At 36.8% G+C, this 66,902-nt stretch overlaps 1 protein-coding gene across 4 annotated transcripts; it reads right to left on the bottom strand.

The window, feature by feature from the left end:
- Positions 1–10,022: 10,022 nt before the first annotated feature.
- Positions 10,023–65,485, bottom strand: LOC104594500 (Insulinase (Peptidase family M16) family protein). 4 transcript variants are annotated; one of them, XR_016082520.1, is made up of 21 exons: positions 65,010–65,485; positions 64,619–64,690; positions 55,112–55,158; positions 54,771–54,928; positions 54,153–54,257; positions 53,408–53,481; positions 53,150–53,245; positions 52,936–53,055; positions 43,585–43,818; positions 42,853–43,001; positions 37,024–37,180; positions 31,326–31,481; positions 23,866–24,245; positions 23,003–23,152; positions 21,739–21,921; positions 13,791–13,991; positions 13,588–13,694; positions 12,642–12,795; positions 11,437–11,558; positions 10,202–10,600; positions 10,023–10,079 (listed from the first exon to the last, which is right to left on the bottom strand). XR_016082520.1 is itself a non-coding variant. In XM_088898093.1 (20 exons), the coding sequence occupies exons 1-20, from the start codon at positions 65,362–65,364 to the stop codon at positions 10,357–10,359; spliced, it is 3,264 nt and encodes a 1,087-aa protein (XP_088754219.1). In that variant the 5' UTR covers positions 65,365–65,485; the 3' UTR covers positions 10,106–10,356. The 4 variants fall into 4 exon arrangements, 3 of the variants coding, with proteins under 3 accessions (XP_088754219.1, XP_088754220.1, XP_088754221.1); XM_088898093.1 differs by lacking the exon at positions 10,023–10,079 and having other exon boundaries at positions 10,106–10,600; XM_088898094.1 differs by lacking the exons at positions 10,023–10,079; positions 54,771–54,928 and having other exon boundaries at positions 10,106–10,600; positions 54,153–54,265; positions 65,010–65,481.
- Positions 65,486–66,902: the final 1,417 nt, after the last annotated feature.

The raw sequence follows: 66,902 nt of genomic DNA, 5'->3' as shown, positions 1-66,902 counted from the left end.
AAGTTATTAATTTAGCTTAATTAGATAAGTTATTAATTGAATTAAGGGACAAATTTAAATTCATTGACCTATATGGTGCACAAATTAAACATAAATGAATCAGCTTCTGTGGACCTATAAATTGTTAAATTTTTTTAAGGATATAAATTGTTAAATTAAAGTAATAAATTTAGGTTGGTTTATCAAAAAAACGGGTCAAATTGAATTGAATGACCCATATAGTTTACAGGTTGACATAATGGGTCAATTTATGTGGAGCTATAGATTGTATGGGTGGCTTAAAAAATACATGTTTTGCCCATAAAAAAAGCCTGTCTTTAGTGATCTATGTCAATTATTTTCAATTAACCGCAATTTTCAATATTTGTGGTTTTAAATAATTGTCAATTAATTTCAGTTAACCAAGAAGTGTGAGACAATTTGGCCGAGTTTATGATAGTTTTAATGGATCCCACAATGTATTTTTCTTATTGGTCCACAGAAGACTTTTAAGATTGTGGTTGATTATGCATCTATTTTAAGATTTTTAATGAAAGGGGAAAGTAACGATGTATGCTTATTTGGTTGAGCATGCATATATTAATAGAAAAAGCCTCGTATGGATTGGCAATTGCATTCTAATGTTATTCATTACTCTTTAGTGGTATCTAATGAGAACAGTTCTTTGGCCCCAACTACAGTGATCCATTGGATCCTAGTCATCCCACCACCAAGAGGTAGTGTGAAAATAAATTTCGATGGTGCCATTGCTAAAGGTGTAAATCGGGCCAGGCCGGGTGGTGGGCCTAAGCTAGGCGGGCTGCGGGCCGTGTAGTGGGCTTGGCCCATGTCAGGTTGGGTTACGGGTTGGGCCTTGGACTTGGGTCGAATTGGGCCAAACTGTTTTCTTTTTATACTTTGATTTTTTTTTTCTTTTTTTGCTAAAATACTTCACTTTCCTTAATTTAATAATTCCTTTGAGCTTTGGGAACAAATTGAAAAAATAGAAAAATTAACAAAGAAATTTAAAAAATACTTAAATACTTAACAAAATACAAAATGGACAACAAATTAGAAAAAATAGGAATTTTATTTCTTGAATTTGAACAATACAATGGTCAATGGACAATGGATGAATGAAATATAGAAAATGGAATAAAATATAAAAAATATAATACAATTATAAATTGAAAATAAAAAATTACATTGTTGAAAAAATAAGAATAAAATATAAAAATATAATACAATTATAAATTGAAAATAAAAAATTACATTGTTGAAAAAATAAGAAAAAAATATAAAAAATATAATACAATTATAAATTAAAAATAAAAAACTACATTGTTGAAAAAATAAGAACTAATATAAATAAAATTGAAAAAAATTACAATAATTGAACTAATGAAATATTGAGTATACAAAAGAATAAAAAATCTTAACTTCATCATTATTCTTCAAGTTCTTCCTCCACCTACATCTTCATCTAATCATCTCATTGACTTTAAATGAAATATCGGGTATTGTCATGTCTTTCTTTGTCTTGTAATCTATCTTCAGCATCCAACCAATCTTTAAGTCAGATGCACATCTCCAGACTTTCATTATTCATATGCTTTCTCTTGTTGTCCATCACCCTAGTACTTGCACTAAAACAGAACTCCAATGAAAGTATAGACACCAGAAGGGTTAGTATATCATGTGCCATGGTGGCAAGGACTGGATAGTTTTTTCATGTCCTTTCCATTATGCTAAAATATCAAAATTAATTTAAGTAAAAACACTTGCTTGTAAATAAAAATAAAATTCAGTAAATGAACTTGCTGATGAACTAGTAGTAGATTTCTGCTTCTTATGTAGTAGAGACTGAATTTTGTCTCCACTATTGGAAATGGAACTAGTTGTTTCAAAAGTGGAACTTGCATCTGTAAAAGATTTCTTGTGCCCACCCACTTGAGATTCGTATAAACTATACATTTCAAATAATAAATTATTAACTTCTATTTTATTTCCAACTTCAATATTCATATTTTCACAATATGATTCAAGTAAAATTTCTAAACCATATTTCCTAATCCTAGGATTTAATATTATAGCTAAGCAATAAAGGGGAGAAATTTTCTTCCAATATTTTTTAAATTTATTTTTCATTATTTCACTAATACTTTGAAATTGTGGATTTTTCCTATATTTTGCAAAATATTCACTAATTATAAATAATTGATTAACTAAAAGACAACTAGTTGAGTAATAAACACCTAAAAATTCATTAGTTGCGCCATAAAAAAATTGTAAAAAATCTTTTATACAAATCGCCATTTCCTAATCTTCCTCAAGTATAGGATTGTGTGGAATTTTTGCATTATAAAAATCACTAGGAATTTGTTTGTAACCAATACAACTTTCTAACATAGAATAGGTACAATTCCATCTATGTTGAACATTTAATACAAAGTGTTTATATTTTTCAACCATAACTTTGACATAAATATTTAAATTCTTGTTTTCTTGCTCCATAACTTTTAATATATATTATACAATTTTTAATTTTAGAAGTATGATGAGAAATAATATTTAAAGCATCTTGAATACATAAATTTAAAATGTGACATGCACATTTAGTATGAAATAATTTACGATCTAAAAAAGGTTTTAATTGAGGTTTTAAAATATTTATTGTTGAATCATTATTACTAGCATTATCAAAACTAACAAAAAAATGTTACTTTCAATTCCATAAATATGTAAGGTATTTAAAATAATTGCAGCAATAATTGGGTCAGTATGTAGCCATTCAAGCCTAGTAAAACTTAAAATTCTTTTATGTAAAAGTCATTTTCCATCAATAAAATGACCGATAACACAAATATAACTTATGTTAAATCTAGATTCTAAATATCAGAAGTAATTGCCATTTTAGAATTAAGATTTGATAACATAGAAATTAAATTTTGTTTATATGAATAAAAAAATTTTAAAGCATTTGTTCTAATAGTATTTCTAGAAACTTTTTTAAATTATAGATTTACAGATCTACGTAAAAATTTTTTAAGTTTAGTATCTTCAGCTAATTAAAATGGATGCTCAACATGCACAATATGTTTTGCTAATTCTTTCCTCATTTTTTCTTGAAAATATTTAAAAGTACCAAAAATCTTACTTCCTATTTGTGATTGTAATGTTTCTTTCTTTTCTTCTTCAAATAGCGTTTCAAATGTCTTCCCAAGTGGCCAATATCACCACTGCTATTATAGCTAAAGTCATTCCTACATTTTAGACAAACTACTATCTTTCCCTTCCCCTCAACCTCCTCTATTTTAAATATTGTTCAAACAGGGCTAATCAACCTAGTGTTCTCAATTTTCTTTCCCCTACCTCTAGTAGTGGTACTAGGGGTGGGAACGTCGGCAATATCAACAACAACATCCATATTGGCACTAACATTATCATATTGCGACTGAATATCGACATCATCAACATTGACTATGTTGGGAAATTGGTTTCGAGAGTGAAAGGAGGAGCTGACCTTTTTTTTTTAATTATAAAAATATGAAAATTAATTTAATTGCACTTACCCGGATTGCTAGTTCGGAATTTCAACTTGATTTCAACGGTTGAAGCCTCCAAGTCTCCCAAATTGCTAACTTGAGATACCCGAAGGCTTAGTATGAGAGTATATGTGAGAGTATGATGTACGAGAAGAGATTGAGTTTTGAGAGAGAGTATAAGAGACTAATAGTGTATGAGAATTGGTGTGATGAGAATGGTAGTAATACTTTAATTCCCAGAATACCCTAAGAACTAGTTGTTTCTAGTTATTGAGAGGGGCATTTTGGTCATTATAAAGTCATTTATCACTTTACCTAAATACCCCATAAACTAGTTATTATATAGTTGTTGGGGGCATTATTATCATTTTATCTCCCCCAAAGCCAAAATACATAAAATACTCCCTTTATATAGTTGTTTATAAAACTCCCCCCCCCCCATAAAAAAAAGTTGAAACTAGTCATTTGGAGGGGGGGGGGGGGGGTGGGGGTCTCCAACGGCTAGTTCTTCAAATGGGCCAAGCACAACCCACTATGGACCCAGCCTGCCGACCTGAAACCCTAAGCCTAGCACGACCCATTGGCGCATACAATCGTGTCAGGCCGCGACACAACCTGATTTACACCTCTAGCCACTACTACTAATAAATCTGGTATTGGTTTCATTATTTGGGCTAATAATGGCTCATTTCTTTGTGCATACACTATTCCAATAGCACCTCAGCCTGCACTCTTTAGCGAAGCCTTAGCTCTTTTGGAAAACCTTCAATTTGCCTATTTTCTTGGTATTTCTATTGTCGTAATTGAAGGTGATGCACAACTTTTGATTAATCTCTTGTTGGAGGATACCCTTACCCTTTCATGGAGTATCTACACTCTTCTTATGGATTGCAAGAGATTCCTATCCCACCTTCAAGACTACTTAGTTGTTTTTTATCCTCGGCTTTGTAATTGGGTTGCCCATAGACTCGTTCTTCAACACACTCTTTGTCTATGGCACCTACTTTCTTGACTCCTCTGGAATCCAATGTAACTAAGTAATTGTTGAATGGATCAACCTTCGGGCATTTTCAAAAAAAAAAATTAAATATTTTGAAAGAGTGATTTGAATTTTATTTGAAAATGTAACTAACCACTTCTAAAATACTGTTTTCTGAAAAATTAGATTGCCACGTGTCTGAATGGGAAGAGAAGCTTTAGCCTAATGACCTTAGATATAGTATTAAATAGAACGGAATGGAGAAACAAAATTGCTATAGTCGAAACCATATAATTGGGAGAAGGCTTATATGCAGATATATGAATTATTTAATGATGACCTTGGTTATTAAAAGAGATGACTCTATTAAAAACAAGGGAAAATTCTAGGTTAGTACCCTATACTTTAGGCCTAGTGTCCCTTTAGTCCCCGAACTTCAAAACATGCCAATCTAGTACCTAAACTTTTAAAGCCTGACCAATTTAGTACCTGCCATCAATTATGTATATCATGTGACATCATATGCACTTAAATATTTTGAAAATAACAAAACTACCCTTCAAAATAATTATTTTAGGGTGGCAAAACTCTGGATCTCCTGCCCACTAAGAACTCTACCGATGTCTACCCACAACACACTATCCCCGTGCATATAGGAGGATAAGATGTTCTCCATGTGTGGCTGCGATGTTATATGGGTAGACGTGGGTAGGAGATCCGGACTCAGCAAAACTACCGAAACGGTGCTACGCCCTCATCCCCTCTCCAAACCTTTCCACATCCACACGGGGCACAAATAAGGGTGTCAATGGACCGGTTTTGGATTGGACCCTGTCTAGTCCAAAATCAATTTGGATGAATTGGATGGACCAACAAGACATATTGGATTGGACCAATCTGGTCCAAAATATTTATTAGATTAGATTGGGCCTGGTCCGTCTGTAACAAATTTATATTAGATTGGGTTGGATTAAGCCAATATCTGATCCATTGATATAAGATAAGAATATGTGTCAATGGATCGGACTGGGCTGAAACCAATCTAAATCAAAATGAATTTGAACAGATTGAACGGTCCAGATATTAAATTGGACTGGTCCAAATTGATCCAAAACATTCATTGGATTGGATTGGACCTGGTGTTTACAATGGAATCACAGCCTCACGGCCGGAGTGTCTTCTTTCAGCTTCCCTCTCCATAATAAACGTTTTTTTTTTCCCTTTAATTTATAATTTTTTAATATTTCTTTAATTCTTCTCGAGTTTTCGGATATGTGCTTAATGGAATTAACCTCCACCGTTGTACATGTTATCAAGATGTCACGTGTATCAAGATCATCGTTTGAAAGTTGGACGATTACGGCTACCGATTTAAATTTGGTAGGGGGCGACAGGCAGGATTCACTCCTCTCTCCTTTCAAAACAAAGAAAGACTAGGCGTGCCACTATGATACCGAAAAATACATGACATTTGACATCCGAAAAGCAGAACATGGGTTTTGTACTCTTTCCATTTATTCATTTGAAGACATGGTGAAGACGATATAAATTCAGATTTTGTCTTCAAATCCAAGTTATAACCAACCATCAGCTGGTTTTCGTGATATTTGATTGGGTTTGTCATTGAAGCATAGGTGAAGGAAAGTTGGTGCTAAATCGATGGTTTTTATTTATTTGGAATTGGAGGGGATGGAATGCAGAGTCCAGGTTGCTCAACTCTTACCCCAGGAGGGTGCTCGAATCAATGCTGCTTATTTGTATAAAATGTTGAAGTCTATGGATCAATTTGTCCACTCCATCACGACTGAAGATGTAAGAGTTGATGAGCACGTCATTAAGCCTAACGATTTCCAAACGTTGGTTTACTTAATTCTGAAGAAAAGGAAAGAAATCTAAAAGAAGGTGACCTTCCTTAGTTTGACTGGCAAGTGGCAAAGGAAATATATAAGAAAAAATATTGTTAAGATAAAATGGGAAAGTACGTTTTGACCCCCAAAAAAAAGGAAAGTATATATTTTCCATTTGACATCACTTGTCCCCTCCAATAATAGAGCAGGAGGAAGTGAAATTCCATGAAAATGCGAATTTGCCGCAAGTCAGATTAATTAAACAATTATATTTCATTAAGACTACATGACCTTTTTTTTTTTTTTAAAAAAAAAAAAAATTATGCTAAGCGATGTCCCAATAACATATTCTATTTTTTGGCTACCCTAAAATATATTCATTCCACCAAATGCCCAATTAATCAAGCTATTCTATACCAAGTTTAAAGGAAAAGAAAGACGTGAATAATGTAATCGTCTATTTGCTAATTTGGAGGAGAGTGAAAGAGAAACAAGTAGTAAAAATTTTGTGATTGTGGGATGTTTGCTTAATGGTTCATTTTTAGGTCGTAGATTTCAGGAAACTGGCAGCACTTTTAGGGTTGATATAGGAATAGGATGACCTTATTGGTTTGCGTAAGGAAGGAAAGAAAACCATGGTTTTCAAAATCTGACCGAAAAAACCAAGAACCGGTCAAGTGACCGGTTCCGTTTCCCCCAAAAACCGGACTCCCCCCCCCAAAACCGTTGATTTTGGTCAGCATACCGCTGAACTGGGCGGTTAATCGTTCGAATGCTTTTGACTGTTTTTAATTTTTTTTTTATATCTTTGTCAGAACGGGCTAAGCATTTGGTTCAAACGGTCAGACCGTTCGACCCAGTAACCAGACCCTTGACCGGTTCGGTTTTAAAAACCATGAAGAAAACTCTTCCAAAACACCTTTCTTGCTGCCGAAATTGTAGTTGGCCTTGGCCATGTAAGACCGATGACGAAAATCAAATGAGGCCAAATTGTGACTTGGGGGCAAGGTTCAAAATATCGATATGCCCGACACGCCAATAGGGGCGTATCGGGCATTTTGATACTTGTTTTTTTATTTTTTTTTCAAAACTGATTCAGGGGAGCCGGTCTAGGATCCCTCCATCCCCTGAATTGGTCAGACCCCCGATACACCCATTGTAAGGGCGTATCAGAAGGGTCTCAAAATGATACACATCGGCCAATACGAGCCAATACGTAACGATACTTTGAACCTTGCTTGAGGGGCAAAGAGGCTTTTTTTTTTTATTCGGCTTTGGTTGGTTGCATTTAACGAACGTTAAGGAAAACAATAAATGATTTACTTAAATTGTTTTTTCATAATATTTGGCTGCATTTATAATGGCCGTTAGAATTTAGAAATGAACATATCTTTTGGCAAAATCTGTAATGCAATAGAATAAAAAAAAACATGAACCAGTGAGTGATAAAGCTAGTTGACATCTTTTAATGTTATATATACACTTTCTGACCTTGTGGAAGGTGAACTAACAAAAAATAATTAGACTATGTGACTTTTTCAATATGATTGGTTGAAATCTAAATTTAATGTATTGTAAACATTGATTAATTGGGCTAATAAATTATATAGAAATGTAATTCCTTCCAACTATCAAAAGCAGAGCTCTTCTATTACACTTGAATATTTTTTCAACTATTCAAAGTTTCAGTTTCCAAATTGAGTGAAACACTAAGAAAATTAGGAATATCATTTACTTGTCAAGGAAACGATAGGTTAATTTTTCTTCATTCTGAGTGCAACCAGGTGCAGCTTTTTTTGTCGTCTTGATCACCTAATTTGACTAATATTAATTAATAAAGCCCAGTTGTGAAAATAAGGTGGAAAATAGTAATTTGCATGCCATCCCGGAAATTTAAAGGACCACAGATCAAAAAAGAAAAAAAAAATAACAATTAACCACTAATTAGTTGAATCTAAATTCCATGCTGCAATCCCACGCTTTGTAATTTTAGAAGGAATTAACTATAAATGTTTTCTTCGTTTTCTTAAGATTACAGGTTTGGTAATTTTGCCATATATTACTTTATTTATTGCCATAATTCAAATAAATGTTTAAAAAAATTAGTAATTTTCTTCTTAAACCAGAAGTGTAGAAGACTAGAACTACAAAGGAGAAGGCTATTATTGGCTATTATTGTGCAAGTTGACAATAAATTTTGGAGATTATGATGTTGAGCATATCAATATAGCATCAAAGATCAAGATCACAAATAGTAGAATGCAATATCTATGATTCTAAAACGAATACCAAGTTGGGTTTTAGGGCTCGTTTTTTGGATTTAGAGAGAGGGAAAGTTGGTTAATGGGATTTTGATTCCCACTGGTCAAGATATCCATGCTCTTTTTTTAGATTTATGTAGGGTTCATGAAAAATTTATTCTCCTTAGGTATCACTTACCTATACCCATTTTCCATGTGGATAAGTAACTTTCCTCATGGTTTTTAAAACCGAACTGATTAGGGGTCTGGTTCCTAGGTCGAACGGCCTGACCGTTCGAACCAAATGAACAGCTCATTCTAATAATAAATAAAAAATAAAATAAAATAAAAATCAGCCAAACCATTGAACAGTTCGACCGTCCAGGTTTATTGACCAAATCAACAGTTTTTGAGAAATAACAGTTCTGGGGTAAAACAAAACCGGTCACCTAACCGATTCCTGGCTTTTCCAATCCAACCATCCAGTCCAGTTTGGTTTTGAAAATGATGCTAATCAATATAAATTGGTGAGACATGCGGTTAATCACATTACATGATACACTTCAGCTAAAATGATATTGCAGTATTATCTAAAGCATCAATTTAACGTTTATCCAAACAGCTTCCCATACATGCCATTTTTCCGTATTTTTTAGGTATAACTGTTTCAACTATAAACAGCTTATGCCAATTTTATTGATCAACCCAAAAGGTTTCATTTCAGATATCAGCAATGTTATAAACCTTTTGCACAATTCGGATCAGGTAGGCACCACGTTGTAAGCACATTAAATGAACACTTACAAAATTTTTGACACCTGTCCCTTAAAATACCTCAGCCTAATACCCACTTTTGATAATTGTCAAAATATTTATTAAGTTCTCATTTAACTGCTTACTTTTAAGGTTAAAAGCCGTGTAATCCACGTTAAAATTAAAACGATTCCTTGTTTCAAAACCTACCTTTCCAAGGATTGAGAGACGAGCCAAGCTTTGGGAACTTAAATTCAGTCTTGGCTTCGATCATCTTAGCACTATTCGGCAATGCCCAATAAAACAGACACGATCACCACTTGCTTTATATTCAAAACACCGGGTAAACTGCCTTCTGGTTGCATCAACAGTGTCTGTATTTTATTGGATTCTTCGGCTGTAGGTTTGCAGTTGATGTGATCTCACGTTTTTGAAATGTGACGCCTCAGTTTATCATCCTCAAACAGTATGATGGCAAAACAGTTTGAGATTATCCAACACATTCCGTGATACTCAGAATCCATTTAATAGTTCAATGTACAATCCCGATTTCTCAACAATAGGTTTTCTTTTTGGTAAAAAATTCTCAACAATAGGTTAAACCTATGTCTGAATGTTGGGAAGTGCCGTCAAAGCTTCGCTGCAATCTGCAGCCACCGGCTTGACACTCCGATCTTACAACTTGACAAGATTATGTCATATAAGGAGAGTGCACAGCATAAAAGTTCAACTAGAACTGAAACAGAAGACACATCCCAGAAATCAAAGACAAAAAATAATCTATGCTTTTATCTAAATGGAAAATTTTAGAGAAAAATAAAGTGTTACATCAATACAAGTTTACAACCTAATGAATACCTTTCTTTTCATCCCCCTTCTTTTTTGCCATTATGGCTTGAATCAAAAGTACATGGTCCACCTGCAAGGTAACAAGCCTTGAACAGTTTTGATGGCTTACTCAGATTGGTATTGTATATTTGTACGTATAGACTGATCAGTGATCAGTCTTTTATTCAACATAGGCTTGGGTAGAAGGCTGCTGACGTTTTAAAAGCAGCGAGTTCTTCAATGACCTTCACAGACTTCCCTTGTGTCGCATTCTCTTGCATATTGGTATTGCAGCCCCACAAACGAATCACAAGTCTCCTACACTTTGGGGACGATAATCTCAAATACCTATTGTACCAGTCAATAACATCACTCTTTTTTATGCTTCTGAGTTCCTCTGCCTCCTTTGCTGACATATCAAACAAGTACCTGCAGTTAAAGTGTTTTTGAGTTGCATAAAGCACAAATTTCTCAAGCAAATTATGAAATGACAACATCCAGAATTTTATAGTTTATCACCTTCTGATCAGGCTAGGCTGGTCTTCAGCATATAAAATCTACAAAGTGGGAACACTTTTGAATGTCTTGCATGTAGACCAAGGCAAGAAATTCAATTTCCTAAATTTTTCTTTTGACCGATTACAACTTCTTAGACTTTTAATCGAATAAAACAAAAAGCTTTGACGTGGCCGTGGCAGCCATATGTTAAAACTGAAAAAGCAGAAAAGCTACCAAATAATTGAATAAAAAATAAAGATCACTTGAGTAATGCATTTAAACAATTATCAGCTCTTGTGACACTCAAAGAGAAATGCCAGGGCTTTAACCCACAGTAGTAAAATAATTCAAGTCGGGTGGGAACAGGGCAAGCTGAAAATCTCTATTGGACAGTTTACTGGTATTAAGGCATTTCTTATTAAATCTATCTGTGCAGTTGCAATTACTAAACCTTAAACTACATAGTCATTGTTAAGTGGCAAGGAATGAGAAAATGAGATCAGAGCTACTATTCAAATGATCTAAAGCAACTACAAGATTTAGGCAAGTTATTACCATCACATCTAGAACTCCTTGGACAACCAATAGAAAGTAAACAAACATCAAGTTCAAAATTTATCCCCCGTGTATGTGCATCTATTATATTGACTTTTAATTGCAGATATTCCTCAAGATTCATCATCTAATGCATGTGCACTAGACACCCAATATTCCATTTACATATGGTAATTCTGTCCATGTTAACAAAGATGTGTACTCAGCAATACCTCTTATCCACGATCTGACCCCAGAGATGATTGGTTTCATATGCAAGTGATGGGTCCTTTTCCAATTTCTTTGCTATCAATCCACTTCTATAATTCTCAAAGGCTTCATCATCAATTTTATCCTGTAGTGACCAAAGACTAGTTAGAAAAGAATTGCCTGTGCATCCATGACTTTGTGTTTAAACTTTAAATGTGTAATTTGACATGTGATGGTTTGGAAATTATCTAACTAATCCTAAATCATACAATTGCTACATGCAAAAAAAAAAAAAAAAAAAAAGAAAGGTTAGCAATTCAGCAGAACTCTGTCTTTGACAAATGCATCAAACCTGTTGTGCAAAGACAACAGATGGCACTATTTATAATAGTAACACACCAAATTAAAGGTAAAGTAAATGTAAGGGTACTTCTATTTTCAAAAGAGTACCCTTTGCCTATTAATTATAGGTGTACTCTCTATACCAGAAATTAGCCCAAATTACCACCCTATAAAGTAGGAAAAACTTTGGCTGTTTGTAAAAAACAGCCTAGGCTGTTTTGGGAGACTGCTATGAATGACATCTCATAATAGTGTGAGTAAAATAGTATTTACACTCGATACTTTTTTAGTTGAAAAGACAAATGAGGACCTGAATTAGCTAAGGTGCCATGTGTAGAGGCTCCCTAAACAGCCCAGGCTGTTTTTTTCCAAACAGCCAAAGTGATCTCTATAAAGTATTCTTCCAGGCCCAACATCAGGATGAAAAATCATATAAAAGGTGATCTGTCACATGTGCAACAAATGGAGGACATTGTGAGCCATCCTTAAAGAGAGCCTGCTCAGAACTCAACTCCAAAAACTAACATATCTCGATCATCATATCCAACAACTTTACTCTTTTTTGTTCAGGGTCATTTCCCAAGTTGTTTATCCACATAAACAAACACGTAATCTGAGAGATTTGAAGGTTAGGGTCATCTAATTTAAATTCAGTCTAAGCCAAAAAGATCCCTCAGGTTTGGACATTTTCAACTGTGTGCCCCCAATGTCACCCAGGTATATACAATGACCACTGAAGTACACCTTAGATTTTCTAATTGAACAACGTAAGAGGGTTGTTTATTTATTTATTATTAGTGGGTGGGAAAATTGATACAAGTATCCAGAAGCCCAGAGCGACTACCAGCTGAATTTTACCAACAGGTAAAGAAACCCGGATGCGTACCAGTAACTCCTGCAAACCATCTATGAAACTGTCAATTCTCTCCTGCAAGTAGAGTGGACTATACTTGGATGATTGGACACAGAAGCAAAATCCCAATACACAGTAAGTTATCCGTGGGCTACACTCAACAACATATCCAAGCTGCTCCTTGGTCCTATATCCACACAAAGAACATTGCAAACAAATCAGATAATAGCCTAAGCCTAACCTGGGATAGATATAGATCCAAACCATAGTTTTCAAAGCATACACCAACAACTATATCAATTGAAAAGTAGCAATGGTAAATGTTTAAAACATAGCATCTTAAATAAGCTAATTGCAATAGTTCAAACATAATATTACAATATCTAATAGAGCAATTGCATGTCAAGAAACTATTAGCAGCTGAAGGAAGCTTTAACTTTTAGAGAGAGGGTTATTACAATTCTGTTAAATAAGAGAGAGAGAGAGAATAATTGCAGAAAAAAGAAGGAAATGAAGAGAACTGTCACTTTTGCCCTTCTCTTCTTCTCTATAAACCCCTTGGATCCTTTACGTTTCAATAATCAAACCCTAAAACAACGCATATAAGCAATATATATTGTATTGATGCTTCACAAGCATGCATGCATGTATAGATTCTTTTCAAGTAAAAGGGCCATTACTGGCATTTTTGCAGAAAATGGCTGCTTGGACACAAACCTAAATTACCACGCTTGTCAGCTCAAGATTTCACGGTTTTCACCATTAAACCAAGCCATGGCCTCCTCAAATCTCTTGTTTTCAACTACTGTTTTCAACTATTATTTTCATAATCTGAAGTAAAGCATGTTATAAATAAATCATATGATGCATGCAATGAGACATTGACAGACATATTGCCCTTGTTACAAAGTATTAAATGGTGTCCCTCCAATCAAAACACTCTCAGATGTTAGATTTCTCTAACCAAAGATTGCATCACCTTAGTTGGTCAAACAATGGTTCTTCTATTATATCATCAAATAGATCTGCCAATGCTCTCAATCTGGTAGCCTCCACCCCAACATCTTGCTCAATTTGAAAATAAAGCTGCCAGGGAAAATTTAAATCAGTAACAAGAGATGAAGTATGTTATCATGAGGCAAAGGACCTAAAAGATTAAAAAGGTAAACCAAATCCAATTACCTCAACCACGGAATTGGTTTCCAATTTATTCTTGACAGGTACATCCCTAACAAAGTTGGCACCAGAGGGAAAACATATAACACGCTCTTCATGCCACATTTCCACTGGCAGAGGCACAGTAAAGTTTTTTCTGAAGATATCCATAATATTGATTGCTTCTTCTTCCGTTAAGTTGCCATGGCAAAGGCCCTCAATGTGCAACTATTCAGATTCAGATTAAAGGTAATTACAAAATAGTCCAGAGCAGGAACTGAAGAAGAAATAAATTTGTTAAGACAACTAAGGTTCTGACATGCATAGACTGCAAGTGGTATCTGTTTATCTGAATTTGAAATCAAATTTGATCCATTTATAATTGGATCGAAATGGATTCACCCCTATCTGATCTGATATGATCCAGTTTGGTTCAAGTAAAATGTACATGCTTATAATATATACCTAAAATGTGCCTTAGCCAACCTAGCCATTTATTTTCTCTGTCTTCCATATCCCTAGATTAGTTGCTAAGAGGATGGTTTAAAATGACCATATATTTCCCAATATTTCTAGGACATTTCCATTTCCATGAATACCAACATGAAAAATTACTGGAACCAATGAAACTACTGGTGCTATGTGGAGTTCGAGAGACTACCACTTTGAGCCAGCCAGCTGAAAATTCTTTTCAAACATTAAGTTAAACCTTAGTTTTTATTGTGTAATAAATTATTTGGTTGATCTATTAGAATTATTTGCACTTTCAATGTGTTTAAAATTTGCTTGAACTTGCTCTATAATGTAGTCCCAACTCTTTTTGTTTTTTCGTTTTTTCTTTTTTTTTTGGGGGGGGGGTGAAGGTTAGTTTTGATTCTTAAAGTTTGTAAGGCAACTTCATAGCATATTATTTTTTATCTATTATAATATTAGTTTCTTAGCTTTGTTTGATGATTTGGGAAAAAGATAATAATTTAATGGTCTAATTATGCATCTTTTTATCATTACATAAAACAGTATTCTATATTTTTGCAATTTCACAATGTTTCCACAATGTCTATAATTAATTTCCATATGACTTTTCTGACATTTCTGAACTTAAGAGAAGGGAGTCTAGGGCTGGGAAGATCGCTCATAGAAACTCATCACTCCTAGGAAAAAAGCTGTGGAGGTACTCTAAGGAACCTGATAAGCTCTACCATACAGTCATTAAGGGCATACATGGCTATAGAGACAAACGGTTGGGAAGGGGGCTTGCATGCAAGAGCAACTTTGTCAACTGCATGGAAATCCATTCATTACATTATTCCTTCTTTCCTACACTTTATAAGGTATGATGTCCTTTCTGGCAATAAAACCATACTTTGGCTAGACCTTTGGTAGCTAGATATTATATTAAAAGACAAATACCCTTCTCTTTTTTTCCATCCTTAAGTTTGATTGCCTTGTCTCTGTTGCTTATCATTATCTCCTCATGGATTATCGTGGGATCTGGGTTTGAGATGGGGTCTTAGTTATTGTAGAATTTGGAGATTTTGGCTCTTCTTGAATCATCAGGGATGTCATTTGAATCCATCAAAACAAAATTCTAGAATAAGGACTCTTAACCCATCTAACTCCTTCACTTGTGCATCTTATTTCGTGGGATTTTGATCAGATCCTTCCCTCATTCCTTTCTGCCCAGTTAAAACCAATTGGAGAAGATCAGTACCACCTATAGTTTGAGCTTTTTTCTTGAGAGGTCTATTACAATAAAATTAACACACTGGAAAATTTACCAAGGAAAAGACTTTCCTGGTGTTTATCTCCACACATGTGCCTCATGTGCAATGCTTATGGGGAAAATCCTTTGCATCTACTAATCCACTGTAGGTTTGGGATGGCTATCAGGAGCCTTGTTTTTTTCTTTTGTTGCTTGGATGCAGGACAAGGCCACAAGCTGATCTGAAACAAAGAGAGGCAGGATGTTGTGGAGGTGTGCAAGGGAATGTACTTTATGGTGTGGGTGGGAAGAAAGTAGTAACCACAATTTGAATGATAAGGAAAATGGCCTAAGCACAACCATTGACAAAACTTCCATCAAAGTGGCACAATGGGTTAGGACTGTAGACTTGTTTGTCCCTTTTAAGATTGAGGACATTATCTGAAATTGGAGGGAAGTGGCTGATTTTACTTCGAATTGGAAGCTATGTTTGCAGGTCTAAAAAAGGTAAAAGAAATGAGATACAATAAGTTAATAGTAGAAGATTTATCAAAAAAAAAAGTTAATAGTAGAAGGAAACTCCAATGTCAAAACAGGCTGGCTGGGAAGTAATGAGGATTGGGAGCAGTCTTTCAATGAACACCTAGGTCTGCGAACAGCTTTGCAGACAGGCTGACAAAACAGCAGGTAACTCGATGTATTGGGGAATAGTACAGCAAGGGTAACTTGTACTTTTTTATCAGCAGAAAATATATTTTATTTTATTATATTTGATTAACAGAAATTAGTACAACTTGGTGATGGGAGTGCCATTCCCATCAAGTTACATAGAAGCCAAAAATAGTACCTGCTTCAAAGCCCCTTGTTTGGCAAGGGAACCAGCTAACCCATTTGCACTCCTGACCCACTTGAAATCAACCTCTATATCCTTTGCAATCTTTTCCACTTCACTATCACATGTTTAAGAGTCCAAGGAGTATGTCTATTGTAACTTGCCCATGAAATGACTACTTTTGAGCCTCCTTCCACCACAATTTGCCTAAATCCCAACTGCTTTGCTAGCCAGAGACCTTGTAGCAAAGCCAAGAGTTCAGCCTTCAAGCAATTTACCATAGCAATTGGCCCTAAAAACAATGCCAAAATCCTCCTTTCTGAATTTTTGATTACCCCTATTCCTGCCAAACCTGGGTTGCCAAGGGAGCTCCCATCAAAGTTCAATTTGATTTTGTTTCCTTCTGGAGGTTACCAATCCACTCTTGCTTTGTCTTTTCTCTTGAAGACTGCTACTTCACCCCAAGCTCTTAGGAAATCAGTGACTGAGAAATCTTGGAAGCTGTCCAATGTTTTTATCCAATGTGCTACCTTCAACTTTATGTTGTTTATCAATTCCTCTAGTGTTCTTCTTTTTTCTAAGAAGATTCTATCATTCCTTTCTTCCCAAACCACCTAACAAATTGCTACCTTTATAGCTCTCCAATGCACTGTCCCTCTTTTCTTTGGTTGCCTCAAGAAGTTAGGATTGAAAAGCAAGGTGCCAACCAGCTGGTTGGTAAGGTCTCCTGCTGGTCGTTGTGGAGACTTGGGAGTGAATTCTGCCTGCACCTGGGTTGGGGGATGGACTACCCACCACATCTTGAGGGGGAGACCTGCATCCAAAAAGAGAATAGAAAAACTCCCAAATTCAATGCACAGAGGTACATGAGAATAATAAATGAGATAGAGTCTCACCACTTTGCTTACATAAGAAGCACAAGGAGAAAAGCAAGCATAAGGCTTTCTACTCTTCAGCATATCACAAGTATTTACCTTATCAAGGAAGATTTCCTAGCAGAGAGCTTGAATTTTAAGTGGGATAGGCTTACTCCAAATTTCTTTCAACGGGAGGTCCACTACTCGGGATTTAGACAAGGCAAGGACTTAGAAAAAAGAGGAACAAGTGAAGAGACCATCTAAAGAATCTAACCAAATTCTAGGGTCCTCAAGGGAAGGGTCCAAATATACTTGCCCTTACAAGTACAGTAAGTGGACCAAGGAAGAACATTCATTTTCCTTTAAATCTCTTTTGAAGCCCAAGTTCCAATTTAAACCGGTTGGAAAAGCTATTCCTAAACTAGAAATAGTTTCCCCCTTAAAGTTAGAAAGAGCAAAGAGTTCAGGAAATTGGTCTTTGAGCAGACTTTCCCTACCCATAGATCTTCCCAGAAATGTACTATATCACCCCTTCCCACATCAAACCCGATGGAGTTAATGAAGGTAGGGTAGACATCATGAATTACTTTCTAGGGAGAAGCTGAAGAGGAGTGACGAGCAACTTCAGCATCCCAGCCATTACCTTTCAACCCATGAATGCCTTCTATTACCTTGTGCCATAGTTTGTTACTCTCAAAAGGGAATCTCAGCAACCACTTGCCTAGTAAAGCAGTGTTTCTAGAGACAAGGTTTTTTTTTCATTTGATCAGCAAAGAAAAGCTATTTTATTAAAGAGTGAGGAACAAGAGCCAAATTACAATACAGCCAATATGTCAACAAAAAACAGATTACAATTGTGCCGAAAACATCTGTGACCTATGGACCCCCTGCTTAACTAATGAGTCAGCCATTCCATTTGCAGTCCTTCTGATCCAAGTGAATGAGCATTGAGTTCCCTTGCCAGACTTTCTATCTCTCTGAGGGTGTGTCTATATCTAGGGACCATTACACCTTGTGGTAGTCCAAGTGATAACCAGTTTTGGATCCCCTTCAACCTCCAGATTTTGCAAGTTTGCTTGCTTAACAAGTTTTAGACCTTGTAACAGCGCTAGCAGCTCAGACTTAATTGAATCTTCTACCCCTAGAGGACCTGGATACATTGCCAATACCTTCTGTGAAGAATCTCTAAATACACCACCTATGCCTGCCAGTCCCGGGTTTCCTAAGGAGCTACCATCAAAGTTCAGCTTGACATTGTTGCCAACTGGAGGCTTCCACTCCATTACATTTTTTATCTTTCCCTTTAGAAGAGTGTGCTACTTCATTCCATGCTCTTGTTATATCAGTCACTGAAAAGCTTTGAAAGAGCTCCAGTGTTTTTAGCCAGTGTGCAACCTTTATCTTTATGGCATCCACAATTTCTTCCTTTGACCTCTGTTTTTCTTTGAAAATCCTTGCATTTCTTTCCTCCCATGCAGTCCACACCACCACTGCCCTAACTGCTTTCCACATAACCCTTCCTCTTTTTGTCAACTTGTTCTCTCTATGGTTGCAGGTGGATTTCTCCTCAGGGTGTAGTGAGTTTCTAGAGACAAGGTTTCCTAACCCTATTCCCCATTTTTCCTTAGGTTTGCTAACTTGTTCCCATTTAACCAGGTGATCCTTTTTTTTCCTCTCCCGGTTCCCAAAAAAGTCCCTCATGTATTTCTCTAGTAGTCCTACTACCTTAGTCAAGATTCGGAAGGTAAATAGGAAATAAATGGGATGGTTTGCTAGTGTGGTTCTAATCAAGGTTATTCTTCCACCCTTGGAGATATAATTACGCTTCCAAAGGGCTAGTTTCCTAGCAAACCTTTCTACAATTGGCTTCCAAAACTCATCTGACCTAGGATTCCCTTCGAAAGGCAATCCCAAGTAACTAATAGGCCAGCTCCTGAACTCACACCCCAAAATCTCAACAAACCTCAGGAGTTCCCCTTCTTTTTTTTTTTTCTTGATAAATGAGTAAAAGTTTTATTAATCCAACAGATAAGAGTTACAAGCAATGCAAGGAAAGGCACGAGATGCGACATTTTCTTTCAGATTGATCACCGAATTATAAATTCAAATGAACAAAGTACAAGGTAGACCAAAATAAAGAATTCCAAGAAACCCCTTGTTTAGCAAGTGAGTTAGCCATCGAGTTTGCTGATTTGCCTAACCACTGGACTCTTAATTGTCATATTCCTTGTTAGCCACTTGACTTTTTTAAGGAGATCTCTATAGCCCTAGATCACAAAATTCGGATTCAGCAACCATCCCACAACCACCTAAGAGTCCCCTTCAATAAGAAAATGCTCTATTCCTAGTTGATTTGCAAGTTGGATTCCTTGTACAACAAGTAGTTCAGCCCTTATAGAGTCTCCTAGACCCACAGGACTTGAATATAAAGATATGATACTACTATCTTTGTTTCTCAGCACTCCTCCTATGCCCGAAGGTCCAGGGTTACCTTGGCTGCTCCCATCAAAGTTCATCTTAATAAACTCCTCCCCAAGTGGCATCCATTCTACCACATATCTGTTCTTCTTGGTAGAAGTATTAGCCATTGCTAACCAGCATCCATAGGTCATCAAAGGAATAGGTATCAAAAAGGTTTAGTGATTTTAGCCACTGAGTTGCCCTTGTCAGAACACAATCCTAAACTTCTGAAAAGCTTATTTCCTTTTCACAAAAAAATCTGATGTTCCTCCCTTTGTGTGCCATTCAAAGGTAGACAGACTAAACAACAAGTTAATATCAGATGGCAGGTTCCACCTACACTCAAACAACACAAAAATCCAATTCAATAAAGATGCAGCAAAGGAGCAAGAGATCAGTAAGTGGTAACAGTCCTCATTCTGAGCTTTACAAAGAACACACTAATTAGGGGATAAACACCAATTTGGTCTCTTCCTTTGTAGGTTTTCAAAGGTATTAATCTTACCATAGTAGACTTCCCAACAAAAAACAACCTTTGGGGGAATGGGTCTAGTCCAAATTTCTTTAACTAGGAAACCTTGGGGTGCAGGAGTAGAGCAAAGGGATTTGAAAAAGGAGGAGCAGGTAAAGTTGCCTTTCGGATTAGTGGTCCAAATTCTTAAGTCAGGTTTAAGAGGATCCAAGAAAGCAAACTCAAGTGCTACGAACAACTTTGAGACACAAGCAGATTCATCTTCACGTAACCCTCTTCGGAACCAAAATCCCATTTTAAGGCCAAAGGAGAAACCAGGGAGGAAATAAACTTGGAAATCTAATCTTTCTTGTAAAGGGAAAGAGAGTAAAGAGAGCGAAAAAGGTCTTCAAGGGGTTGGTTGCCCACCCAAATGTCTTCTCAAAAAAGAACATTATTTCCAAAATAGACATCATACCCGACCAATCAGAGGAATTTGGGAAGGATCCCATGTATAGCCTTCCAGGGTGTTGCAAGAGCCACCCGTCGAGATACCCCCAACATCCCAACCATTCCCCAAACAGCCATGAATACTATTCACCACCTTGTGCCACATCTCTCTCCCCAAAGTCCATCTCCATAGCCATTTCCCAAGTAGAGCTTCATTCTTAAGAACTAGGTTACCTAATCCTAATCCCCCGTCTTCCTTCTACTATGTCCCACCTAATTAGATGATCCTTCTTTGCTTTCCCTGACTCCCACAGAAAATCCCTCATCACCTTTTCTAGCTTCTTCCTCCACACATTTATTTCTCCAAAGGAACTCCAGTAGTGTTTCCACAAACAAAATCCATCCCTTACTCTGTTTTCCAAAAGGGATGCAAATCAGTTGTTTTCTACTATCCCCAAACCATTCTGCCAACATGATGAACCATTCTTCAAGATTACATCTTAACTTAGCTACAAACACCTCATTCCTCTTCAATTTGTTCTTCCAATTCTGCATTTTCCTCAACACTAGTGTCTCATCCAAAAAATCTTTTATCCAGGGTTGTCGATTCTCTCGGGAGGTATACCATAGCACTTTCTCTTTGCTGATCTTCAGGTTAACCAGGTTCCTTGATTTCACCTCTTCAAACTTGAATGTTTTTGCTTCAATTGAGACTTCCTTTCTCCACCTGCCCACAAATTCGAACATGCTATCTTCCGTCTCACCCATTGCTTCACAAGGGGAACCTGTATTTAATACTAATTTTCACAAGGATGGTTAGCTGAGGTTGACCATCTATCCACTTTTTTGCACTCTAAGTTATACTGATTGATAAGATGTCCAAAGAGTCGCTGGTTGAAGTTTCAGGAAATTTAGTTTCAATATGTTTTGATAATGATATATAATATCAAAGTCATTTTTATTTCACTTTACTAATATACACGAACCAAATTTGGATCCAAATATGGTTAGATTCGGATCCAAATATACATGAAACAAATTTGGATCCACCTTATATCTGATTTGATCCAATCTGTTTGCAGCCCTACCTATCAAGCAATAGAACTTTTGGCCCAAAAGTTGGTCCAAAGGAGCTCCATCATTCATTGACAAGATCAGTTTAGGAGAAAAGTATTGTTAAATAAAGATGTAGTAAAGACTCAATAAGCCATTTATGCATGTACCTGGGAAAGAAGCTCAGGAATGAATGCCTCCAAGTCAGCAAGAGATAAATAAACAAGGCAAGCCAACTTGTCATCTACATCCCAAAAAATTTCACGCAGAACTTGCAATCTTAGATATGATGAATGACTTAAAGGCTTCATATTGGCATTTCTGAAAGCCCTCTCCATATCTTCTTTAATAACCTGTTAGAGTTCCACATTAATCAAACACCTGGTTGCAAATTAAAAACCATCAACATGTATTTTGTTTCAATTAAATCAAATCTCAAATTAAAAACCATCAACATGTATTTTGAATCTTAACAAACTGAACATATCCATCTCTGGAATCTCTCACCACCATTTTCTATGTCCAGAAATCTTTCTTTAGTGTGTTTCTTTTCGATGTAAATCCATCAAGAGAAATGCAATATGTTCATTAGATTTTTGGTACAACCATTAAATATATTTATGGATATGTTCCTATTTCCATGTTATGAATAAGATAGATGCATATTATTTTTTATTTGAGAAAAGTGAAATATGAATTGTATTGAATTTGATGATAAAAAATCCCTGTAAACAACTTGTGGACGAATGAAATGAGTTACGAGCAAGGTTAGCATTCCTTTAAACAACTTGTGGATCAAGCATAATTTTATGTTTTTTAATGAGAATGCCAAGAAAGTACAATATAACGAGCAAGGTTCAAAATATCGATACGTATCTGTAGTGAGAATGGACCGAATGGGCCTTAGTTTCTATAGTTTAATCAAGTCATGTTTTTATTTTGTTTATGTTCTTTGAGTAGTGGGCTTTAGTTATGGGCCTGCTACTTGTTTTTATTGTTTCTTTAGTGCTGGCCACTCCATTGAGGGCACTCATGGAATTGTACTTAGATTAGAATTAAAAGAAATGAAAGCTATCTATGGGGGCTAGAGAGAGAGATTGAACTATTCTCTTTTCTCTTCCCTTCTCCTTTTATCTCATCTCCTTCTTCAAACTTCTGCTAAAACTTCTCTTTCTTCTTTTCTTTTCTTCTCTTTTCTATATTTTCTGAATTATTACAGGTGTGTTTCACAACTGTATCATATCGGTTGGCCTCCCGATATGCCCCTACAGTGGGTGTTTCGGGGTCTGACCTGGTTCGGGGGGTAGACATGCCTTAAACTGATCCCTCTGAACCATATTGAAAGAAAAGCTAAAAAAAATAAGTGAAGCTCAATATTTTGAACCTTGATAATGAGAATAAAAAATGCATCCATAATGCTCTAAAGGTATATACCTTAAAACGATCAGCAGTCGGGCAAAATTTTCTGGCTACAGTCAAAATTTTTGACACCAAAATAGGAAGCTTGTCATTAAAACCATAGACCTTTAGCTCAATCTTATCACTAATGATAGACAAGGAAGTCTCCAACTTAGCTACACCAGCCTGCACATGAGAATGAAAAGTTATACATGTACAAACCTGAATACTATTAATCTAAGGGGTGAAGCAAATGAACCAATACATTTTGGAAGAATAACAAGAGACATACCAAAATAAAGGAGCAATGAACAATGACAAATGACTTATCAAATCCCATATGTAAATATTCTACTACATAAAAAATGTGTGAAATATTACACAAGTTGAATACAAAATTCAAAACAAAATGATGAATAAAATAAATAATATATATAATAAAAATTTTGGTAAATGAGAAGTTTATTTCAATTCTTCGAGTCGTCATAAATAGAGACAAAAATAATGCAGTGTCATGAATATCCTTCACAAAAGAATTGAATTGCACACCTGAACACTTTAAGCCAACAAAAATTTTAATATGTTAGTACCTAATACACTATTGGACAAATATTTAGAAAACATTTATGGGAGGCACAAAACACTACTTTAAAATGTTAGTAGGAATAGAAGATAACTTTGAAGGTCAATGCCCAATCTTGAAAGGGATGGACCGAATAAGAACCAAACCGTCAAAATAACATTTTAGCAAAAAGTGGTCACTGTCACAGTCGGATCCACATTCTAACCCTAGTCAGCCCAAGATGTTATAACTGCACGTACTGATGAAAAAGATTTTACAGTAATGGGTCCAATTCATAGGAATATAAGCATGTTGGATAATTAATCAAGGAGTTTACCTGATATAAAACCTCATTCAAGTCATCCTTCAGAAGATTTACAAACAATTCAGTCAAAACACATCTCTTTACATCGGCATAGCCTCCTTTTACAGTAATGAGAAAGTATGTATTTGCACGAGGAAGTTTGAAGGTCTCATCGAGCTTGTACCAGAACTTGATTAATGGTTGATCTAGTATGCATCTTGGGAAATGTGTATTTGCAAGATTATTTGATGAACCATTGCTGCGGATAGAAAAGTCACGTGGAATGAAGTCATTCTTCACAGGCATGTGAAGTGCTGGATCAATTTCTGGAGGATCTCTCCACAGTTCCAAGTGCGTTGGCAGAATTTCTTCTTCAGTATATTGTGATCCAAACCATGGTTCATATTTAAAATCTGAAACATACAGAACAAAAGGGCTGAATACCCTAACCATTGACTTGCAGTCATGACATACACAACATTTGAATGCTCATTATGTAAAAAATTAGTTTTATGGAATGTAAGTACAAAATATAAGGCAGCAGCACAAATAATACAAATTTCATTGTGAAACTTAAGGCTTTTCAAAAGAAGAAAAGCCAACTTTTGAAGTGTACAGTCACATGTGCAATTGAGTGAAATATTCTGTATCAAGAATAACCAACTTTTCTTCTGCATCAAGAATAACCATAATTTACCTCCACTTTTGAAGTCATTGTAGAGTCACATGTGCAATTGAGTGAAATATTCTTTCCTGTGGACTGTAATTCCATTTGCAGTCTGTTGGTGCATTTAGAAAGAAAAAATTGGAATATATTTATCAGTTGATAATGAAGAGCACTCAAGAAACAAGGTGCCGGTTGATATATACTGATTGTTATGGATTGGTCACTTGTCCATTCAGAACTCGGAGACGTCAAGAGAGAAGATACAGGACACAATTTACAGCTGGTTTTGGGTCTATGTGGGAATATGCTTGATGTGACTGGGTTTGGGTCAGTGAAAGTTCTACACCAGTTTCTATGTATTATAATTTCTTTTAATAAAATTTGAATATAAAAAAATGATAGATTTCCAAAAGGATCTCATCATGGAGGATCTGGACTTCAATTACAATTTACAAGCTTTAATATCATCTTATTTAGAAATTTTGCCCACCTGGTGGCCTTTCCTTTAGAAAATCGTGTGGATTTCAATTACAATTTACAAGCTTCAAATTCATCTTCTTTAAGAATTTTGCCCACCTATGTGTGTGTGTGTGTCTGGTCCTTCTCAATATTGCAAACTCAATAGAAAGCATCATAGAAAAGGATATAAAATAGGTATTAGGATTTAAGATAGAAGAAAAACCGCCTTTTGAAAAGAAAGGACTGTTTAGAAAGTTGCAAAAATTCTAAAGAAAGTAGAAGAAATCAGATTTTAAGAGGAGAGAAGAAGAAGAAGAAGGTGGCGACAACTAGGGTTCAGAGAGAGATTTTCGAACATAACCTTCTCTCTTACACCCTTAATTCCATTTCATTAAGTTAAACTTTAATAATTTACAGAGAGGCCCCTAGTTGGGCAGAAAATTAAGAAACATAACACAAGAAAGAATAAGGCCCAGATTAAGGCCCATTATAGCAAAGAATATAAAAAATAAAGAAGGATAAGCAACCTATGGGCCATTCGGCCAATCTTCTCTACACTCCCCCTCAAGTTGAGCACAAATGTCAATCATGCCAAGCTTGCCAGTATCATGCTGAAGTTTAGCCTTGGGAATGCCCTTGGTGAGGAAATCAGCTAACTGTCCTTCAGAGGTGATGAAAGGTAGACACACTTCTCCAGAAGCCACTCTTTCTCGAATGAAATGTCTGTCAACTTCAATATGCTTAGTTCTGTCATGTTGCACTGGGTTGTGAGCAATGTTGATGGCGGTCTAATTATCACAGTATAACATCATTGGCTTATCATGCTCAATACCCAGTTCCTCCATCAAGGATCTAAGCCATAGTAGCTCAAAAACTCCATGAGCCATTGCTTTGTAATCTACTTCGGCTGAAGATCGAGCAACAACTGATTGTTTCTTGCTTCTCCAAGAGACAATATTACCTGCCACCAAGCTACAATACCTAGAGGTAGATCTTTTGTCATCAATGTTTTCGGCCCAATCAACATCTGTGTAGGCTTCAAGTTTCATATGGCCATGCTTAGCAAATAGAATTCCCTTTCCAGGGGAGCCCTTCAAATAACACAGAATCTGCTCTACTGCGGCCATGTGAGTATACCCCTGGGAGCATGCATGAACTGACTAATGCAACTAACAGCATATGCAATGTCTGGCTGAGTCATGCATAGATAGAGAAGTTTTCCAAATAGTCTCTGGAGGACTCCCTTATCTTTTAACAATATTCCATCTGAAGCAGAGAGTTTATGGCTCATATCGATAGGAGTAGCAACTGGTCTAGCACCCATCTTCCCTGTTTCAAAGAGCAAATCAAGAACATACTTTCTCTAAGAGATAAGGATCCCATCCTTGGATCTAGCAACTTCTATGCCAAGAAAGTATCTCAATTCCCCCAGATCTTTGATCTCAAACTCTGTATGAAGGAAAGATTTAATATCATTAATCCCTGATACATCATTACCAGTCACAACAATATCATCAACATAAACAATTAGGTAAACGACCAAGGATCCTCTCCTCTTCACAAAGAGGGTATGATCAGACTATGTCTATACATAGCCAAAGCTAACAAGGGCAGCCCTAAACCTTTCAAACCATGCTCTAGGGGACTATTTAAGTCCATAAAGAGATTTCTTCAGCCTGCAGACCTTTCCTTTCATATCTGTTTCATACATCTCTGGAGGAAGAGACATATAGACCTCCTCATGTAACTCTCCATTCAGAAATGCATTCTTTACATCCAACTGATAAAGTGGCCAGTCTGAGTGTGCAGCCAAAGATAGCAGAACTCTCACATAAGTCATCTTGGCAACAGGGGCAAAGGTCTCTAGATAATCAATCCCATATGTTTGTGTATTGCCTTTTGCAACCAGCCTACCTTGTACCTTTCAATGGTGCCATCAGCATGATATTTGATAGTAAAAACCCACTTACAGCCTACTGGATCCTTCCCTCCAGGCAAATCAACCACTTCGCAAGTGTCATTCTTGTGCAAGGCATCAATTTCTGTTCTCATAGCACCCCTCCATTCTGGAATAGTAAGAGCTTCCGACACAGACCAGGGAATTGGGTTAGAAGCAATAGAAGAAAGGTAGGCAAAATATGGAGAGAGCAAACTATAAGAAAGGTGTTTGGAAAGGTAATGTGCAGTACACTTCCTTTTTCCTTTACTAATAGCAATGGGGATATCAAGGTCTGAAAAGGATGGCTCCAAAGGGGTTGTAACAGTACATGTTGTCTCTTCTGTAACTAGAAGTGCATGAAGCTCATGTGTTATAGGGAAACAATCCACTCATTTCTGGTTCTCTGCCATTGGTACAACCTGGGATTAAAAAGAGGGCAAGGAGGTAAAGGAGGAGGGATAGGAACTCTAGAATAAGAGTGAAATGATTGTTCCTCCCTTGACTCATTTGAAGGAGGAAGAGTCTCAGCAAAAGACTCAACTGGGACGGGAAGGGAAAGAGCAAACAACTGTGACAAATTCTCCCATTTTGGACAATGTCTTTCCTAAGAAGAACCATAAAAGGAAGAAAGCTCATCAAAGGTGACATCCATTGAGACATACCGAGTGCCAATCTTCGGATCAAAACAACAGTAACCCTTTTGTGTGGGGGAATAACCAAGGAAAATACACTTATGAGCTTTTGGTTCAAATTTATGTCTCTAGACACTTGGGATATGTACATAACAAGTGCAGCCAAAGACACAAAGAAGAATAGGAAAAAGATCATTGTCCGGATGAAGAAGACTGAAGGGAAACTTAAACCCCAAAACCTTGGATGGCATACGGTTGATAAGGTAGGTAGCAGTAAAAACAACATCCCCACAAAATTTTGTAGGGACATGTGAGGCAAATAGAATACTCCTTGCAACTTCAACAATATGTCTATTTTTTCTTTCAGCAACTCCATTCTGTTCTGGGGTCCTAACACAGGAGCTTTGGTGAATAACCCACAAATCAATGAGATAACGGGTTAGATTTTTCTGAAAGTATTCTTTTGCATTGTCGAATCTGAAAATTTTAATTCTAGTATAAAATTGGGTTAGGACAAATTCATGGAATTGCCTCACAAGTCTGGGAACTTCATCACAGGACTTCATCAAAAATATCCAATTTAACCGAGAAAAGTCATCAATGAACAAGATAAAATATTTGTAACCACCCATAGAAGGTAAGTGGTAAGGCCCCCACACATCAGAGTGCACAATATGAAAAGGAGAAGAAGATCTTTTATTACTCAGAGAATAACTGTTTCTATAATGTTTTGACAGTTCACACAACTCACAATGAAGACTAGGCAAACTAACTCCCTTAAGCAGTTCTGGAATAAATGACTTGATGCAGAAAAAGAAAGATGATCCAAACGAAAATGACATGACATGACTCGACTAATGAACTCTGTAGATGTAGACCCAAAAACAGCTTTTCCAGGTTGTTCATGGCACTGTCCAGGAGTATCCAGTAGATATATTCCATTCGCCTCATGGCCATTCCCAACCACCTTCTAAGACCCCAGATCATGAAAAACACAGTAGGAAGGAAAGAAGGTTACACAGCAGTTTAATGACTTAGTTAGGCTACTTACAGATAACAAGTTTGTATTTAGCCTGGGTACATGAAGAGCAGAAGGAAGAACCAAGGAATCTGTAGCCTTGATGGTTCCCTTGCCAGAGATAGGGGCAAGAGATCCATTGGCTAGGGTGATTTTGTCACGTCCAGGAAGTAAATAATCCAAAGGATCCTACGATTAACTGAATCAATAATCCAAGGGATCCTATGATTAACTGAAATGGTTGCATGATTGGCAGTAGCCCGTATACCTAAATGAGCAAATGTAGAAGAGGTTGAATTTCCCGGAATGTTGGAAGAAGAGGTCACACCCTCTAGGTGACTGATCATCCTTCCAAACTTCTCATATTATGCCTTAATAGCTGCTAACTGCTCACTAGTCGTCATCTCTTCAGTTTGGTATCTGTCACTATCTGGACCAGCAGCAACATTGGCACTCCCTGCCTTCATATTATCAGACTTACTTTTGAAACCGAAGAGGAAGAAGCTCAGGATGCAATTTCCAACACTTGTCTTTAGTGTGTTTTGGCTTTTTACAATACTCACAGATAATCTCGTTCTTCCCTGAGCTACTTGGAGTCCCTGCAACTCCCTTGAGTTTCACTCCCTTATTAGCAAAGTGATCATTTAGACCAGCCCCTTGGACCTGGCCAAGTCTTCCGCTTTCTTCACTACGTACCAAGGCATTGGCTTGAGACAGTGAAACACTATCCTTGGATAAAATATTTTGCTTTGTGATGTCATACTCTGGATTCAGCCCTGTCAAGAACTCAAACACCTTGTTTCTCTCAACCAGTTTCCTGTAGGTCTCAGCATCATTAGTGGTTTCCCAGGCTACAGCTTCTATCAAATCTATTTCTTGCCATAAAGACTTAAGTGTTGAGAAGTATACACCTAATGGTTTCTCCTCCTGTCTCAAATTCTTCACATCACTTCTCAACTTGTAAACCCTAGCCACATTTAATTTCTGGGAATAAGTTTCAGCAATACTATCCCAAAATTTCCTTTGTTGAATTCATCCACAAATAATGCTAACTAATCTGTGGTTGCATTGAGTTCACAAGCCATCCAATAGCAGTACAATTTTCTTGCATCCACTTTTCATATGATGGATCATCTTCCGAAGGAGCCTTACTGCTCCCGGAGATAAAACCCCATTTGCCTCTACTATAGATATGAATTTTTACTGATTGTGACCAAGCCAGATAATTAGTTCCATCCAGCTTGACTGTGGTCACAACCAGTAGAGAGTCTATAGAGGCTCCCGGAACCTGTCCGGATTCAGCAACATGCTTGTTTTCCAATTCTAAAGAGTTCATCTTCTTAAATACTTCGAAAATGACTTCTAACAACTTCGAATAACAACAAATGAAGACAGAACAAAAACTGTGTTTTGAGCCAACCTCTATGCAGCTGTACCAGCAACCTGCATCACACCCGAAAGCCGGGAGAAATAAAGAAAACTCAGCCGCTCCTTGTAGACTTCATAGAACACCAATCCACTTGATTCAATCTTCAAGATGAAGGATGAGAAGGCCTTCAGTCACTGAACGCCCAGGTCAAACTCCCTATGGGGCCCGCAATCAGATTTCTGCAAAAAATTAGGGTTTTGGGCAACACACTTGAATCTGTCAAGAGGACAACAAAACCAGCCCCCTTCTCTCCAGAAACCACTAACAACTAGGCTGAAATAAGAGGGAAAAACGAGCCTACTCTGATACCAAGAAGAAAAACAACATTTTCAAAAGAAATGACCGTTTAGAAAGTTGCAAAAATTCAAAAGAAAGTAGCAGAAATCAGATTTAAAGAGAGAAGAAGAAGAAGAAGAAGAAGGTGGCGGCAACTAGGATTCAAAGAGAGATTTTCGAACATGACCTCTCTTACACCCTTAATTCCATTTCATTAAGTTAAAACTTTAATAATTTACAGAGAGGCCCCTAGCTGGTTAGAAAATTAAGAAACATAACACAAGAAAGAATAATACCCAGATTAAGGCCCATTACAGCAACGAACATAAAAAATAAAGAAGGATAAGCAGCCTATGGGCCATTCGGCCCATCTTCTCTACAAAGATTTATATTAGATGTCTAGTGCTTCTCTTAGACTCAGACAACCCCACATAGTTCGCTTTGAGGCTGAGATGAGTGGTTCTAGTGCTTCCCTTCATAACTCTTGACTAAAATGACATCAATTCCAAATTACTGGAGCATAATACACATGAATGTGACTCACATAGTACATGGACCATATATTAAAAAATTATTAAATGTAATCTTAACTGTTCATCCAGGAACCTTTTTTTTGGCAATCAGGAACCTTGTATAACTTCCGAATGATAATAATAACACCTAACTAGAAAGAGATACACCACAAATTCAAGGATTGACACTGCATTATGGAAGCAAGGAAAGAATCCATGGAGAAAGAAATTAGTTTTCTACCCTTCAACCGACTAGAAATTAAACTTTTGGCGAACATCCTTTTAGGCCCTCCTCTTTCCTTTTTTTGTCTGAGTATGATATTTTTTGTAATATCTAATAAGTTAAAATTGATGGATATCCATTTGTAATATGTTTATCAGTCATACTTGATGAAAACACAAACATATAGAACATTGAGTTCTTCTTTGTACAAGGGGTTCACTCATTTTTTAACTTGATTAGTAACATAGAAGCTTAATAAAACACAACCATACAGAGAAGCTTAATAAAACAACTTAACAACAAGATATAACAATTGACTAAAAAAGCAGAGAAGTTACCCAGTGACTGCTTGTAAAAAGATTTTGATAATGTGTCAACCCTCATATTCTCTGGTGTAAAAAAGCTCAAGATATGCATTATCAGTTTTTCATCCCACAATTCATAAGCAAAGTCGCCATAGATTACATGTTTTTCTGGATACACAAGCAAATTCTCTGCAACAAAGAGCCCACAAAGATTATGAATTGCATAATACATAATATTTACAAACTTAATGAATCAACTGTCCTTGCAAGCATGCTTGAAGTCATTCTACAAGAATAATTACTATTAGTGTTCCTTTTAGCTGTGATAATATCATCCTCAAAATGAAAAAAGAAAGAGGATACCCAGGAAATAAACAGGGGACTAAAATGATGGGAGAAATCATACTGATACTGCAATTAAGTTTATTATGGTAATTGGGTTTCTTAAATAAAAAAGAAAAAGAAAAGACACAACCAATCACACCAACACATCAATATTCTGAACAATAGAGAGTGGGCACACGAAATACTATTAGAAGCAGTTTATTATGGTAATTGATTTCACAAACCAAGGCTTCAGCTTTTAGAACATATTTCCTACTCAACAATTTTACGATCACATAGAGTTATCATAAATGCTGGTGAGAAAAAACAGGGGATTTTGACAATAACAGACACCTCTTTTCACAGTAGGAGTTTCAACTTTCAACTCCCACTAAATAGGGGTGAGCATTGTTTGGTTAAAACCGAACTGAAATTTTCGGTTTCGGTTTGTTTGGTTCGGTTTTTGTGGTTTTTGGTTTTTCGGTTCAGTTAATTCAATTTTAAAAATTTCAGTTTCAGTTTCGGTTTTCAGGATTGGAAATTCAGTTAACTGAAAAAACCGAATTAACCAAAATTTATTATATACATAATATAATATATATTATTAATATGTAAAACATAACATATTATAATATGTATATAATATATATTATATAAAATATTAACATATAAAATACATTAACATATACATATATTATAATATACATAAATATATTAATATATATAATATATAATATGTATTAGTATTGTATTAATAAAATTCGGTTTTAACCAAAAACCAAACCGAAAAATCTGGTTTCGATTTTTTAATAATTCGGTTTCGGCTCGGTTTTATATTTTAAATATTCGGTTTATTAGACCCTTAAATCATATTCAACACATACAATTTGATATCCAATACCAAATATATAAATTAGACCCTTAATTCGGTTTTTAACCGAATAAACCAAATGCTCACCCCTACCACTAAATATTAACAACAAAGAGAATAGGATAGACCCTTAAATCACATTCAACCCATACAATTTGATATCCAATACCAAATATGTAAATTAGGGTGGCACTCTATTAGGTCAAGTAGGTTGAGCCTCTAGTTTGATCTGATAAGATGAAAGAAGTGTACAGCTGGTTCAGTTTACAATGATGAATCATCATATAAGACAGAATGTAAACCAATAGATGGACATATGCGGGTAAAAATGTTTGTTTTCATTGTCACACACATGAAATCTTAAGCATGATGTTTCAGCTTCAAGAATCAAGATTCCTGAGATCTTATTAAGTAATATAGTTAGAAGATGAAAGAAGGTTGAGCCTCTAGTTTGATCTGATAAGAAGAAAGAAGTGTACAGCTGGTTCAGTTTACAATGATGAATTATCGTATAAGACAGAATGTAAACCAATAGATGGACATATGCAGGTAAAAATGTTTGTTTTCATCATCACACACATGAAATCTTAAGCATGATGTTTTTCAGCTTCAAGAATCAAGATTCCTGAGATCTTAATAAGTAATATAGTTAGAAGATTTTCTGATATTCTCAACACCTTTGCAACGCAAAGACCTCATATGCTTCCTGTAGAATACCGACCATGAATAAGTTGCACTACAAGGTTCTTAATGGTACCATGTGCAAACTGAGCTACAGAAAAGAGGATCTGGCACAGATTTACAGAATTGAATAAGGATCACGCACATCTTATATAAAAAGACCAAAAAAAAGAAAAAAGAAAAAAATGGAAAGGAAAGGAAAGGAAAAGAAAAGAAAGGGAAGGGAAAGAAAAAGAAAGAGAAGAAAAAAAAAAGAAAAAAGGAAAGGGAAGGGAAGAAAAGATAAGGGGAAATAAAGAAAAAATGAGATCCCCCCTTCCTCTTCCTCTTCATCCTCCTCCCCTTCCTCCTCCTAACCCCCCTCCTCTTAAGGAGGCTTACACCTCCTTGTGATCGGGAGGCTTACGCCTCTGGCATTCTGAACTACGTCTCACACCTCTAGGTAGTGGAACGCCTCGCGTCATGCCTCCACATTTTAAAACATTGATAAGGATATATATGATGTCCAATACATAGACACAACATAGCAAAATTTCATAAAATGGAACAACCATATCAGATTACTCCTTGCTGCAAAAAGAGACTAAAGTTGAAGCATGGATCTATTAAACTCTCACCGCAGAAATTCCTAGATGAAAAATCATAGCATAGGATAGTGTTATCTTGATAGATTGGAGAAGCCATATTTGACAATTAGAAACCTCAGAACATGTGAAAAGCATACTAGCAAGCCAACTTTGTCAATGTTTCCATCTTTATCGGTATAACTATAGGTATTTAATGTAAGTGTGCATTTCCAGTTATTTTGTCATGATTAGGATTTTTAAACATAAAAATGCTAGTCAATGTACTAATGCCGAAACCTTGATCTCCTAGATTTTTTTTTATCAAAAACAGGAAGTTTCATTACTAATTAAATCAGATCAAAGTACAATGAATACATAAAAGAGGAGAGATAAACCTTCTTAAATCTCCTCAAAGACTTAATAGGTTACAATTGAGCCCAAAACAGTTGACTTCTTCTTACCCCTTGTTTTGCTAGAACATCAGCAAAGGCATTAGTAATTCTTGTAACCCAACTAAGTCACACATCCATATCTTGTGTCAGCCACTTAAAGAGTCCCCTATACCAATTGGACCTGAGAATAAACCATTAATTCTGCCTTCACCATTTCTATAAACACCTCCAATGCTGGAAGGGCCCAGGTTACCTGCACCACCCCCATCAAAATTAAGCTTAATGTAGTCATTAGCTGGTGGAGACCATAAGGGGCTTGTAGTAGACTTATGACAGTCTGAACAAGCCACTTCCTTCCAGTTTTTCATAAAGCCACCTGTTGAGAAATCAGCACAGAGCTCCAAAGATTCCACCCATTGGACCACTCTAATTAAGATGGTTTCTATGATTGCCTCTCTACTTCTTTCCTTACTGAAAAAAATTCTTGAATTCCTTTCTTCCCATATGGTCCAGCTCAAAGCAGCCCTCAAGCATTTCCACAATACTCCTCCCCTTTTCTTTGGCCAACTAAAGAAATTAAAGGCAAATAAGCTTTGAAATTAGGCAGGGAAGCCCACCTACACCCAAACAGTAAGAAAAACCATTCCTAAATATAGGTTACAAAGGGGCAGGAGATAAATAAGCGGAAGCAAGTTTCTCCATACAGGAAGATTGTAACCTCCTGTATTTTTATTTTCCCCCGATATATAAACAACATATAGGAGTGTAACCTATTTCATTTAAATGGTTCTTGGCAGTTTAGAAATTCCCATATCTTAAGGGCTAAGCTAATCTCCGAAGTTTCATAAAAGGCCTCTGAGACCAATTCCCGCATACAGGGAAATATGTATGGGATCAAATGCAACATCCCCATCAAAAAAACACCACTCCCATCAAGGTCTAAGGCTGTCCAAATATAAAACTGGTTTTCTGCCACTGCCTCAGGAAAAAAAAAACTTGTAAAAATACTAACCTTTGTCTGTTGGGGCCAGCCAGTCTAGACCAAGGATAGCTTAGGCCACATCAGCAGATTATATGTCAGAGACGGTTGCAACATCACATGATTGTAATTTTGAGACCTCTCCCTAGCCTTTCTCTTGTTCATTTTCCTTCATTCCTTTTCCCCTCTTCCAACTTCTCTGTTTCGACTTTCAAGACGGTAAGTCTCCCTCAAAGGGACTTCCAATGGTGGGTAGTTCTCACCACACCCTTAGAAAGAAACAGCATAACCTTTGTAGGAACACAAACTAGTCTTCCAAGGCAACTTGAAAACTCCAAGTACAGTGGTACACAGAGCTCCCATCCAAGGCAAGACAAGTTTTCAATTGATTATATGGTACCCATGATGGTTCACAGCTCTTACACCAAGACCAACATGATACTCATGGTGGTCAACAGCTCTTACCCAAGACACAACCAACCATCAAATTCACATGTCAGTAAACTTCCCAGCAACAACAAAACACTACCAACATCACATAGCCCAAACCACAATCACTACTATTTAAGGAAGAGGATACCACATGATCAGAGACCATAACATTCCAAATACCCTAATAACACATAAACAACTTGAAAACAATTTATCCTTAGACAAAGATTAAGAAATCCCCTTAACAAAAAATCTGCAGTTCCTTTAAGCATTTCATCAAACACACATGGTGAAAGGGACTTTACTATTGAAGAAACTTGAGCATTTCAGGAAACACCTTCACTGCAACAAATGTCACTAATGATCCAGTGACAAAGAAGTGCTGCAGGAGCTTAAAGGTCATAATATCCCATAAATGCTTCTTCAAAGAGCTGCTGTGCACCTAACATATACATGCTAAGTAAATATTTCATGGACAAACAAATATTTTTCAAGCAAAGAATTACTCCCCCTGTCCATTAACCTTCAAATCAAGTCCCATCCTCTTGGTCTAATTAAAATCCTCCAAAAAATGGTGCATTTTGACAAGTTCAATTTTGACGGATGCGCAGCCAAGGCAATCCAGGGAGATCAGGAATTGGAGGTGTGATCCAAAACAATGTAGGCAATATAATTGCAGTCTTCACAGGCCTAATTGGAGCGGGCAACTAAACATGAACAGAACTTGTGGCTGCTTTGGGGGCCTTAGAAGAGTAAAGTCGTTGAATTAAAGCATTATCATTGAAAGGACTCAAAGGAATAACAAGGTGGTTGAGGAGTAATCAGGAGAGAACATGACAATACAGAAATACGATTACGGAAGTCAGAAACCTAATGGAGTGAATGAGGACAAGAGTGGAGTGGGTCCCTCCGGCTGGCAGCTGCCAACAGTCTGGCAGATAAGTTGGCAAAACAGAATGCCACAAGGAATCATTTGTTTTCAGGGGAGTTGTAAATCTAACAGTAGGGGTGGGCTGGGCGGCTAGCTGAGGCTATCTACCTTAATGAGCATATTATGTACTCTTTTCTTTTTGATCATTAGTTAAATTTCTTAATCGTTAATGATAAAAAAATCCTCCAAAGCCCAAACTAGCATCCAAAAGGGGAAAAAAGTTCTTCAAATAACCAGAAAGACAACAACCCACTCTCTCCACTTGAAGGCAATAGAATCAGCTGCCAACTCATGTCTCAACTGAAAGACAAGCTGATTATGAAAAAAAGGGAAGAAGAATACAGCCAATAGAGTATTAAATGAGATTTGGAAATAGATAAAAAAATAAGGGAGTAGCATGAACAGTTCAACTGTCTAGGTCAATGGCGGGTTGAAAACACTGGTCCAATCTATAGACAATAACCAAGCTCCTTACAACACCAAAATACATATCTCAACATAACAGATATAAGAAGAAACAAAAACAAGTCAAGGGAAAAAGAAGAAAAACAAGACCTGCAAGTTCTGCAGCATAATCATCCTGTGGCTGCTCCTCTGCAAACCTGAATTCCATATTTCCTATATCTTGAAGTTCTTTAAAAATCCATTCCTGAGGAGCTGCTTCACGCAGAAGCTTAAGGTACTGATAAACAACTCCAATCACCTCATAAACCTGCCAAACCATTAAGAAATATTAAACAGAAACAAGAAAGTTAACTTGCACATTGTCTATATGATAGAAGCCAAAAAGATATAAGGAATGGTGAATGCAACAGCTGTAGAGAGGTTTGTGCTATTCCTAACTCAGATAAGGGTTAAACTCCTTAATCTGTAGACAATTCTCATAGATTATCAAGACAATACTCTTCATTTTCAAAATTTTTGAAGAAGAAATCTTAAGAAAGAAGCAGCCTAACAGCATACACAATCTACAATTTGTTCTTCATACTAGTCTTTCAAAATAGTGTCCTGCAATTTCTTTTTAGGAAGGATTCTCAACCAGTCATTTGCACTTAATTGTGAGGAACGAACTGAATAATGGAACAAGTCTGTCAGATTTGTTGGACATTGGACAATTATGAAGGGATTTATAACTTAAAAGAAACAATAAGATGAAAACCAAAACAGAGAAAAAAATTACTATCTGTAAGAACTATTCCCACTTTCCTTCAGAAAGCTTTTGATTTTTTTCCGCTTTCAAAATTCTCATTTTTTATCAGTAACATGTCAGGAAATTGTAACTCCACTACTGTGAGCTGTCAACACTCTTGTGTGAATAGAGAGAAGAACAAGAATAATCTTAGAGGTGTCAAGAATCAATGACCCCAACCTCAAAGAGTCACTTATATATTAAAAGATATGTACAATTACAAGAATGCCCCTATAAGGCTGAAAGAGAAAAGAAGAATAAGAAGTATAAGTAATGTACAACAAGGACTATACTAATAAGATACATCAAGTTGCAGAGTCTCCACACCCCCCTCAAACTGATGCCTAGACATAAGCATCAGTTTTTCTATAAGAAAGGGATGTTGAACTCTAGTCATAGCTTTGGTGAACATATCAGCAATCTGCATGTCCGAGGCTACATGAGGAAGCGATATATACCCAGTAGTAAAGAGATCTAGGATAAAGTGGCAGTCCACCTTGATGTGCTTGGTCCTCTTATGGAAGACAGGTTTAGATGCAATCTTGATAGCACCCGTATTGTCTACATAAAGAGGAATAGGAGTAGGAAGCTGAATGCCAAGATCCATAAAGAGAGACTGTAACCAAACAATCTCACTGCAAACCGAAGACATGGCCCTATACTCTGCTTAAGTGGAAGACTTGGAGACTATTTGTTGTTTCTTACACTTCCAAGAGATGAGTGAATCACCCATAAAAACACACCACCTAGAAGTGGACCTATGAGTGTCTGGACACCCAGCCCAATCCACATCAGCATATGCTCTCAACTAAATAGGAGAGGAGAAGAACAGTCTCTGGGAAGTTGTGCTTCTAACATATCAAATGATGCGATGAACAGCAGTCATATGAGGATGACGAGGAGAAGAAACAAATTGACTAACAACTTGAACAGCATGAGAAATATCAGGCCAAATCATAGTGAGATACACACATGAAATGCAGAGGTACACACATGAAATGCAGAAGCACCTTTACCTGATGTAGAAGCGAATGAGGTAGAAGGGGTAGGAACCGACCTATCTATCTTCCCGAGTGTCCTACCATACAATTCCAAATGATCTCTGAAGGAGTTGATGATGTCTTCCTTGGGATCGGAGCCACTGGATATTCTTGGGGAAACACAGTAGTCTGATTATTCTGCGGATAGTCTTGTGTGGCTAGATTTGCAAAAGTAAATTTCTTCTGAGGAGGCTTCTTTGAAATGTCTTGATTTTTGGTTGCCCACTTGGGCTTCCCCACCAACTCCCAACGGACTTCTCGAGTGTGTCTAGGTTTCTGGCGGTGAGTACACCACAGTTTGTCTTTATCTTCACCTTTCCTTGGTTCTCCCTTTTTCATTCCTGTGTTACCCCCTCTTGCAGCTAGGGCAACAGGTTGCTCCCCCTCAGAAACATTCATGAGATTTTTTCTACTCTCTTCAGATTGGACTAGAACATATATTTCCTGAACTAAAGGAAGTTCCGTACTTCCCAAAATCTGCACCCTGAGAGGCTCATAAGCCAGATTCAGCCCATGCAAGAAAGCAAAAACCCGCTGTTGGGAGACAAGTTTTTTATAGTCTTGTGCATCTTCATCATTCCTCCAGACAATGGTCTGATAACAGTCCAGTTCCAGACAGATGTAAGGGCTGAATAGTATGTAGATAGGTTACGGTCCCCTTGCTTACATGTAGATGATTCTGCTTGAAGTTGATAAATCTTGGCAAAGTGCCTTTGTTCAGAATAGGTTGCCTTGACTTGTTCCCAAATTTCACAGGCTTTGTCAACCCATATGAAATTTTTCCATACATGAGGTAACATGGAGCCTAACAGCCATGACATAACCATGCTGTTTTCTTGATCCCATCGATCATGTTCAGCAGTACCAGACTTTGGTTCTTTTATTTTTCCACTTATATAACCAGCCTTCTCCCTAGCTGTAACATAAAGTTTGATTTGGACCATTCCAGATAGTTCAAACCAGCAAAGGGGGTAATAGACATAGAGAAATTCATGCCGTCCATCCCCCCATTTAAGTTTCCTTGCTGGGAAGTAATACTAGAGGTTGCTGAATCCTCAATAACCATTTTCACAGAAAATCTACTGCTGTTTTTCCAAAAACCGAATATGATAATAGAGGGTTTTTTGTCTAGAAAAAAAAAAATAGGAGCCTCCAAAGAATGTTTAACAGTACTATAAGTGATAACTCTTAGTTGAAACACCTCAGTTTACAGGAGGAGGAGGAGACCACCAGTCCCTACAATCCTCAAAACTGTGGCATTCACAGTGATAAAAGGTTTACGTATGAATGTAACAGTGCATACATGTCTTCCACGACCCACAACACATAGAAAAACCCTGAGAAAATCAAGTTCTGGTGCATTCAGCTGCCACCACAAACCCAGAAAAACACCTTACTGCATTCGGTTGCCACCACAGATCTGGAGAGATCTTTTACTGCATTCGGCTGCCAGCACACCCTTCTCCTTGGTACAGGAACCAAGAGAGAAGAAAGAAAAAAAAATCAGGGACTGAAGGTTGAGCCCAGAAGAAGAAACCACGATCTTGAGAAAAAACAGATTTCCAGAAAAGGAAAGAAATCACGATCTGAGAAGAGAAGTTTGCGCCCAGATCAGAGATGCTCTGATACCATGTAGTTCGACAGAGAAGAGAGGAGAGAAGAGAGAAGAGACAAAAGAGAAGAATTATTTTCAATACTAAAGCTGGTGGCACCTAAGTTAGTGTTTATACTTAGGGCGACAGCTCATAAGAAATACAAGAGGAAAGGGCAGAAATGCCCCTACTAGGCCACAGGCCGCTACACATTACAACAGAGACCAAGAGATAACTCAATGTGACCATTTCCGGTACCTTGATTCAATAATTCATAGCAAGGGATGAGGAGGATGTTACCCAAAGAATTAGAGCAGGGTGGGCAAAATGGAGGACTGCATCTGGAGTAAATACCACTTAGATTACAAGGAAAAATCTTTAAAACAGTCATAAGGCCAGCTATGTTGTATGGAGCAGAGTGTTGGGCAGTCAAGAAACAACATGCCCAGAAAATGAATGTGGCAGAAATGCGAATGCTAAGATGGATGAATTGAAAAACTAGAAAGGATAGGATTAGGAATGAAGTTATCTGTAGGAACTAGGAACCTAGGAGTAGATCCAAAAGGTGATAAAATGAGAGAGAGTAGACTAAGATGGTTTGGGCACATGACCAGTTAGAAGAAGTGATCTGTTACACATTGAAGGGGCTAGAAGAGCTCGGGGTAGACCAAAAAGGACATGGGTAGTAGTAAGAAATGATTTAAGCACTAATAGTTTAACAGCAGATATGTGTGTTAATAGAATGGATCAGCAAAACAGGATTCATGTAGCCAACCCCATGTAGTTAGGATAAGGCATGGATGATGTTGATATTGATGATGATGATATCAGGAAATCCTTATTAAGGCTCAGTTTGGGAAGATTACAAATACAAATATGTACAGTGCAAAACAAGTTTTAGAAATACAATATACAAGGTTTTTCACTGTACATATTTGTATTTGTACACTTCCCAAACTGAGCCTATAGAATAGAAGTTTTTTTTTTTTGAAGAAGAAAGTAAAAAATAAAAGTATTATTAGACAAGAAATACAAAAGAATTCCTTGGGAGAAGTGAAGGCTGAGTTAGAAGACACCCAAAACATGCAGAAGTTTCCTACAGTCAACCCATGGAGGACAGACCGCCAATAAATGCCTAATATTCTCCATCATCGTATCATTTCTTCAGGAAACTCCTTTTTTCTTTGTTTTTAGCTATAAGTACAATATTCACCCTCCCCCCACCAAAAAAATGCTATTATATTATATCTTGTTTGTATGGGAAGCTCATTATTTTCTGATCAAATGACTAATATTGTTCTGTTCCACTTATATTATTTCCTATTTTGCTTCTTCCCACAAAATCCAATCCTCTGAACTCGATCAGCATTGGCAAAGTCATACCATTTACAATATGATTCGTGAATCAAATTGTAAATCACAGATTCTAATTTGAATAGTATGAATAAATTCTCTTCAAAAAAATGTCACAATTATCATGTAAATCCTATAATTTGATTAGTCCATCTTAAGATTATTTTATTGGTAATTGTGAAACTTCATTTAATTATAAACAAAATATTTACAAATTACCTCCAACCAGGCTGGATCTAGAACATCCACACCCGTATACTAAAACTATACAAGAAGGCTCAAAACAGTTGATCCCTTAAAACCCTTAGTTTGGCTAAAAGTATCAGCCAGACCATTTGCCGGTCGTTCTATCCTTCTCAAAGTAGCCCCTATTTCCATTACAATACATTACAATCTCCCATACACACCTTGGCTGTTACTGTTCATCCAAGTTATTACCAACTTTTTAAATCCCCTTCTACCACCACTTGTTCAGTTGCTTGGCTAGTCAATGGACTTTTGTTTTAAACCCCTTTCTAGAATAAGACTTATTAGGGTTATTTAAAACATATTTAAAGACCTTTTAATTTTGTTTTCCATCATAAGTAGATTAAAAAGCCAACATGTGTGGCTTAATTGACAAAGTCAAACTTGATTGTATCATCTTGCAGTAATTGCGTACAAGTGATAAATTTTGTTTCGATAAATACATATGTGATGAATGTGATTGAAAACGGTGTAAAATCATTTTTATATATATTTAACTATTTAGTTTTTTGCTATACATATTGAATTTTTTTACAAATATATAGAAAATAAAGATAATATTATGATTACAATTCAATTTGATTAAACTTCCTATTCAATTTACAATACTCCAATTTTCAAAACATTGACTTCACCCTTTGACTAAGGCAAGCAGCTGGTAGTGGAAGCAAAGAAAGAATTATCATCGACTAATGGCCAAGCCAAGAAAATAGAAAATAATGAGAAACAAAAAGAAACTATCAATGACAAGAGTATAAATAATTAAACAAAGTGGACTCAAAACTTTGTTTCATGAGATAGGGAGAACTACAATGGAGAGAGAATATCAATAAATACATTTTTCAAAAATTAAAATACCAACTATAACAACTTGACACAGACTCCACTCAACCATATGGACTCCACAAGTATGAACTATAACATTACAACGACAACAACAACAAGAATCTGTAATAAGAGATACCTTTTCTAAGCCAGAATCTGTAAGATGTATAGAAATACCAAAGATGTATGCTACAGAAGATCTATTCATTCCTTCATCTCCAACACCAGCAGATAATGAAGATGCCCAACCTTTAGCTTTTAGAAAGAAAAGCAAGCTTCCCCTGCCCTCTGAAAATCAAGATTTTATCTAGTCAATGTAACATTTATTCTATATGTTTTGGGCTATGTTTTGCTGGAAAGAAGAAACAGAAAAGAGAAAGAGTGAATGTAAAAAGGAATAAAAGTATTATCTACGTCCCTATTAAGGCCTTTAAAGAACAGTGACAAAGAACCACTTAACTAATGTGCATGCAATGCCAGAACTTCCCCTATGCATGATATAACACGTATAACAACATTAAATGACACAAATACCAACAATATTAAATAACACATATACCATAATCCATACCAAAAAGTTCCTCAAAACAACCAAGTACTATAATTACTAGATATTAATAAAGCACTAAACTCAATAGAATGTAATCCAATATCTTAGATAAATTTGAAACAGTTCTAGGCAAATTAAAATTTTGAGCACATATCGCATCTTGTATCTCAGCATTGTCCCAATGATGCACTGCACTCAGAAAAGCCCAACAAAGTACTGAACCACAAGGGATATTTTCCAATATCTTTAACATATTTAGATCAGTTTTAGTTAATTTGAAGTTGCAGAGATAAATCCACCAAAGTAAATAATATAGCTTACCATGCCCCATCAGATGGGCTAAATAGTCTTCTGGTTTCGCCATGTATTCGTTATGAAGACACGGCAAAGTCCATGTTAAATTGAGGATATGAACATCTTTAACTGCCTCTAACCTGTAAATTCTACCAGCTTTCCAGATAGGACCTTCCTTCTGGTAATCAGGCTTTAACCGAGGACCATCTCTGACATCACTGAACAGCTCAACAACCCAATTCTGAAGCACATCTAGAGACTCTGCAACACAAGGAAAAACCATAATTTATATAGGACAAGACATTAAAAAAATACAACATAGAAACTGTCTTTTTGGTTGCCATTCTATCTTGTACATTAAATATAATAGAATAGAATAAGCCCTACAAGATTGTGAGTAAAACAATAAAAGGGGCCTGATTAGGTCAATCAGATAAATTAATTTAAGAAAACAAAAATAGAAAAAAAAAGGAATGGAGCAGGAAAATTAACATAGAGAACCTGAGAGAACCACACATTAATAAAGATGGCAGAAAATCATATGAAGCAAGAAGAAAGAGGAAGGCTAAGAGGGTGGATAGGCCCAATACGGTCAGTCTGTGCTGGACACTTGGATGTCATGCCAACACTTGATAGTCCAAGCTGAGGCCAGCAAAAAAAAAACTTGGAACTCATGAACAAGGTACTACAAAAAAATATGTATTTTTTTATCAATAACAGAAACTTTTATTAATAAAAGGTGATGGAAGAAGATACAACAGGAAGGGGGGTAAAATCTCTTACCCCACCCTAAAAGTAAAACATCACATTACAACACAGCCCAAAAGAAACTAACTCTTCCCACCCCTTGTTTAGCTAAATAGTCTGTGAAAGAATTGGCACTCCTCTTGGACCATTGAAACTGAATTTGCATGTCTTGAGTGAGCTGGTAAATTTTCTTTTTTTCATTCGAGAACTTCCACAAGCTAACATCTTCCTTTTGCAGCCAGTTAATAGCCAATCTAGAGTCACCCTCCACCAGCAACTTCCTAATATTCAGCTGTTTGGTTCTTTTTATTCCTTCTAATACTGCTGAAATTTCAGCTCTCAGAGAATCCCCCAACCTATAGGCCCTGAAAACATGGCCAAAATTCAACCTTCTTCATCCCTAAACACTCCACCTATACCTGAAGGGCCTGGGTTTCCTTCATTGCTGCCATCAAAATTCAATTTAGTGAACCCCAAAGTTGGAGGAGACCAAGTTGGAACAGGGGAATTAATCAACCGAGCGGACCAGGCTACTTCTTTCCAAATTCTAATGATATCTCCCGCTGAGAATCCTTCAAATAGCTTCATAGACTTGACCCAACGAACCACCCTAACATAGATTAAATCAATGATGGCTTCTTTGTTCTTTTCTTTTTCATGGACAATTCATTGATTCCTTTCCTCCCACACTGTCCAGCATACAGCAGCTCTTACACATCTCCACAAGATTTTACCCCTCTTTTCTAAACCCCCCACTGAAGTAGAGTTAAACAAGCTTTGCACACTTGGGGGGTGGGCCACCTGCAACCAAAAAGACAAAAAAAAACAACACCAGATTTATGATACAAAAGAACAGGAAACTAATACATGATAACAGCTCTCACCATTCTTCTTACATAAGATGCACCAGTGCAGGGATAAACACCAACTTGGCCTTTTCTTTTGAAGTAAGTCACAAGTGTTACACTTTCCTAGGATAGCTTCCCAGCAAAAAGCACCTACTCTAGGAGGAATTGGTCTACCCCAAACTTCCAGAACCGGGAAAGGAAAATCAAGTGCCGATTGGGAATGAGTTAATTCCTTGAAAAAAGAAGAGAAAGAAAAGATACCCGAGGGAGTAGGAGCCCAAATCCTATTGTCCAATCTAGAGGGGTCAACAACTACCTCCTCCAGAATCTTGAGCAAATTAGAAATGGAATCCAATTCGGAGTCTCTAAGAGCCCTTCGAAAGCCCAGGTTCCAATCAAGGCCAGAATTAGAAAAGGTTAGGAAGGTAGCAACAGGCTCATTTTTAAACCTTGAGAGAGAGAACAAAGAAGGAAACTGCTCTTTCAAAGGTGTGTCACCCACCCAGATATGTTCCCGAAATCTAACAGAATTACCAGAGCAAAGGTCATACCTGATAAAAGGAAGGAAGGACGGATGAATTGCATGAATAGACTTCCAGGGAGGAGAAGCTCTTGTGGCCCTAGATAAAACACCCATGTCCCAGCCATCTACCTCTTGCCCATGAATACTTAGGATAATTTTAGCCCACATATTATCCTTTTCCTTTGTCAGCCTCCATTAGGATTGTTCATAAGAAGGCCCAAACCAACCAACCCGGACCGACCCAACCCGAGTCGGCCGGGTTTTCATCAGCACGGGTCGGTTTCGGGTTGTGTAAATTCCTAAACCGATGATTCGGGTCGGTTTCGGTTTTCACACAAGAAAACCGAAACCGACCTGAACCAAACCGACTTAGTTTCTAGTTCAAACATGAAGTTCCAAGGCCCATCAGGCCACCTAGTTTTTGAATGGTTGCAAGAAACTTTGGATTAGTGAATAGTGATTAATGAACAGCCTTTGTGATTAACTTTTCATTTAAATTTTATCATAGGAGATGGCTGAAATGATGTTCAATTTATGACTGTTTTTAAAATTAGCAAGATTTTATCACAAGGATGAACTTAGAACCGAAACCGACCCAACCCGACTCAAACCGACTAGGTCGGTTTTGCTTAACACTGGGTCGGTTTCGGTTTCTATGCCAGGTAACCCGACCAGGTCGGGTCAGTTGGAAAAACCGCAGTAAACCGACCCAACCCGACCCGTGAACAGCCCTAGCCTCCATAACCATTTCCCCAACAGAGCTTCATTCTTCTTCTGCAAATTACCCAAGCCAAGACCACCATTTCCCCAACAAGAAAAGATGTATCAAAAAACAGGAGTAACAGTTCAATTTAATATTCATTTAGTATGTAAAACATGCCATGCTTTATGGGTTTTGACCTTTGGGCACTTGAACACATGGCAATTGGCACACATGCCAGTTGGCTGAACTACAGAAGAAGTTCAACAATTATCAAAAATGAAATGGTTTACTCGAGAAAAAGATTAACTTCCTATTACTTATTCCACATATATAAATAGATTAACCAAGAAGACTTCCAACCATCCATACTCATATTTCCAATATGGTTTTGACATCCAACCAACCTAAATACAGCTCATAATATTTAAAAGGGCAACCCAGCGCACAAGGCTCCCACCCTAGTCACCCAGGTCGCAATGGTGCAACCACACCTAAATACATTTCATAGTTTTCAACCACATAAGAAACACCACAAAAACTCATTCTAGACTTTCCAATCCCAAATTATCCAATTTTGTAGACTAGACATTTGACCATCTTCACTTCCTAGGACATAATTGACTTCAATGCAAGACTTATTAATTGATCCCATAATCTAGAACTCAAATTTTCTAGACTATTTGACTCAACAAGCTTCTACCATTAATAGATGCACTCACTAAGGCCTCAGAACTCTATTCCACTCCTTCACAAAGACCAAAAATACCCTTTAATAAATTTCCATGTTAAGACTAAAATACCAGCCTTTTTTGGTCACTGAAGGATCCAAATTCTCCAATTGATCTGAATTTTTAAACGTAGGTGATAAACTCATAGAACCATCACATACCCAAAATGAAAGCCAATCCAATGCCAACATCCAAACCATGTAATTAGATTGTAAGGGAACTTTTCTTATCACTTTTGGAAATCATGGATTAAATTATCTTCTCCAACGCATATTGTAAAATAACACTAGGTACCAATACATTTGATAATCAATAAGCATAAAAAAGATTTGCAAGAAATCTAGCTAATACATTGGGATATTGGCCAAAAATAATATGCAGAGGCATACATCCGTATAGAATAGAATGTATAGACCCGCCCTAAATGGGGGTGGGATGGGGATGATTTTCCCCCGCATGGGACAGGAATGGAGAAATTTCCATCCCCGTTCACGGGGACAAAGAGAGCACTCTCCGCCCCGCGGGGACCCCGGTCCCCACCCTGGGGAGAGAACACACACGCATACGTCTACATATGTATATATGTATGTATATTAGTATTTTTAAAAATATGGTTGAATATGTTTGAATATATTTGAAGCTTTTTTAATAGGACTATAAATTTTAACTATTTCATTTTTAATTTTTTTATATAAAATAAAAGCAAAAACAAAACGGTTGACATTATAAAAAATCACAGGGAGTGGGGATCCCAATGGGGATGGGGATAACCTTGTCCCCGTCGGTAGGGACGGGGATGGGGAGTAGCTCCATGTCCCCGTCCCGCCCCGTTGTCATTCCTAGCCTCAACTCAACCCCCTTCTAGCTCTTTGCATTCTTTTCCAATTAAGGAGGTATGATGCAAGCCAATCCCCCCTAAGGTTGGAGCTTTTTGTTGGGAAGTTATCCATGAGAAAATTAATGCATGTAACCTTCTCCACAGAAAGAGATCTAAGTGGTACTTTCCCTTTATTTGTGTGTCCAGTGTAAAGCCAATGGTCAGACCTGCTATCACTTACTAATCCTCTGGCTAATGCGCCAAGCCTTTTCACTCCAAAATGTGTTGCTTGGCCAAAGAAAAGCAGGGAAGAATTGTGGAAATGCACAAGAACAGAAATAAGTTAGACAATCTAGGAAGAAAGAAACTCAAAAATCTTCTTGGAAAAGAAAAAAAGCAAAGAAGCTATAATTGGAAACATTATGATTTGAGTGGCTTGTTGGCTGAAATCCTTAAAAACTTTCTCAATTGTATCCTTAAAAACTAGAAGTAGTCAATTCTTCAACTAATAAGATGGTCATAATCCTCTCTCTTCTCTCCAGCGGAAAAAGGTCTCACTAAGCTCAATTTTGATCAAAGTAGCCTGGAAATCCAGGATTATTGGGAACTGGAGGGGTATTTAGGGGTGAAGAGGGTAAAGTTATTGCATTATACTTAGGTCCATTGATGCAGGTGACTCCTTAAGAGCAAAGGTTATGACATTTTTTTTTGTTGTTGTTGTTGTTGTTGATAGATAACTGAAAGTATTTCATTAATATAAACAAGTATATACATAGGATTACAACTGGGGTCTGGGTACCCCTAAAAGCATATGGAACAACAGAAACCAATACAGACACACATTACCCATTAACATATAAAACTCCCTGCCCTTCCCTTACCCACAGGAGAAGTTGCACACTCACACCTTAAAACAACTTGGCCCAAAATAACTGTTCCCTTTCAACCCCTTGCCTTGCTAGAGTCTGTCATCCCATTAGCAACCCTTGGAACCCATTGAAAAGTTATTGTTACACCTCTCAAATGCCACTTGCTCTTCTTTACCAAATCTCGGTAGCTCCAAGCTGCCTTCTTTTTATTCTTTAACCAACTTACTGCTACTTGGGAGTCTCCTTCTATTAACAGCCTTCTTAAATTTAGATTTTCTGCTAATTGGACCCCATACAATACAGCAAACAATTCAGCCTTAGTTGAATCTCCTTGGGCAATAGGATCCAAAAATATAGCTAAGAAAGTTCCATCTTTATCCCTGAATACCCTCCTATGCCTAAAGGGCCTAGGTTGCCGAAACAGCTTCCATCAAAATTAAGTTTTACAAAGCTTTCTGACGGTGGTTCCCAAAGCTGAACTCTTCCAGTCTTTCTTGTAGACAAAAGGGCCACTTCCCTCCAATTCCTTTTTATGTCATCAAAGGAAAATGGAGAGAATAGATCCAAGGTCTTAACCCAATGAATCACCCTTAGGAGGATATAGTCTAAAATTGCTTCCAAACTTCTCTCCTCATCTTTGAAGAGTCTCGCATTTCTTTCTTCCCACATTGTCCAAACGACAACGGCCCTAGTGCATCTCCATTAGGGGTGTAAACAAATCGAATTTGAATCGAATCAAGCAATATCCGAATTCGATTGGATATCCAAGGGATATTGAAAATTAGTATTCAAATTTGATTAAATATTTGAATATTCGATTCAATTCAAATTCAACCAATTAATTATATTAGGTAATTAATAAATATTTTATTTATATAAAATATATAAATATATAAATTATTTATATAATTTAATTATTATATATAAATTATATAAAACATTAAATATTTCTTATATTATATATAAGAATTAAATAATCGGTCGAATTCAGATATTTATCGAATCAAATCAGGTCATATCTAGTGTTTTAAAAGCGCAAGGCGCAAAAAAGGTGCAGGGGCCAATTTGCGCCTGAGGCACAAGGCGCAAGGGGCCAAGGGCCAAATTCAAATCCGATTAGTTATTCGGTATGAATAGGATATCCGAATTCAACCAATTAGATATTCGAATTATCCGAATTTGATTTGATTATGTCGAATACCAAGTTCAAAATTGGATTTTCGAATACCGTTGACACCCCTAATCTCCATAAGAGTCTTCCTCTTTTCCTTGGCCACCTAAAAAATTCACCTACAAACACACTAGGTAAGCTTGTAGGCAAAGTCCACCTGCACCCAAAGAGGTCAAAGAACCACTCCCAAATAGAGGTTACAAACAGACAAGAAATTAGAATGTGAAAAGCAGTCTCACCATTTGCTAGGTTATGGCATTGTTGGAAAGAGTACAATGGGCAAAAATCTTGGATAGTAGGAAGTTAACCATTTAAGGATACTCCAAGGTTGTGGGGGGAAGGCTACAAAATGACGGGGAAACTATTTGGAATTACAACAATGAGAAGAAGAAGTTCGGATGGTTGATACAAGATATAGAAGTAAGATTACAATAGGTCAAAAGAAATGTTAATTCCTAGGTAGCCAAACAACGGATGGGAGAGATCACCTATTCTGGACACAATTGTAAGAAAAAAGGAAATTGTAGGGGAGAGATAAGATTGTTTATCTATCATTGACACTTTATCTTGTATCGTACACTTTACTTATTCCCTTAAGTTAATGAAATTCATGGTTATATATCAAAAAAAAATAGAACTTCAGGAAGAATTTAAAAAATAAAATAGAACTAGAAAAAATGGGTTAATTACTTAAATATACCATATGGTTTGACTAAACTACTTAAATATGCCTTGTAGTTTTAGAAACTACTTAAATATACCATTTTTTTTGTTGGAAAAGGTAAAGTAACATTTATTGATAAGAAATTACACACAGGAGGCTGAGATCAGTCCCAGAACAGGCTCACTGATCAAATCAGAAAATACACTTAAATATACCATGTTAAAGCATTTAACTGTTAAGATTGACAGAAAATTGAAGGACAAAAATGCCCTTTAACTGTTCTTTATATTTTCAAATACGCATTCAATTGTTTTTTTTTCATTTTATTTGAAACTTTTACGAAAAATCATCAAAAATGCAATTAAAACATGTAAAGAAATAAAAATATTAGCTAAAACAATTATTTATGTTTGCTGGATTGACAAAGATTGTCAAGAGAAAATTCATCAAAAAAGATTGTCAAGAGAAAACGAAAGCTATTTTTATAACTCTTAGCTCTTTTTCTCTAATTCTTTCGTTTCATAAAAAGGAAAACAGAATATATAATATACTCAACGTCTGAATCTAAAAGACATAATATAGCCCAACCAGCGAGTGATCTGAATAAGATTCTAAAACAACATTTCAGTATCAAATACAAAATAGAACAGAAAGGGGAATTTTCAGAACACAAACTAATTTCTTGTAACAATCAACAAATACAGAGAATACCCAAAAGACGATTACTTGCATGGCACAGATTCACTAAAAAGGTCAACCTTATCTACCTCAAAACCACAATATGCTAATCACATCTGACCCAATATCCATAAACTCACAAAAGTGACTCAGGAAACATCAACAATACAAAATCTAAAATCTGAAATCCAAACATTAGATTCGTGAAGCCAACCCCATATAGTTTGGATAAGGCATGGATGATGATGATGATGATGAAATTCCTCTTCTCCAAAAATTAAGGGACAAAAAAAAGATGAAACACATGAATGAAGAGAGAAAGAAAGAAAGAGGAAAGAGAACCAAACGACAGAAAAGGAATTGGATGTACAAAAATCACGACTACAAGAACAAGACACACTAGTGAATGTGATCAAGGAATCCAACCTATAAATCATGTTGGATCACCCATCAGTTTTTATCTTCAGAAAGATGAAATTTATGTATATGTAAATTTATATTAAAGAGAAAAATAAAATTAAAACAATAAAGGAAATAAGAACAGTCAAGGAACCCTTAAAGTGATGCTATTTTCTTCTTTGTCTACTTCTATTGTTGTATCCGTGGTCCCTCACAGTTCCATCTCTCCATTGTTTGCTCTCATCGCTGTTTTTATGTTATATCCTCTGACCCAACTTATTTGTGCCACCTCTTCCTTAAGCCCTTAAACAGAAGTTTCTAGCAGTATATAAATGCCAAATATGCTTGCATTGCAATTTCCCATTTTCTTTCTTGACTCTTCTCTGTAGCCTGTTGGATGAGTATGTACTATGTAGTAGACAGCAGTTGCCAATATGCCTCTGTCAAATTTATTCAAGAAAAGAAGTTCAGTGAGATGGTGGGGTGCTCAGTGGCATGCAGAGGATAATTTGGGGGGTGCTCAAGAAGATGAGATGGAAAAGCTGAGGACAGTCAGGGCCGCAGGGGGTTCTGCATTAGGTTTCATAGTTTGAAGAACAGTATTTTGACCATGGAAGGTATAATTAGGATTATGATAAAATGTAATAGGCATTTGACATCAGATGTCAATGGCCCTAAACATTTTACTAATGTAGAGCTTATTTGTGTCAAGAGGGACCATACAAGGTATATGTAAGTAATTTTGAAAACCACAGGGTATACTTAATTGGTCAAACCACGGTATGTTTAAGAAATTAGACCAAAAAATTACAAAACCTAGGTCTTAAAATTCATTTTTCTTTTCATCTTCCTATCAAATTCCACTGTTATCTACAAAAATGGGAAAAAATATAGACAAATAGAAATTCCATGTAATTAAAATCTCAGTAAAATGCAATTTATATATCCAAAACTTCCAAATGAGACCCCTCATACAGATTGGCCCAGCCTTTGTCCAGCATTGTATGGTGCATTCAGAGGTACAATATGTAGATAAATTCTTTCAGTGCCAAAAAAAATCAATTTAGAATCCATACACCTCTTGGGAGGCCATGACCTGCACTCAACCCATCCCACACTGTGTATAAAATTACCAATGTTGTCATGTACTTAAAGATGATATGGAATTTAACTTTCTTTTTTACCACAACATAGAAGAAAAGAAGAGGAATTTATCAGAAGAAAAGCTCACCTCCCCCAATGACAACTAATTTCATTAATCCACCATGGTAGTTTTCTCTGTATAAGTGTAAAATTTGTTCCCTTAAGTTAACTCCTCTTTCCATGGCATCAACCAAGCTCTTCTTATTACCTTCCATGCAAGATGAGAAGCACTAAGTTACTTTATAACAGAAATTAGCAAGATATATACATCACAAGGAACTATTAGGATGTTACATGCTTACCCCAAAAGAATCTGTTAAAAGGGTGCCCTTGTGAAGATGTATAACATTGAAGTTGCTGAAGACGACAAGCATCATTTTGCAAAACCTGATTGAATTCTATATTTTATTTTACAAAAATGGTTTGCCATGCAAGCAGAAGACCTAACATCAGCACAAGACTTACACAGATCACAGAAATGGAAAATAAGAAGAACCAGAGTTATTCATAATTATAGACAAAACAATGAGGACCAGAAGCTACACAAACTGGGAACCGACCTGAATCTACAGCCAATATCTCTCGTTCCATAGCTTCAACTTTGACTAATGGTGAAATAAAGAATTGAGAAAACCTAAGCAGAAAATAAACCTTAACATTCAAAGATTCAGCTTTATCTAAAGATGAAACAAAGAATTGAGCAATCCTGAAAACAGAAAGAAACTAACATCTATAAATCCAACAGAAATTCTAACTCTGTTAAAAACAATATGCTTCCTTCGGCAACAAATCGATTGATATATATAAAATGTACAAATTGTCCTCCAAAAACATAGCAAGGCAGCAACCAGGTCTCCAAAACTAACTGCCTCCTCAGTTTCTTAAGCACAATCTTTCTCCAACACACATCTAAGTCCTCAGCCAACCACCAGCAGGATCACTCTAAATCAGCGCAGACCCTTGCTCCATTCTATAAACTACCCAAACAAATATAATACTGAATTCCATAGACTTCCATTTATACACCCACTTGTTGTACAGGGGTTTTCTTGTTTTGAATGAAATTCTATACTTTGCCTTTTCTCGAAACACAAATATTCAAAAACTTTGAAATATGTTACAAATGCATTTCCTAACTTTGAAATTTCAATAATGTGCTTTTTAATTTTGAAATCTAATAGTCACAGGTTTTTATCACAACCATGCACTTGAGAAAGCTAAACTTCCAGTTTTACTACATCAAAATAAGTAATCAAATTTTATGAATTCCAAAATAACAGCCAGTTAACAAAGTCATTGGTTTACCTTTCCAAAGCCCCCTTGAGAAACTCCCGTTTAACTTCAAAATGGTAGCATGTATGCTCAGTTTCTGTGTATGCATTTGATGAACCCCCACGCTTTGACAAGTAACTGTCATACTAGAAAACAAGACAGTAAAAGTCGGAATGCCAATGACAACTATATCACCACTCTCAGTAGAAATTCAAAACTCAGGGAGATTTTTTATCAGCAAAATAAATCCTATTAATTATATTAATTGGTGAAAACTGAATGGTAAAAAGGATTGGTTTCAGCCACCCAATAAGACATTAGCCAACCTCAGTCGATGTTAAAGTAGTGCCCAAAAACAACTGCTGTCTAGTTTTTCCAAAACAAAGTTACAGTAGTGCCTGAAACAACTGCTGTCTAGAGACCCCTTGTTTTGGTAAAGTCTCAGCCATCCCATTTGCAGTCCTTCTTACCCAACTGGAAACATGGTGGTGATAAAAATGGGAAGTTTTTGATAAAAACTGGAAAACTTCCAGCTTTCCAAAGCTCCTGTGACAGGCTCTCTATTTCCCTAAAAGCGTGCCTATAGATCCCATGACGATACTACCTCTCTTTTGTGGCCACACAAACGAAGTGGAAGCATATGGGCTTCACCTGTTGGAAGGAGTCCACCTATAACCAATCAAAGCAAGAGACCAAAACCAAAGACCAGCAGCAAATGGATAGGGGATTAGAAAGTGAAAGCAGGATTCACCAATAGCCTTGTAAAAATCACACCAATGAGGAGATAAGCAGGAGTGAGATCTCCTTTTCTGTAGCAAGTCAAAAGTGTTAAATTTTCTCATGATAAGCCTCCCAAATGAAAGCTCCTATTCTAGGTGGATAAAAAAAGTGGAAAAAAACAAATTAAACTAGTTAAAAAAAGTTACTCCAATTTACATATTTATCTAGAATAGGCCAAGAATCAATTACTAATGAAATAAAAGCTAGAATACCTCATTTTCATCTGGAAATTTAGTACTTCCCATGAAGAGCATATGTTCTGCAAAACACAAGAGTTGCCATGTGCTTGTATATCATAATTCAAAACCAAATATATTTGCATAAAAAATCTTGAAGCAGAAAAATGATGAAGTTAGCTTGGTTAAATAGAATAAAATATTTAAAATGCACATGTTGTCTATCATTCTTTCTTTTGTCCTTTTGACAGGGTTTCTTTCTTATTTTATCAGTGTTGTTTTTTATTGTGCTTTTTTATCAGTGTTGTCAGCTTTTAGCTTTTAGATTTTCACCCTCAAAGAGCATGGCAATGATTCATAGTACCATGCAAGACCTTTGATTATATCTATCCACCCAAAAAAATGTTTTTAAATTACAACATAATGAAATTTTCAGTTAGTAGATTGTGTATGATCAAGGAGTAACCTCCACTCCAGTCCAGGGTGTTTTAAAACTCAACTTCATAATCAAATACTGAGCCCATCAAATTAATAGTGAGATCTTTATTGTGCATTCTAGGCCAATAGGTGATGGTAACTTTTTCATAGCTAAGATTTTGTCTCTGCTACAAGAACCTGAGTTTTTGTTTCTTGGCTTTCTTTCCATGAGTAAAGGTGGACAAAGAAACACACAGATTGTTAGCAGATAGAGGAACAGTGGTCATGGTAGCCATGGAATTAGCTTTCAGAGTGAACATCTTGTTCAAATGGATGATGGGTTCCAAAGTTTGACAATTATGTGGCCGATAGTCCATTCAGGGACAGCATTTCAAGGTCTCATTTGTAATGGGTTCTATATACCCAGGATAGTTGTACTTTGCTCTATTGCTCAGTTATGCTTTTGCTCCTTATTTGACATCTAAACGCTATGCTTTGGCCCTTGCACCTCACTGTTGGAAGTGATTCCTTATACATTCTATTTACATATATGGTGCCTTCTATTTTGGTCACTAATGAAATATTATATAAGTTTTATTGATCAAAAAATATCATATAAGTATAAAGTGGCGAAGTTCTTGTTCTTTTATCAGCTTCATAAAAGTTGCAGAGGGTGGGCCTTGGTGCAATGGTTTGGTTGCTCCATGGTCTTGGAAACAGCTTCTCTGTATGTGCAGGAGTAAGGCTGTGCATCTGTCCCTCCGCAGACCCCACATTGGTGGGAGCCTCATGTACTGGGCTGCCCTTTTTAGCTTCATAAAAGTTGCAGACTTGCAGTTGAGGATTAAGGCTGATCTGAGCTGACTTGAGTTGAGTTAAGTGTCATAAAGTTTCAAATGGCTCAATATATATATAGTTTGGCAAGTAAGAATGAAATTTTACTACCATCTTATTGGAGAAGAAAATGTAAGAGGGTAACAAGGATGGGAAGGAAGATGAAAGGAATAAAAGTTTTCAATGAGTTGTTAGTTGGAATGTGGGAGGTCTGGGTAGCGCATCTAATTAAAAACCATGAACCCTGGGTCCTGTAAAGCAGGAGGTATTTTAACCATGTGGGATTAGAACAGATTTGAATGTGAAGAGGATTTGGTTGGGGTGGGAGGGGGTGGAGGATTTTCAGTGACAGATTGAAAGACAAGTTGGATGGCTTTGCATAGAGAAATTCTAGGAGGAACCGTCGACTGTCAGAGGATGGGTCCAAGAAGCTTGGTTGATTGGAAGTGATTTCAATGTCACCCATTGTTGTGACAAGAAAAGCACCATCTCTTCAAGGCTAACCACGACCATGAAAAGATTCAATAAAGTAATCAATTAATACATGATTAAGCATGTTCCATGGTGAATGAGAAATATACTTGGTCAATTTTGCAATCAAATGTTGTTTTTGCAGGGTAGACAGGCTTTTATTGACCACAGATTGGAAGGAACATTATGGTATGTGCAATATCAAAAGCTTTACCAAGGGTAGTATCTGATCGCTGTCCCGTTTTGATGTCCTATGATAACTGATGGAAAGGGTCGAGAGGCCAATAGCACTGTTGTAAAAATGTGGGAAGATTGCAAAAATGTGGGAAGAAAATTAGAACCAGAAGAGGAGGTAATAAGTGGGGACAAAGCACCTGATCTGGATGGATTTGCTAGGGCTTTTCTTCAAGGAAAGTTGGGATGTAATCAAGAAGGACTTAATGAAGCTATTCCAGGAGTTCCACGAAAGGGGCCAAGTAGAAAAGGGCATGAACACTACCGCCATTAAGTTGGTACCACTTATCAATCTCTTGTCCTTTTGTTGTAGGTCTTTGGGAGAAGCTTTTTGATCTCTTTTGTTGCAGGTGGCTAGAATCTTTGCAGATTAAAAGCCTATTTGACCCTACTACCTTCAGGTGGCCAAAGAGAAGAGGTAGAGTCTTGTGGAGGTGTCTGCTTTGGTTTGTACTGTGTGGGAGGAAAGAAATGCCAGAATATTCATAGATAAAGTGAGGGATAAGACTGGTGTTTGGGATTGCATCATAAACAGGGCCATTATGTGGTCCAAATCTCTAGATCACTTATTTTCCTTCTCCTTTGATGGTATTTGGAGGAACTTGGATTTAGTGGCCAATAGCACTGTTGTAAGAGATAAGCCAGTGGTGGAATGGAGACCCCCAAACCCGAAGAAGGCATCATCAAACTAAATTTTGAAGGAAGCAGTCTAGGCAATCCAGGGCTATCAGGGATTGGGGGAGTTTTCAGAGATGCACAGGGAAAGATTATTGCTTTATTTTCTGGTCCTATTGGAGAGGCGGATGCAGTTAGTGAGGAAGTGCAAACAGTTCTACAAGGAACAGACATTGCTAAAGAGCTGAACATTGAACAGTTATTAATTAAAGATGATTCCAAATTAGTAACTGCATGGCTGAAAGATGCAGAGGCAGAGACAGTGACCTGGTCGTTTAGGGAAGCATTGAGGAGATCTATGTTGTAACCACAAACATTTCTGTCAGTTTTCAAAGGCAGAGACAGTGACCTGGTCGTTAAGCAAGGGTTGTATAGGATTTAGGAATCAACTTGTTTGGGCTATGTTGTAACTTTGAGGGTTTTCTGGAGGCAGCATCTCGCGTCTCTTGAGGGAAGCACTATCTATGTACTCCTTCATTGATCTTTTTTTAATTAATAAATCGTTTTACTTATCAAAAAAAATGAATTCTACCGTCATTTCATTGATGCATAAGAAGCCCAGTTCAGTTTCCCCTAGTGATTAGAGGCTGATAAGTCTCAAAACTAATGTTTACAAAATAATTGCCAGGGCATTATCCATGAGATTTTTTTTGGCAAATAACTGTATTTTATTTATTTTTTTATCAGTAAGGATAAATTTTATTAAAATTCAAATTGAAGGAATTACATCAAGTTGGAAAATTCTCACCAGAAAAGACTACAGATTTTTGCCCAAAAAAATTGTTGTCTTATAGCCCCTTGTTTAGCCAATGTGTCTGCCATACCATTTGCTGTTCTTCTCACCCATCTAAAAGTAACATTCATCTCCCTTGCTAAGGATTCTATTTCATGGATAATAGCGCTGTATTTTATTGATGATAAACAATAAAAGATATGTACAACTTTATACACAGAGAGAGTAGACAGCATACTTGATAATCCACACCACTTATGTGTTCTTTTTTTTTCCTTTTTTGAGAAGAGGTAAAGTATTAATTCATTAGACAAGAACAAAAAAAGACCTATGTACAACCAGAGGCTATACAGTGGGAAATTACAAAAAAAAAACATTAGACCACTATCCTGTTTGTGATTACAAAAAGATTTTCATACTAAAGGAGAGAACTAAAGGGAACGCTATCTCTGGATAGGTGTGCAGACGACCAGGATAACAGTTTCCCCATTATTTTCTGCCACATTTCCTCCTCTTGACAGCCTTTGCTTCAAAAGAGCCTTGAGTTTCATTCCTGCCATATTGACCAGAAAACTGCTCCTGGGACCAATTGCCATAGAAATTTCCCTTTCTTACTCAGACCATGGGTCCGCCAGCCTTTTATAAAAGCTTCCACTGATGCAGAGCAGCAACTTTTGATGGAAAAAATGCTAAACATTTTCACCTATATGCTGTAGGTTAAAGCTGCAATGTAGCAACAGCCAACAGGTGGTCAGCTGATTCTTCTACTCTGTTACATAACACACCATTCCCCTCTGATAAGGATCAACTTAAGCCATATCAAAAGAGAACCAAAGCTACTCCTATGCTCATTTTGCATCATTACAAAGACATGGAGCCCACATGGGAGCTGGGTTAGCAGTAGATCAACTTGGGAAGATCCTAGAGTCTTCAGTCCACCTTAAGATGCTCTATGTGTGGTTGAGTTTGCTGCTGGACAGGACTTATTTGGTATTCTTACATTTCTGGATAGCAAGGGTATTTTTTGTAATTTGCATGTTTAGGGCGTTATGTTTGAGAACAGGTCTTAGTCTAGTAAGTTCCCTTTGTTTGGCTTTATGTTTGTAATTGTTTGGGGCAGGTTTAGTTTAATCTAGCTTCTTTTGTAAGTGGCTTATTGTGCAAGCTAACTTGGGGGGCAAGTTTCTTCCTTTGGAAGCTTCTTTCTTATTAAGCTTGTAAAGCTCATTTGAAGGACAGTTTTTTCTAATGAAGAAAGAAAGTTCTCTACAGAATTTGGTGTGATTGCCAAGTTGAGGGCGTGGTTGCCCTCACCCTTAGGTGTAATTGCCTAGGGTTTTCATCTTATTTCTATCACTTCTCATCTTCCTCTGTTAGTTCTTTGTTTGTGCTACACATCTAGACCTAAGTTGGTTCAAGAATAGTGCTGAATCACAAAGATCCTAAATCACCCTCCTGATCAGATTGTTTTTTGTAAGAATCTTGTTCAGATAGGCAGACCAAACACCAAACAAAGAAAACCACCTTTGAAGGGATATACTTGCTCCAGATTACATACCAAGGGAAATCCTGCTCGTCTTCTTGAGTCAATTTATTATAAAAGGATTTTACTGTGAAATGACCCTTTCGATCAACTGACCACATCCTTCTGTCCTCTGATTTAAAATCAATTTGCATGCTGTACAGCTTCTGAAGTAGTTGTCCAAAAGGTTCAATCTCCCAATCATTCAGAGCTCTTCTAAACTACGAGCTCCAAACATGATCCCCATTTTGAAAATGCACATAATCAGCCACTTTTGCCTCCTTATCCACCGCAATTGCAAATAGTTCTGGAAAATCATCCTTTAACAAATTGTTCCCAAACCAGCAATCCATCCAGAATCAAACCCTGGATCCCCTCCCTACTTCAAACTTGATTTCCTTGCTTAAAAAAAAAAAAAAAAAAATCTGTAGCTCTTTTTGACCCCTTTCCAAATCGAGCAACCAAAGCAACTGATTTGCTCTTTTCAACCCCTTATGTGTTGATATTACAACTATATCTAAAACAACTATTTCCTTTCTACCCCTTGTTTGGCTAAAACATTAACAATACTATTGGCAGTCCATTTTATCCTTGTCATAAAAGTTCACCCTTGTTCAGCATCCATCCAATTACTACCTTCTAATCACCCATTCACCCTCAATAATTGGTGTGCGTATCTGCATTTTCTTTGACCACTGCACTCCATGGATCACAGCCATCAACTTTGCTCTCAAGGCATCCCCTTGTCCAATAGGTCCAGAATCCAAAGAACAAAGCTACCACATCACCCTCCTCATCGCTAAAACACTTCTAAGCTTGATGGCACCGGATTGCCCAAACTGTTACCATCGAAATTAAGTTTTATGAAGCCCATCTCTGGTGGTACCCAAGCCAGCCCCAACCACTTCTCCCCACTTCCAATATGATGTCATTTCTCAAGAAAGGCAAGAATGTCTTTACCCAATGTGCCACTTACACTATAATGCATTCTATAACTGTCTCCCTGCTTCTTCCATGAGATTCAGGGAAGTTCTTCACTTGACCACATTAGCGGAACAGGGGACTATTTAAAAATCACCAAATTCTAAAGTCTCATACCCAATGGAGCAATGGAGGATACTAGGAAATCAGGGAAGAAAGGTTTTGTTTATAAATTAGATTTGGAAAAGGCCTATGATCATAGATTGAGGGTGCTTGAGATGGATTGTGATGGAAATGGGATTTGGCAGAAAATGGGTAGGGTGGATGGTGCAATATTTGAAATCCACTCATCTTCCAACCCTAGTGAATGGAGTTCCCAAGGGATTTGTTAAGGCTTCAAGAGGGCTAAGGCAAGGGGATATGTTATCACCCATGCTATTTATTTTGGTGGTGGAATTGATGGACAAATTGTTCAAGAGGGTAGATGATAGAGGGCTTTTCAAGAAGATGAGAGTGGGTATAGAAGGGAAGGTGATCTCTCATTTGCAATTTGTAGATGACACCATTGTTTTGGGAGAATTTGGAGGCACTCAAACTCAAGATTCCATCTTTCTAAAGGGAATTCTTGCCATTGTGGAGAGAGTATCAGGGTAGCAGATGTACTAGCTAAACAGGGAGTTGGCAGGCCAAATCTTTTCTGGGCAAACATGTAAAATTGTTACCAAAGGGTGTTGAATTTTCCAACAGTTGTATTATGCTTTAATCTTTATTTTTAATGAAATCCTTTTGCTGATCCAAAAACAAATATCACTCTAAACGTGATTTGAAGGGGATTCATTTAGATCAGGTGGAGTTGGAGGAGTGTGCGATATTATTAGAGTGTAGTATTAAGATCTGGACAATTAAATATTTAGGGATACCCCTAGGAGGCACTCCTCAAGAGTTGACCTTGTGGAACACAGTAAGACACTTCAGAATGCATAAAAAATCATCGAGCCATTCAGGTTTAGTTGAAAGGTGGCTTGTTTGCGTTTGGGCCTACCAGAAAGGTGGAGAAATCTAAGAAAATTCTTAAGAGAAGTCATGAAGTTCTTACTCTAGTATCTAAAGAAGATGAGAAGCCAATAGGGGCTGCAAGTAGGGCAAGCTGGGCCAATTTTATGGTCAACCCAGACCCAACCCTAAGATTTCGGCCTAAGGCCTGAGCCCGATATTCCCAACCCAGGCCTAGCCCATACTGAAATTTGATGCACTTGGGTTGGGCTCAGGTTGGTCAATGAACCCATTTAAAATTTGACATAAATGTGTGCATGTATGTATGTATGTGCTTATGCAAATAGATATGCATATATGTATGGGCTTGGACAGGACTTCATGCCCACGGGCTCAGGCTCGGGCCTGGGCCTAAAACATCAGACCCGACCTTTTTTGGGTTGGGCTCGGGCTTTCTCAAAACAGCCTGGCCCGAGCCCAAGCCTAACTTGATAATGTATTATATAATAAAAATATATTTTATATAATAAAATATATAATATATATTTTTCTTTATTATTCTTCTCTTTTTTCAAGTAATAGTGAGATCTTTCATTATTTTTTAGGTTTTGAAGTATTTTAATATAAACAAAATAATTTTTATTGAATAGAAAAAGAAAAAAAAATCTTTTTCCAATTTTCTGGATGGGCTCGGGCCTAGGCCCGGGCTTCAGGCTTTATATAAGGGTTGAGCTTGAGTATATTCTGTTAATACAGAGACAAAGCCCGGCCCGGCACATGAACAGGTCTAGTATGTATGTGTGTAATCGGGCCAAGCTCAGGTTGGGATAAGACCAGGCTGGGTGTGGTCTATCTAAGGGCTAGTCAGTCCCAGCCTGTGTAAAATTTTGGGTTGGGTCACTGCAAGCTGGAGTTGGGCCTGCCCAAGTTGCACCCCTAGTAGCCAAGGATAGTTTTGAGTGGTATTAAGTTGGAGTCCCAAGTTCTTTTGTTGTGTTCTTTTGTCATTTTTTTGGTAGTTGGTGAATATGAAGTTTGGGTGGTTAGGTTGTATGTAAATTCAGCTTAGAGTGGAGATTGTTTTGGCAGGTTTTGTTTGTTTTGAGTGGTAGAGGGTAGCAGATGATTTTGTTTGGGTGAAGGGTCATTTTTCTTCTCTCGGGTCATCTCTTGTCATCTTTTCTTATAATCCTCTTTTTTCTTGTAATAATTTTTTTATTTTATCATCAAAAAAAAATTGTCTCTGTTTTCCTCTGTTATTTACCTATTGTTAGCACCCAGAAAGCAGCCATCAGTTGTACATATTCTTTATATTCCTGATCTGATTTAGTTAAGGTATTTCTCTCTTTATGTTATTTACCTGGTTGGCTTGATTTGGTCAGTAATATTTGGTGTAAGACTTAAAAGGGATCTCTAGATATGCTCAAGTATTAAATGGTTATTTAAATATTGGTTAAATGAGAGAACATTCCAGGGCAATGTTTTCTGTCATATTTGTAGCCCTAAAGTTAACACAACTTATTGACTTACCACATAAATTCTGTGGTTGCTCTCACATGACCATAGGGCTGCAAATTGGAAAATCCTGGTTTAGGAAGATTAATTGATCATGGGTTGCATGCTCGTTTGAGACCAATATCAGGGAATCCATCTGAGTGAGCATAGTGCTTTTTATCTTTATTTTTTCAGTTCTTATTGTACTTTTTCTTCTGACAATGTCTTAACACCAAGGCAAATACTGCATGGAGTTGTGTACGTTTTGCCACTTGCTGGGAAGTCTGGAAGGAGAGAAACATAAGAATCTTTGAAAATAAAATTCAAGAGAGAGACCAAATCGCAGTGACTTGTGGGAGAAGTATTATGGACTGGATTCTCATAATCTCATCTTATCAGAATTTGAAGGAATTTTGCTGATCCAAAAAAAAAAAGAGAGAGAGAATTTGAAGGGATTTCAAAGGAAGCACTTGGAAATGATTTTAGGCCTTTATTTGATCAGTATTCAAGGAGTTATTTTTGGTTTCTTTTGTATTTCTCATGTTTTTGGAATGTATGTTGGTGATCTCTCAGCACCCTCTTTGATGTACTTTTTCTTCCCTATTAATAAAATTTTCTTTTTATTTATTAACAAAAAATGGAATACCTTTGACCTTGCTAACGAACAAATATAAAGATAGGTAAATCATAAAGTCAACCTAGGGGTTTATAGGGGTTTTATCTTTCTTTTCCATGTTTTTTATCATACTTCTAGTTATGATTTCTTAATAAAGGGCCCTTTGATTTCGTTCTAATCATAAAATTCATTTACTTGTCATGCCAATCTATTCTCTACAATAAATAAATAAAAGTACTCTAGTTCATCCAGGTGCAAATATGATAAGCTACCTCCCATGTGATAGGGGAGGGGGTTGAACCCTCTAAGATTTTTGTCATAGTTCCTCACAACGATTCAAGGAAAACCAAACTCTAAGAATTATGTATTACATAGTTATTTTGAATTGCTTAGTCATATGAAACGTCCATGTCATCTGATTTTGAATATAGATGATAGATAGTTTAGTTTCTACAATGTTCTACGATCCTATTTAAAGGCCAGGGAAAAAATATCAAGCAAATCAAAAACAAACTCCCCGTTTCTCATAACTAAATGCTCTCCATTTTATCATGCCAGCAGAAAAATAAATAAATAATGAAATATAAGTTGCAATTTAAGAAAGGATATGTAAAACCAGGTGAAAAATCAAACCTAGAAAATGGGCAAGACCCTGCGCATTGAAAGGGTCAGAAAAGCTCCCCATTCCCACGCACATTGCTGCCGCTGCCTGCAAAACGTGCAAGCCATCAAATAGGGTTCTGCAAAATCAATAATTGACTGCAGTAAACCGTGAGGGAGAACACCTAAGACTTCGGATCATGGAAATTGACTGGGGAAGAAAAACAACTCCAAGAAAATGACCTTCATTCTTCCCCGGATGAGGTTCACGAAATCCGAATTGTTTCGACTTAACAGGACTGATAAAACTCATCCCACTGAGCTAAATAAAATAATAATGATCAAATATGGCTCTGCCCCAGGCATTGGAGATTATTAATTAATGTAAATAAAAATGGAGAAAAAATAAAGGAGAAACGAAAACTAGCCTTTTTAGTCAGTGAAACGCCGCTCTTTTTCTTCTCATTCATTTCTTCGCACTCATCTTCTCTGTCTTCGTCTTCTTCTTCGTCTTCGTCTTCGTCTCCGTCTCCGTCTTCAGAATCGCCTTCATCATCGTCACTGTCACCTTCGTGCTGTTTTTCTTGTTCTTCAACGTCTCCATTTTCAATAATTTTAGAAGTGTCGGGAGGTCCCTCTGGGAAGATCTCCGGGTCGTGAACAAGGAGAGCACAGAGACCATTAGAGAGATGAACAATTCTGTATAAACGCCTATCTGTTGGGGACTTTATCACGATATCGTCCGCAACAGAATAAGAAGATGACAGCTCGACCACCATTTCTTCCCCTCGCAGTAGACAAGTTCTTTCAGGAGCTGCCCTTTACTCTGCGTCACGATTACCCTTCTATAGCGGCGGGGAAAACAGGACCGGGAGGGTTATGGATATTAATTTCCATGTATATATACAAGTCTAGGAGCCCTATAACCCTATTGTTTATAAAACGGATCAAATCGAATCCGTCATATATGTGTAATCCAATTATCCAAATTTGATTTGTTTATATTCCTTTTTAAGAGAGGAATGTTTCGTTTATATTCGAAATCGAATTAAAGCTTATTATCATATTGTCATTCGAATCGAACTCGGATTGAATCCGTTATTGTATTGTATAAATAAATGAGGAAGGTATTATATATTACGATAAAATATTTAAACTGGGCTTTGCAAAATTGACTAATTGTAAGCCTATTGTTTGAAAAAAAAAAATGATTTAAAGTTGTCTGAGAATAGGAATCGCCATTATATAGAGAGTGAAAAGTCCATGTTACCCTCTACTTTCTAATCAAAATTTCAATTACAGTCTTAGACTGTGATCCCATGACCACAGCCCCCGTTCTCTCTCTTTCTCATCGAATTCCACTAGAAAACAGTAGAAATTTGATCTTCATCTCGAATGTTTCAGGTAAGACCAATGAAACTTTCACCCAAACAAACAGTGTGACGGATGTTCGTCTTCTTCACCCAAACAAACCAAAACTTTTATGATAAACCCGATCTAATCTGAGCCAAACGATATCCAATAAGAATCAATGGAGACTTTTTTTTTAATGGGGAGGGGGGTGGGGGAGGGTTAACATGGCCCTATTCCCGACTATTTCGAGAACATCCAAAGATTACGCCCATTCCAATAGCTGAATCTGCATTTTTGTTTGCATCTAATGGCCTTGCATCATCGGCCAAAACTCTACCCCCATGAATTGTGGTAACTACAATCTTCGTCTGCATCTAATTAATCTCCCAGATGTCACGACCACCACAAAGTGTTGGCTCAGCATCAGGTCTGTATAAGCTACAAGGAATTGCAAATTTGGGCTTTCAGAATATTACAACAATTGCAACGTATCACAATTCACAAGTCAACGAGATGTGACGACTGACGAACAGATGGGAGGTATTTGTCCTTGGGAAACTTGGGCATTTTAACAGCAAATAAAAGGAGACAAATCATTAAAACCAGGAATGCCAATTAAGTATTTTAGGTCATTTTGTTGTAAATAGTGTATGTGCGTTAGTCAATTTCGCAAAACCCACGAGTGTTTAGATATTTTACCAACCTTTCATTAGGTTTCTGACAATCACAAAAACCTCCACTCAAGTTTGACTTTAATAAAAAAACTCTTTTGAAGTTTTGGAAAATTCAACACAAACCTCCCTTTCATCGCTATCCCAAACCGAAAACATTTGATTGATGCATTATATTTTAAATACCCATTTTATCATTTTGTACATGATTTTTACATCAAATATTACTAAAATAACCTTGAAATAAACTTTTAACTTGAATAACCCATTTACCGCCTTTTTTATCTTCTTTT

This window comes from Nelumbo nucifera, chromosome 2 (assembly GCF_055504915.1).
Source record: "Nelumbo nucifera cultivar China Antique chromosome 2, China Antique-T2T, whole genome shotgun sequence".
Lineage (NCBI taxonomy): Eukaryota > Viridiplantae > Streptophyta > Magnoliopsida > Proteales > Nelumbonaceae > Nelumbo > Nelumbo nucifera.
The sequence above is the reverse complement of the archived record's forward strand: the minus strand, read 5'-3'. Positions and strand labels throughout refer to the sequence as shown.

Bases quoted from the DNA above. Each gene is read 5' to 3' on its own strand.
- LOC104594500 (XM_088898093.1), bottom strand. From the start codon at position 65,364: ATGGTGGTCGAGCTGTCATCTTCTTATTCTGTTGCGGACGATATCGTG. The intron at 64,691-65,009 runs GTTTTCGTTTCT...TTTTGCAGGCAG, and splicing joins TTCACTGACTAAAAAGGCTA to CGGCAGCAATGTGCGTGGGA. The intron at 53,056-53,149 runs GTAAGCATGTAA...CTTGCATGGAAG, and splicing joins TTTTAACAGATTCTTTTGGG to GTAATAAGAAGAGCTTGGTT.